General features: G+C 35.2%; 4 protein-coding genes and 1 long non-coding RNA gene across 6 annotated transcripts; 3 read left to right on the top strand and 2 right to left on the bottom strand.

Annotated features, from left to right (window-relative positions):
* Positions 1–15,641: 15,641 nt before the first annotated feature.
* On the top strand, positions 15,642–21,235 carry LOC140893446 (probable galactinol--sucrose galactosyltransferase 2). 2 transcript variants are annotated; one of them, XM_073302516.1, is made up of 13 exons: positions 15,642–15,806; positions 17,068–17,290; positions 17,657–17,901; positions 18,214–18,304; positions 18,405–18,453; positions 18,546–18,637; positions 18,730–18,840; positions 19,012–19,134; positions 19,358–19,910; positions 20,021–20,088; positions 20,172–20,306; positions 20,412–20,718; positions 20,797–21,235. In XM_073302516.1, the coding sequence occupies exons 2-13, from the start codon at positions 17,100–17,102 to the stop codon at positions 21,097–21,099; spliced, it is 2,268 nt and encodes a 755-aa protein (XP_073158617.1). In that variant the 5' UTR covers positions 15,642–15,806; positions 17,068–17,099; the 3' UTR covers positions 21,100–21,235. The 2 variants fall into 2 exon arrangements, with proteins under 2 accessions (XP_073158617.1, XP_073158619.1); XM_073302518.1 differs by lacking the exon at positions 15,642–15,806 and adding an exon at positions 16,179–16,671.
* A 137-nt stretch (positions 21,236–21,372) lies between these two features.
* LOC140892713 (senescence-specific cysteine protease SAG39-like) lies at positions 21,373–22,671 on the bottom strand. Its single transcript, XM_073301676.1, has 2 exons — positions 22,326–22,671; positions 21,373–22,080 (listed from the first exon to the last, which is right to left on the bottom strand). The coding sequence occupies exons 1-2, from the start codon at positions 22,669–22,671 to the stop codon at positions 21,488–21,490; spliced, it is 939 nt and encodes a 312-aa protein (XP_073157777.1). The 3' UTR covers positions 21,373–21,487.
* Positions 22,672–25,875: 3,204 nt separating this feature from the next.
* LOC140891954 (uncharacterized) lies at positions 25,876–26,903 on the top strand. The gene is made up of 2 exons (XR_012152667.1): positions 25,876–26,193; positions 26,709–26,903. It is a non-coding gene; the product is annotated as an uncharacterized lncRNA (long non-coding RNA).
* A 23,799-nt stretch (positions 26,904–50,702) lies between these two features.
* LOC140889710 (polygalacturonase-like) lies at positions 50,703–54,187 on the top strand. Its single transcript, XM_073297434.1, has 9 exons — positions 50,703–51,041; positions 51,256–51,387; positions 51,953–52,120; positions 52,247–52,267; positions 52,536–52,743; positions 52,992–53,073; positions 53,188–53,296; positions 53,421–53,537; positions 53,813–54,187. The coding sequence occupies exons 1-9, from the start codon at positions 50,703–50,705 to the stop codon at positions 54,029–54,031; spliced, it is 1,395 nt and encodes a 464-aa protein (XP_073153535.1). The 3' UTR covers positions 54,032–54,187.
* Positions 54,188–54,318: 131 nt separating this feature from the next.
* On the bottom strand, positions 54,319–57,063 carry LOC140887996 (1,4-dihydroxy-2-naphthoyl-CoA thioesterase 1-like). The gene is made up of 5 exons (XM_073295665.1): positions 56,906–57,063; positions 56,022–56,357; positions 55,391–55,582; positions 54,674–54,826; positions 54,319–54,537 (listed from the first exon to the last, which is right to left on the bottom strand). The coding sequence occupies exons 2-4, from the start codon at positions 56,163–56,165 to the stop codon at positions 54,674–54,676; spliced, it is 489 nt and encodes a 162-aa protein (XP_073151766.1). The 5' UTR covers positions 56,166–56,357; positions 56,906–57,063; the 3' UTR covers positions 54,319–54,537.
* Between the last annotated feature and the right edge of the window lie 15,026 nt (positions 57,064–72,089).

Consider the following 72,089-nt stretch of genomic DNA (forward strand, 5'->3'; position numbering starts at 1 on the left):
TGATCTGAGATGATTAATTTCAAATATATTGACTTGTTTAAATTAACAAAATTCAAGGTTAGATTTGGATAAATGAAACTCGAAGCTAAAAGATTTCAAATGCACATTAACAAATCCATCGCGGATTGGTTTATGTGAATAAATTCGCTTGAAAAAGTTTTTAAAATTCTAACCAATTATTTTTCGAATCATCTTGGTGAATTTCAAATTCAACCCAATATAAATTCATTTCAAATCATTCATTCAAATACTCGATCTTTCAATAAATTTTTAGTTATACTCGAGATGAGTGTCGTTTGAAATGCATATATCTATCTTAAAATCATACTCCCTCCGTCCCATATATAATATATTCTTTGGATTTTCACACAGATTAAGAAAAATTTATTGGAAAATCAAATTTTATATAAACTTCCTATTTTATCTCTATTTAATGTATTAAAAAATGATTGCACAATTTTTAAGGTGTAGTTAATAGGGGTATGTTAGGAAATGAGTGTAAAAAAATATTATTAATTATGGTATATGACTATATATTTGGGACAAATAAAAAAGGAAACATGGACATTATAATTGGGACGGAGGGAGTATTATATATATAGATGTTTGATCTCTTGGACATACATTGTGGGTATCTACTGGAGCACCGGCCAATGTGACGTTTTATATACATCCAACACTATATGCCCACTTCATGCCCATCATGTACAATAGATGAGTTGACCGGTACAATAGATGAGTTGACTTGTACATAGTGGGCATAAAATGGACATATAGTGTTGGACACCATAAAAGAACTCTATATATATATACACTCCCTTTCTCTTTTCTTTCGATAACTACTTTATATTCGATAACTACTTTATAGGATGTTGTATTTATTCAAACCCTTAAAAAAAGAAATAAATCTGCCCACCTGTGGTAACGCTTTAATTAATTTAAACCGGCATAAAAGAGATGAAAAGTTGAAATTTAGAGGGAAAAACGACAAATGTCTGATGAGGAATCGAGTAGCCAATCCACCAGTCCTTTTACCACTAATCATTGAGGGCTTAATGTACCGAATAATCATTAACATAACAATATAATATTTATATTCTAATACATATGATTTCAAACCCAGGTGTTGTGCCTTCCAGAAAATTCTTTATTTATTCTACTCTTACAATTTTTTTTTTACATCTTTCTTTGATATTTTGAAGCACATAAATTAAATCCATTGATTTGTTTCGGACACAAATTCCTTTGCTTTCTCTTTACTCAAATCATACTATGGATTGGAATAAAAAAATGTATATCCCGAAAAATTAATGGAATCTTGGGTAAGTGGCAACACAGATGGACCTCGTTAATTAAAATTAGCTAAGTATAATCGAGGGACCATTTGCAAAGTGATTTATTATTAACACCTGTCAAATTATGCTCTTGGGGAAAGCAAGTGCCTCTGTCTCCTATATATCATCACCAAATTCACATCGATCATCGATTCTATTTTATACTTGAAGTGTTTTTCTCTGTAAAATGTGGTGGAATATATATCGTAATATCGAAATACGTTATTCATCCATTATATTTTAGTGATGCAACACATATATATTCACAATTTTCTAACTCGATTTAGGGAAGTTTACGTATTCATTGACATCAACATGTCGACCCACACTCTCCGATCCGAGCAAGTGTACGTAATTATTGACAAAAAGTTATATTAGATAATCATAAATGTTGATATTTATTTTTTCTGCTACGCGATTGATCTCTTTGGTCTACATAAATTTCAGATATTTTTAAAATTTTTCTCTTTAATTATTAGTGATTCGATAAATTGTATACATTGAAAGATTGTGGCTCCGTTTAGAAAGTTATCTTAAAGCATTTTTAGTTGTTAGAACCTACTTGATTTTGGTGTTGACAAAAATATACAAGTAAAATATCGGAGTAAACTGCTTTGTCCAATAGCTAAACTGAATACACAAACTGGACAAGGTAACTAGACTGAGCTAACCAAGCAAAAGTGGATTCAGTTCAGGGAGCTAAACTGAATCACTCTCCCTTAGCTAAAACTGTTCCAGTGAGCCAAACTAAAATCACCAAAACTGAACAATTACTCAACTAAACTATCCAAGACCACATGACCAAGATTGAACTCTTTACATCAGTCTATTTTTTTAAATAGAGTTTTTCGTACATAGCTGACATCACAAAGCTACAGAGCGCAACAGTGTATTTCATGTCAGAAGTATGAGGCATCAAACATGAAGAGATAACTGCTAAAATTTGAATTAAAATTAGAGCCGTTTTAAGAGAGCATACATGAATTTGAATTTAAATTAGAGCCGTTGTAAGAGAGCATATAAATAGAGATCAAAGCTTACTAAATACTACTAAAGACGAAGAACACAAGCACACGCATCAAGCATATCAGATCAGTGAGGATCGTTGTTGTACTAAATGTTGAAGTTGTAACAAGAGACATCAGTTGAGGTGCTTCAAACCTCATTGAGTAGAGAAACAGTCGTGGACTGTGTTCTAGTAACTAAGAGTTCTAGGATAGGCAGTGGGTAAGTCCTAGTCTTGGATCGGGCTCTTACAAATTGCTTGTAATAGTCAAAGTCTTCTAGTGCTATCCTTCCGAGGTGGAAAAAGGGGTGACGTAAGAGTATTGAAATCTCCGAACATCCAGAAACAAACTCTTGTGCACCTTACTTTTAGTCAATCACTCTCACCCACTCACCAAGTCAGTTGATCATTAGTTCAGAATCTATTATTCGGCATCTTTTCGCACAATATCTCGTTTGCCGATTAATATCGACACCGAGAAAGAAAGAGCTCAGTTGACCAACCTCAACTGAACACAACGTAACATCGTAAGAGGTAAACTTCTGCAGTAATCAAACTGATTTCATGTCAAGAAACATCAAAATAGTTTATCTACTCAGTTAATCGATTCTAACAAGTGGCATCAGAGACAAGCTCTTTCTCGTCTTTGAACGAAATCAAAATGGCTACATTTGGAAATTTAGCAAAGAGCTTCTGGAACACTACTATGGAAAACTGCACTGTCAAAACCATAGAGACTTGTTCTACAGTAAAGGACATTTGGCAGCAGTTAATCAAGCTAGGCGAAGAAAAAATGAGAACTGAAGATAGTAGGAGTCAAATGGCTGATTCTACTAAAGAATTCTGTAACTCAGATAGCCCTGCAAATTCAAAAATCAAAGAAAAAGGCAGGTGCCTTATGGCACATGATGAATAATCTTCTATTCAAGCACAAGAGCAAGAATTTGATCTACCAAATGCCAACAAACTGGTATTTGACTTTAACTCTGAAAAATTCACTCGGGAAGAGTTAGCTGAAGCACTACATGAGATGGTGAATGAATATCAAAGACTCTGCTTGGTAATTGAGGAAATTAAGACTGAGAAAAGTAATCCGCTGGAATGCTCAACTGAACCAGATTGGCAAATGTCAGTTGACAAAGTTAATCTAGAAGAAGAAATTGCAAAGCTCAGAATCCAAAATGAAGAGCTATATGTTGAAAATCAACAACTAAAATCAGAAAAATATTGGAGGATGACTGAAAAATTCCAAACATGGAATAAGTCATCAGCTCTATTGAGTGAATTGCATGAGACACAGAAATCCAATGGAGACAAAATTGGTCTAGGATTCAGCAACAAAAATTGCGAACCTACTACGGGTGATAATCAACCCAGACCGGATATGAGAAAAGGAAAGTACATTCATTTCATCAAGTCCAGTTTAGGAAATACACAAGGAGAGCCGATTCGACGTGTAGTGACCCTTACCTGGATCACCTACTAAACAGAACTTAGGCATGCAATTAATTTAATTAAACGGATATCAGAATAAAACTGCGAAAACCATAAACAATATACAATCCCAAGGCAAGGAATTTGTAAATACCCAAATATTATACAACTAGATCGAACAACTGAATCAATCTAATAACAACAGAATAAAACCTAGGCGAAGCTCCAGCTGGCCAACAACTGCCTAGCCCCTCTTGGATCCACCCGCCTCGTCCAATCGCAAACATGCCCCATGAAATAGGGTGTCAAAAAACACAGAGTACGAGACGTGAGCATAAAACGCTCAGTACGAGAGTATGAGTATACATGCATGCAAAGTGAACTTCCTATAAACTCGAGGTCAAGGATCAGATAACAGAGACAGACCGGGCCCTGGTATGTAGCACGCTGTGCCGTCACTTCAGGAGGTGGCTCCCATACCATAATACCAGTGGATATGCCGGACCCAAATCGATGGAAGTCCAACCACTAACAGGATAGGAAAAAACCCTACTAACAGACATCTCGAAGGAGATAGCTCAGTATGCAAATGAATGCAGCATAAATCAATGACATATAAACCATGCAGTCACATAATACATGCATTCTCAGTCAGGATATCTCGAACAGTACTTCCGTACCTCAAATACTAGGCAAGTGCTATCAGCCCTAGGTCCACGCCTATAATCCGCGCTACACTGCCAAATGATACTACTATCATTAAAGCGCTCTAAAAGCCTTAACTAAGCTAAAGCATACTCCTAAATATTTTTAGAGAGCAAAAGCTATACCTTCGTCCATCGTTAGCCCTTTGATGTCGATGCCTCCAGAACTTGGGCACAACTCTGCTATGACTTCCGAACGCCTCGATGACTCCCGGGTCAAGCCTAGGAAGGCTAGAATAACTCGAATACGACTAGAATAGAGAGAAAATCCGGAATTGGCAATTGAAAATGAATTCTCGGCCTTCTATTTATAGACAACGATCGGAGCCTCCGAACCTCGATCGGAACGTCCGAACCTCGATCGGAACGTCCGAACCTCGATCGGAACATCCGATCCTGCCATCGGAGCTTCCGAAGATCCTGATCTGCCATGTGTCAAAATGTCACTTGTTGACTTCGGATAGGGGTGATCGGAGCTTCCGATCCTGATCAGAGCTTCCGATCCAGCCACACGTCATGCCTGACGTAATACCATCGAAGCTTCCGATCCTGCATCGGAGCTTCCGATCCTGTTCGGAGCCTCCGAACTCACCTTCGGAGCTTCTGAACTCTTTCCAAGTAATTATGATTAATTCTTAATTACTGATTTTGGTTACGGGCTACTACACGACGAAATGAAGGAATTGACAAAAGCTGCAGTAATGTTCAAAGATTTGGAATTGGATATATACCGGAAAAATCTTATAAACAAAACTGCGAATCAAGTCAAACTGAGCATATCTCATCAACAGAGAGTTTCAACTACATAACCTACAAATGGAAAGATTCAAAGTAGAACATAAGAATCCAGTACAAGGGCAGGTTAAAAACTCACACTAACTGTCCAGAACACTCACGAACACATCATTCACGACCAAATGCACATTACTTATTTCACAAGCACACAACGCACAAATCGCGAATCTTGTGGGATCCATCCAAAAATCGATCAGTTAAAGTGATTCAGGTATGGATTTCTAAAGGACTAATCACTCAAGGACCCACAAAAAATGGATACCATAGTCGAGTTTGATTTTGTGATTGCAGAAAATAAAAAACAAATGACCAGTTTAGCTCATATTAGCTAAACTGACAGTCCAACCTTAACGTTAAGAAGGATTCAGTCTTCCGCAGTCAGAATTGATCAACTGATCAAAAATCAGTTCAGAAGAAAAGTCTCAAAATGAGGAGGAATGTCAGTTGCGATAAACTCAACTGATGACAACATCAACTGAATCTCTCAAAAAACTAAGTAATTTCTTCTCGAAACTCTTATTTATTCATTTCCTGTATTTTATTAAATGCTTGAATAAAAAGATAAACATAGTTTCTCATATTATTAAACATTTTTTAAGCATATCATCTCGTTACTTAGTCATTCTTTTATGCTCATTAGTGGTTAAAAACATATATAAAACACTGAAGTATAGAAATTAGAAGAAGCAAAACTCTTAAGCAAGATACATAATTTTTTTCATAATTCCCCTCTCGCTATTTCAACTTTCCATGCAACATTTTGTTCATAAAAAGAGTTTATTTTTTCTTAATAATACATATTTCTCTTAAAAGAGAAGTTTTCCAGGACTCAATCCATAAACTTAAAACAGCATCTTGATAATCAGGATCTCTGTCTAGTTTACATAAGGTACTGTATCGCTTCATAAGTGAGAGTAGATATATTCCCTCAAAACTAAAAACATCCTCCAAATTGGCTACACTGAGACGACGCTTGTACTTTTTCAACTTGTAGTGCCTATCCTCGGGACAAACATAGAAACAATTTTTAGCAAATTGTACTCTAAGCTCCAGAAGATCAACTTTAAGTGCTACAATACGCTGACATATTTGCTTTAGAATCTCCATGATCTGATCACAATTATGAATCTCGGAGAAATGTTGATATTTATAATGATAAATAAAAAAAAATAATTTTTTGCAGGTACAAATGATAGAAAATTAAAGATTGCAATAAATACCCAAGACTGAAAATGGAAAAAACGTGCTACAGAGAGAAAATTGTTACAGAGACCAAGTTACAAGGAAAAAGAAATAAGTACAATGACAGAAAAGCTGCTAAAAGCTGCACTGATGATGTACGATGGAGCTAAAACTAATCATTCAAATCAAGACTCCAGCCTAAACCAAACAAATCACAAGCTACAATAAGCATCATCTTGATCTCGATTCAACAAACACCTGAAACAATTCCTGAAGTTAGACAAAATCAAAGAAATACGAAGACGATGACTGGTTCAATTAAGCTACTGATTCAAAGCCAACCTCGGTAAACTATTGAACCAAACTGCCACTATGAAGAAAGGCATTTCTATACTGACAATCAAAATACGGGAGTACTTAAGATATCTCGTCAATTATCGAAAAGGGAGAAATGATGGTTGGAGAATCAAGATATGAGTTTTTCCAAAGCTACTCATCGGTTGAAGGGGAATGAAGACAAATTAAGTAGATCCAAGTACCAACAAGTGACATATAGAGAAAGAAGATCAGTTTACAGATGATAAATGATAGAAAAATATCAGTCGGGGTAGATGATACATTCAATCCTAGTTCTCACATTTGGATCATTGAGATATCATCCATTAAAGAGGAATGTTATACTTACAAAAATGGAGTAAGCTATAATAGAAGACAACCAAAGGTAGAAGATACAAAGCAGAAGATACCTTTTCCAAAAGAAGAACTAAAGAGCAGTCAAGCACTAAACTTTTCAATATCCGTATATGAAAGCTACATGTCAAAAAATTTTACCAACACCAAAAATGGAAAAATTGTTGGAACCTATTTGATTTTGGTGTTGACAAAACTATACAAGTAAAATACCGGAGTAAACTGCTTTGTCCAATAGCTAAACTGAATACACAAACTGGACAAGGTAACTAGACTGAGCTAACCAAGCTAAAGTGGATTCAGTTCAGGGAGCTAAACTGAATCACTCTCTCTTAGCTAAAACTGTTCCACCGAGCCAAACTGAAATCACCAAAAATGAACAATTACTCAACTAAACTATCCAAGACCACATGACCAAGATTGAACTCTTTACATCATTTTACTTTTTTGGATAGAGTTTTTCGTACATAGCTGACGTCACAAAGCTACAGAGTGCAACCGTGTACCTTCATGTCAGAAGTATGAGGCAGCAGACATGAAGAGATAACGACTGCAATTTGAATTCAAATTAGAGCCGTTGTAAGAGAGCATATAAATAGAGATCAAAGGACGCATGGAAATGTAGAGGGTTCCAAGAAGAACTGATAAACATATTCAAGTCATCGAGATTTCAGTTTACCTCACAGATATTCATTCGAGGATTTCAAAGCTTACTGAATACTTCAAGAGACGAAGAACACAAGCACACACATCAAGCATATCAGATCAGTGAGGATCGTTGTTGTACTACGTGTTGAAGTTGTAACAAGAGACATCAGTTGAGGTACTGCAAACCCCATTGAGTAGAGAAACAGTCGTGGACCGTGTTCTTGTAACTAGGAGTTCTGGGATACGCATTGGGTAAGTCTTAGTCTTGGATCGGGCTCTTGCAAATTGCTTGTAATAGTCAAAGTCTTCTAGTGCTATCCTTCCGAGGTGGAAGAAGGGGTGACGTAGGAGTATTGAAATCTCCGAACATCCAGAAACAAACTCTTGTGCACCTTAATTTTAGTCAATCACTCTTACCCACTCACCAAGTCATTTGATCATTAGTTCAAAATCTATTATTCGGCATCTTTCCGCACAATATCTCGTTTGCCGATTAATATCGACACCAAGAAAAAAAAAAAGCTCAGTTGACCAACCTCAACTGAACACAACGTAATATCGTAAGAGATAAACTGCTACAGTAATCAAACTTACTTCTTGTCAAGAAACATCAAAACAGTTTATCTATTCAGTTAATCGATTCTAACATTAATGTTTTACAAATGCACAAAAACTAAAAGTGAGTGTTTGGATAAAATTTTATAAAATATTAATAAAAATATTTTTAAAAATGATATTTAATTTTAGTTTTTAAAGGGAATTGAAAGATACTTTTAATGTTTTTAGAATAAAAAAATGTGGGTTAAACAAAATTTAAAAAGTTTTTATAGAATAATTATCCAAAAACCTTCTTAATTATTTGTAACTATAAAATCGTTTTTTAAAAATAGTTGATCAAACAAAATTTTCAAATTCAAATCATTTTAAAAGGGGTTGACCCGAAGGGGACCCCATCCCACATGAGTCAGATGCACATTGACTCATGCGAGGGTTAAAAAATCGAGGGATGTGCACGAGCGGCAGGGACCTGAGGGAGAGAACAACATGGCCAACCCCCAGAGCATTCCCCACAATATTTCAAATTCAAATCATTTTTATTGAATATATAGTTATTCAAACACATATTTATTTTTAAAATAACATTAAAAACTTTTAAAAATACTAGTAAAATTCACGTGCAATGGACACGAGAACACCTTTTATTATTGATAAGCGTCGTTAAATACATGAGCTGAGATGAGAAGAGAAAAACATGCAGTTAGTTAATAATTTTCATGGTATTTTAGTGATTAGTAAATTAAATGTAATATAATATGCACAACATGTATTATAAAACAAGTGCGAACAATCTTTGTTCAAAGATTTTATACACATGTTACAAATCTAATTAAATTTATAGTTGTTGTAAATAATGGTTGTAATCAAGGGCGGTCCTAAGAAAAACGAGGGCCCTTTTGTATTAACTTGAAAATTTATATATATATATATATATATATATATATATATATATAAATTCGAATAACATAATTAAAATAAATCAAAATACATAAATCAATAAAGTACACAAATGAAAGAAGGTTTAAATAATTTTTTAAAATATTTTAATCAACAAAAAATATTATTTAAAATTGGTTCTTCTTATGTTTTTTGAAACAAAATCATCAATTATGTCGTTATAAGATATATCTTCTAATATTTTTTTTTTATGCAGAGGATCGTCAAATCATTCGGTTTTTCTTGACTCATTGTGGTTCTCAAATAGAATTTCAATAATTTTAACTTGAAAAAACTTTTCTCAACTAATAATACAGTCACATGAATAGTCAATAAAATTTGATACGCAACCACGATCATAGAAAAAATATTCATTTTCAGATCTGCAATCCTCGAATTTTCAGAATCTATGTGAAATTACAAAAAATATTAACATCTTACCTTAAACCAAAATAATGTGAACAAAAACATTAAATCAAAATAAAATTAAACAATATATCAAAATTCAAAAATAAAATAAATTTGAACAAGAGTCTTCTAATTCATACCTTGGATCGTTTTGTTGAATGCGTTTGTGTATTTTCGTAAATTTTGTATTTCTCTATTTTCTGAATTCTTAAACTATTGATAGTCAATTCACGTAATCGCACGCAACCACAAACTAACAAATGGGCAAAGTATTATCGAAATTCTCAAAATTAAAAACTCAAACCTTTCTTTTATGTGGATGAATTTTGTGTGAGAATATAATATATAAATTTATATATAAATAAATATATATAATAATTTTTCAAAAAAATTTTTTTGGGGTCCCACACAAGGGTGGGGCACTGGGCGCGGGACCTGGCTGCCCAGGGCCAGGGCCGCCCCTGGTTGTAATAAATATTATAATTTTGTATAAATTAGACATTGAAAAAATATATAATTTGATGTTATGACATATTTAATAAATAAAGTTTAAGAAAAAAATATAATAATTAATACATAGTGTTGAATTATTTTACCACTACTAATTATGAAAATAATAATAATATTGATAATGCATTCTAAATTTTACATTAAATTACAAAGTCTTTTCTTCTTTTATATAACCACTTTTCTTTCTTTCAAGATTTTTTTGCTTGACATCCGTTTTCTATTCGTTATATAAAAAAACAATTTTCTCATAATCTTCAATAATAATTCTTGTGACGTTGTCTCCATCAATTATTTGCATTTTTATATCTTTATTCTTTAATTCTTTTGTTGGTGTCCTCTTATTTTATTTTTTCTTTTCTTTTTATGCTGAAAATCATTTTTTGCAAGAGTAGAAATAATTTTATCGTCTTCAATTTTTATTTTTGTGTTATTGTCTTCTATTACTTGTAAGTCGATATAGTTAATGATCAATATTGATGTATTGGATGTGATCTCTTTTATTTTTAATTTATGTTAAGTTGTTCGAAATCTACTATTGCAATTATTTTGTTGCTAAAATTTTTTATTGAATTTTGAATGCTTTCGATTAAAAATGTTAACATTTCATCTTTTATTTCAACCGTATTGTACATTTTTAGAATAAATATATATATTTTTTATTTAGTATCTCTAAAATCTTGTAGTATATTGAAGTATTGCTGTCTTAAAGATAAAGAAAATTTCATTAATAATTGATAATAATATATACTCTATAAATTATTTTAAAAATATTTACATGTCTAAAGGGGTGTGCAATGGTCGGTTCGGTTCGGTTTTAACAAATTTCGGTTCGGTGTTTTGTTTACGGTTTTTCAAATTCCTAATTCAAAAACAAACCATTTTATTTCGGTTTGGTTCGGTTATTTTTATTACGGTTTCGGTTATTATGGTCGGTTATTACGGTTTGAGTAAGAATTTGACTTATAAATGAAGTTGTATGTTAAATTATTTAAAACAAATATAATAAAAAAACCGCGATCAAACCAAGTTTTTTATTATCTTAAAATATCAAAATTAATTAATAAAAATAGGCATAGCTATGATTTTTGTAACCAATTAATTAGTTATCTTACATACATCAAAATAAAATAATAAAAAAATATAGCTATTGACGGTTAACAAGTTATGGATTAATGGTGAAAAGTCAAGAAGGGAGGCGGAAAATCTGTAAACCTAACGAAAATAACATATATTAATTATTTTTATTATTTATTATATTTTAAATGGTCGGTTTGGTTTTTTCGGTTTTTTAAATTTAGAACTGTAAACCGGACCAGAAAACCAAAGATATCAAAATTCAAAACCAGAACCGGCCGAAAAACCATTTAAACCAAACCAAAAAAACCAAAATTTATGGTCCGGTCGATTTTATCGGTTCGAACCATTTAATGCACACCCATACATGTCTTAGAGATAAAATCAATATAATTTTTAACGTTTCAACTAATAAAAATATTTGCAATATTTTCGAACAATGTAATATTTATATTTTAATGTTCATCACTTACAGTAATCGTTATTATATAGTTATATTAACATTTAAAAATAATACATCATCAATAACTCATGTTATCCTATAGATATAATGTTTAATATAGTTTTATCTTGACACAATAATGATATTGAAGCTTATGCAATTATTAAAAATCAAGTTTTTCATAATTTTGTTGATTAATATTGAGCAATTATGACATGCTTCGTACCATGAATTTATTTTATTTTATTTCTTAGGTATGCATGATCTGAATCGATATAATTTATTATGTACTTGTTAATAAGTGAAATACGTTAATCAGATTAAATAAAATATTCATTTTGTAATGTTTTATCTTATGTGTTGATTACTTATTTTACGAGTATTGGGTTATATAAAATAATAATAATAATATAGATAATTCATTCTAAACCTTAATTTAAATTGTTAATAAATGTTTTTTTTCTTTATATGTTGATTGTTTTTCTCTTTTTTCATTTACATGTGTTGTTCTTCTATATGATAGAATCAACACTCTCATCATTTTTAATAGCAATTCATGTGGTGAGTTTGACCAAATCCGGAGACCCACCCGGACCTGCTTGTGACCATTTCGATGAGTCTAAACTCGCTTCGTCAGGGCTGGTTTAATACGGGACTGGGTGATAGAATCGATATAATTTTTAACATTGAAACTAATAAAAATATTTATAATATTTTTGAACAATGTAACCACTAACCCTCGTAGTTTCAATATTTTTTTTTTATCATTTATGGTCATCATTATTCTATATCAACATTAACAGTTTAGAATAAGACATTACCAATAACTTGTGTAAACTTATAAATATAGTGTTTGATGTAGTTTTATCTTGATCCAATATTGATATTGAAACTTATGAAATTATTACATCTTGTGTTTTTCATTGTTTTGTTGATTAATCTTGAGAAATTATGGTTTGCTTCGTACCATGAATTCCTTTTATTTTCTATCTCATGTGTGTATGATTGAAGCAATATGATTTATTATGTATTTGTTAATAAGTGAGATAAGTTAATCAAATTAAATTAAATATTTATTTTGTAATTTTCTATCTTATGTCTTAATTACTTATTTTGTGACTATTGATTTATAAAAAATAAAATATAATATAGATAATGCATTCTAAACCTTAATTTAAATTATTGTGCAAATATTTTTTCCTTTAATATTTTGGACTTATCTCTATTTCACTATTTTTTTCATTTATCATCCGTTTTTTATTCTATATGAAAGAATTAATATTCTCATCATCTTTAATAACACTTCTTGTGATGCTGTCTTCATCAATCATTTGTATTTTTTTTATTGTTATTATTTTATTATTTTAGTGTTGGACGGACTCTTTTTATTACTAAAAATCTTTACTTGCAATAATAATAATAATTTCATCATTCCTAGCCATGCATTCTGATATGTTCTCGTATTATATTTATAAAGTAATGATATAATTATTTAGCTCAATAGGGCCTTACTCAAATTTAAATACATCAGATTTTTTCGTATCGTTATTATTTTTTTTGGTTGAACGGACACTTTTTATTACTAAAAATCTTTAATTACAATAATAACAATAAATTCATCATTCCCAACTGCATTCTAGGGTCTTACACAAATTTAAATACTTAAGAATTTGTATGTTCATTCAGTCTACAAAAAAAATAAAAAAACAAAGTATTTTGGTATTTCAATATTTTAGGAAATTGAACATAATTTAATTAAATTTTTTGTGGAATTTTTTTAAAAAATATTTGTGTAAAAAATTTGTTCACTATATCTACAAAAAAATAAAATCCAAAGTATTTAGAAATTTCAATCCTTTTGAAAACTGAATCCTTATCTAATATGCACACACTTTGTCAATTTTGACCTTATCATAATAATTGATTTTACAAAAGCATTCTCATAGGATTTATCAAGTGTGTACAAAGCAAGGACAAAGTTGAAAATACACAATGAAAAACTTTGACTTTGGTTCACATTTTTATAATTGGTATGGTATAGATTTGTAGAAAACATTTTTATAAAAAAATTTATAAGTATTTATCTAAACCGAAAACTTTAACCTTGGTTCACATTTTTATAATTGGTATGGTATAGATTTGTAGAAAACATTTTTATAAAAAAATTTATAAGTATTTATCTAAACCGAACAAATAAATAATATGTGATTCAAGAACCATGCTTGACCGTTATATTTGTATATGTTTTCATGTTTGTATTTAAATTAATCGTACAATAAAACTGAAATGGATTTAAAATTTATTAGAGTGCACAAACTATAATTAATCATAGTAATAATATAATTTTTGAAATTGGAAAATGGTTTAATTTAAAAAATTATAGTTCGCTGAAATAAATAACAAAATCTAGCTATCACCTTATTTTTATTCTTATGTTAATTAATTGAATAATTGCACTCAGTATAAAGACATATGAAACAAAATAATTTTTTTTATATATAAAAACGAAGCTACAACTTAAGCCTCGGGTGGTTTTTCGGTATATCGTACCAAAAATACCAGTATTAAAAAAATTCATACCGATACTGATACCGATACCGAAATTTTGAAATTTTGGTATGAGAAAAATCTATATTGATACCGTATAGATACCGAAAAAAATTTCGATATATCGAAAAAATATTTGTATATCAAAAAAATTTCAGTACGATATCGATATAATTCGATATTTTAGTTCGATATGCCAAGTATCAACCTTTTACTCAGCTTTTTTTTTACTCAAAAAGAAAAACTTAGCCTTTTTTTTAGTTAAAAAAAGAAAAGAAAGAAGAAGCTACAACTTAGCCTTTGAATGAAGCCTAATACAAAATATAATATTATAGAGAAAAGCATCTCTTTGCAATAGCTCTATTTTAAATTTCTAGCAAAAGGTTGAATGAATGGCCGAAAACAACACAACACTTGGATATTAAGATCTTCCATATAATTAGGTCACAAGTAACTCGTAAAATCTCTTCCATACACTCTTTATATACAAAAAACTTTCGTTGGAAACATAAGAAACAATATCATCCGACACATGCAAATTGCCGCAAATTTGGTGGCCTTTGGGAGTCCGTAAAAATCATCGGCATAGTTCATAACATTACGTTATATATATCCAAATTTAATCGAGTTATATAAGCCACCCCCGTGTTATATAAGTTGAGTGGTGCACAATTTTCGGTCATTCGTTTTAGCAACGATTAGATTTAAGCGTGAAAAGTTATAGTTTTAGTAATGTATGTATATATTTTTATAATTTTAAGTTTTTATGTTATGCAACATTTAGTTCATGTTTTCGTGTGAGTGATAATGTAGAACCGTAAAAATCAGTGTAATATTATTACCACACGTTGACTTCTTGTTAATGTTACATTGAAAAAAAGACTAAAATTATAACAATATGATCTACTCATTTATAGTGAACTAAAAAATAATAAGTATTCATTCACTGTATCAATCCACAAAATTAATCGATCAAACGATCTCACAGAAATTTTTATGTAAATAATAATATATTTGATTAAATAAAGCAAGATCGAGACGTAACTTTATACTTTTACGATGATATGATAAGCACATTTCAAACCTAATTTTTTCTCCAAGGTAGTTAAATAATTTTCCTTGTAAAAACCACAAAGTTTGAAAATTAAAAAAGTAACTTTTTTAACATAGCTTTCCAAAAAGAAACTAAATTTCTGCCTTCCCACCAAAAAAACAGATGCATACATACATTTGGCCTTTGAACAGAGAAGTATTTGGAGGTAACCATAGAGCAAACAAGTCCACGTGTCCCAATATGACTCGTCGAGGAAGAGAAATAGTTCGATGTTTAACCGCAAATCGACTATATAAGCACCAGTTTGCATCAGCTTCAATCTCACATCTAACTGTTGAACCATCTTTTCACTCGCTATCCTTTCCTCTTTCCAGAAGTTTTCTGTGAAACCCATTTGATTCCCATAGTTTCCGCACTCTTTGTTTCAGAGAATTCGAGGCTTTTCAAGCGCCTGCTTCTTGCGGAGGTTAAAGGATACTAACAGGTAAAACCTTTGGTGTTTCTCAGGATTTTGATTTCATTTCGTTTGGATTGAAGAATTTAATTGAATTTTGTGCAAAGTGTGGATGTTTTTTTTATGTATATTGCTCTTGTTTTTAGTTGATTCTCTCATCCGAGACTTAATTTTTTTGTGTACGTATCTCTGTGTTCTTGTTTTCATGTGATATATAAGATTACAACTTTGGAAAATGATTGCATGGTGAGCTTTTGCTTTGCCTGCTGTTAGGCTCTGATAACGCGTCAAGCTCGTGTTGTACCTCTGAGTCGATTTAAAAGAATTATTTTGAAAGCGTCTGTTTCTGCGTTGGTTTACCAAAAAGAGAAAAGTCGGAGCCTTTAAGAGGTGGTCGATGCTGAATTAGTTGAAAAACTTTTAATTTTTTCTGGTGGGTAAATTTCTTTTCTTTGTCTGAACGGATGTATCCTCGAATATTCTTAAACGGGCTGTTCTGGAGATGGTGTCATCGAAAATGGTCCCGTCGAGTGTTTTTATTTGACATTTTTTCCATTGTAACATGTTTCCTGAAACACTTCTATAGCTTTTTCTGGAATTCGATTTTTCACTTTCTGGTGGTCACTCTCTTGATTTTTCTGTCGCCTATGCGAAGGTACATATCGAGAAAAAAATATGATGAGATGCGAAAAACTAATTTTTATAAAGCTGGTATAGAGGATCCGGATCTTGGTGTAGTGGTCTAAATATGCACGATTTCAAAATTGCAAGTGTTTTTGGTTTTGGTTCAAGTTGGTGTGCTGAGTGCGTATGCTTCTTTGCTTGGGGTCCTTACTTTATCCAGCAAAAATTCGCGGTTGCGTTGGAAATAAATTTGGATTCTGGAATAGTTGAGGTATATTCAACCGATGCACTTTTTGTTGTCACTTGATACCTTATTTGCTGGTAAAAATTATTGTCAACTGTTTGACAGTTGACTAATGATTTCTTTTCTGTTTATTTTTGCTGTTTTTTGCGGGCATAGTTGTGAAATGATCCTGGCATGAAGCTGAATTTCTTAGCTGCGGATGACAGTTTATCCAGGACTAGAAATTTCTAAATTGATCGGCACTGTGATAAAAACTAAAACATCAGGTGTCCTTGACAATGAGATTGAAAGAATCTAAATAATTCCACCTCTGCTTTGGAGTTTTTGTTTGATTATCGTATTTCAGAAGGTCTTCTTTGTTGTTTGCTCAAAGTTGGCTATGGTTTGTATTATAATTTATGTTATCATTTATCGGGTATGCAGTATAATTTCGAGAAGTCCTAGAAGGTACAAAGATGACAGTCACACCGAATATCTCTGTCAACGACGGGAACCTTGTGGTTCATGGGAAAACCATTCTCAAAGGAGTGCCTGACAACATTGTGCTTACTCCGGGGTCAGGCGTTGGACTTGTTGCAGGGGCTTTCATTGGTGCGACGACTTCTCACAGCAAAAGCCTCCATGTCTTCCCCGTTGGTGCCTTAGAGTGAGCATATGTTATCCAAAATCACCATTATTTTTAGATTTGTTCTGCAATCCACAGTGATTATCTTTGTAGTGATGTTTCATCGGTAGTCTGACATTTCGTTTTGTAATTGGCTCTATAAGACATACAGCTGCTTGATTAGGGATTTAGAGACATCACTAGGTTCATATTCGACAACGCTTTGAGTTTTATAACCATGAGCTTTAAGTAGTTTACTTAAATAAAAGAAACAACACGGCATATCAAATGATTTTAAAGAATAAAACTTTATTCTCTGTTTCTTATTCCTTCCATGTGATACATCGGACTTTTTCTTGTAAATTGCAGCATTTAAAGAAAATTAATTCTTGAATTCTTCTGTCACAGAGGAGTTCGTTTTATGTGCTTATTTCGTTTCAAGCTCTGGTGGATGACTCAAAGAATGGGAACTTGTGGGAAGGACATTCCTCTGGAGACTCAATTCATGTTGGTTGAAAGCAAAGACACGATCGAAGGCGAGCGTGAAGATGCTTCAACTATTTACACTGTTTTCCTTCCTCTCCTTGAAGGGCAATTCCGTGCTGTTCTTCAGGGCAATGAGAAGAATGAGCTGGAGATCTGCCTTGAGAGTGGTGAGTAGTTCATGGAACCAGAAAGCATTGGATGTATCAGTGTATGCATACATGAAACATGGTGCATGTCCTGCGGAGACTTACATTCAGCTTTCCCAATTCACATTAGTCCATAAGATCCATTCATCAATGGTGCTGTATATGCAGTGGAGTTGGCAACAAGGCAACCACCACTGAGATGGAGAAATAGATGATTCCCTGTTATCACATGCATGTCTTAAAGGAGTTCATAGGGGTTGTGGGGGAGATAACTAGAGAAAAACGAGTAGAAAGAAACAGTACAACTTTTTTTTGTCGTGTCATTTGATGCAGGTGATAATGCTGTGGAAACAAACCAAGGACTACACCTTGTCTACATGCATGCTGGTACAAATCCTTTTGAAGTTATCAACCAGGCTGTGAAGTAAGTCATTTTCTCTTTCAAATAATGCTTGTTATGAAATTTGTGCACTCTCTTTTCATTCTCTGATTGAATTTTTTTTATTTTTTTGTCTGTGAATCAGAGCTGTGGAGAAATACTTGCAAACCTTTCAACACCGTGAAAAGAAGAAGGTGAGATTATGTTATGCTGCTTTATTACTACTTATTTGTGGATTGAGATCAATATTCTAGCTTGCTTATTATGCGTGTTGGGCCTTTTGTAGCTACCTTCCTTCCTTGACTGGCTTGGATGGTGCACATGGGATGCTTTTTACACCGATGTCACTGCAGAGGGTGTTGAAGAAGGACTAAATAGGTCAATCTGGTTATATTTCTCTGTCCTTTGAACAGCATATTTATATGGATTATTACTAAACAATAAATTTGTTTTCTTGTTTATTGTTACAGCTTGTCCAAAGGAGGAACTCCTCCACGTTTTTTGATCATAGATGATGGCTGGCAACAAATTGGAAGTGAAGTCAAGGACGACTCGAATTGTGTTGTACAAGAAGGAGCTCAGTAAGACAATTTGTTTTCAAGTTATCATTTGTGTGAAGAAGATTTGGCTTACTTTTATCAATTATTACAATGGACTAAACGATTTTTCCGCACACCAATTGTGTTATGATTTGTGAAGAAATTTTCTAGTTTTAACATTTCTGGGGCGATTCCTTTATGTTAATTTTGCAGGTTTGCAAGCAGGCTTACAGGAATTAAAGAGAACACAAAATTTCAGAAAAACGGGCAAAAGAATGAAACAGAACCAGGTCTCAAGCTTGTTGTGAAAGATGCCAAGCAGCATCACAATGTTAAGTAAGTTCTACAACTTGGTCTCCCTACTCACAGCTCGTGACTTGGCTAAGTTGATATTCAGGGCAATTTTTTTTTACCTTTATGAATCCTGACAATGAATTTATTTCTAGGGGATATAAACTTCTTGCCATTTTTTATTGTTATTTACCTGATGTACAAATAGTCACATAGTGGAGGTGGTCTTGAATCTTATATGTTGCAATCTGCTCTAATAAATCTTCAGGTATGTATATGTATGGCATGCCCTGGCTGGTTACTGGGGTGGAGTGCAGCCTGCAGGACCTGGTATGGAACACTACGACTCTGCTTTGGCCTATCCGGTGCAGTCTCCTGGTGTGCTAGGCAACCAACCAGATTTAGTTATGGATAGTCTTGCCGTTCATGGCTTAGGGTTGGTTCACCCCAAGAAGGTCTTCAACTTTTACAATGAGCTCCATGCCTATTTAGCTTCATGCGGAGTAGATGGAGTCAAAGTTGATGTACAGAACATCATCGAGACTCTCGGTGCTGGTCATGGTGGTAGAGTGTCTCTCACTCGTAGCTATCACCAGGCCCTTGAAGCCTCCATCGCTCGGAACTTTCCTGATAATGGATGCATCGCTTGCATGTGCCATAATACGGATGGTATCTACAGCGCCAAGCAGACTGCAGTTGTCCGAGCTTCTGATGATTTCTATCCTCGTGATCCTGCGTCACATACCATCCACATTTCTTCCGTAGCTTACAATACCATATTCTTGGGAGAATTTATGCAACCGGATTGGGATATGTTCCACGTGAGTATAAATCAAATTCTTTAACCTTGTTAAAAGGAATTCGAGTGCGTATTTTTTATATCTTAATTTGTATAGTTTATGAAATATTGACTTGTGCCCTCATATTATAGAGCCTGCACCCAGCTGCGGAGTACCATGCTGCAGCTCGAGCAGTTGGAGGATGTGCCATTTATGTTAGGTAATCTAAGTTTTAACCTGATTATCTCCTCAATACGTTTTTCGTAATTTATTCTTAAATTTCTAACTCTCTCCGTCCATCAGTGACAAGCCTGGTAACCACAACTTCGAGCTTTTGAAAAAGTTGGTTCTCCCTGATGGGTCTGTTCTCCGTGCACAATTGCCTGGACGACCGACATTGGACTGTCTCTTTGTCGATCCAGCTAGAGATGGAACAAGGTTTGTGACTTCACCTCTCAGCCAAATGTCTGAAATCTCTCCTAAGTCCTAAATATCCTTCTGTAACTAAAATTTTCCTCTACCTACCTTATATTGATTGTACAGCTTGCTTAAAATCTGGAATGCGAACAAGTGTTCCGGATTAGTAGGAGTCTTCAACTGCCAAGGTGCAGGCTGGTGCAAGACAGCAAAGAAGACACGCATTCACGATGCCTCCCCTGGAACTCTGACCAGCTCTGTTCAAGCCACTGATGTCGATAATCTATCTCAAATTGCTGGATCTGATTGGAATGGAGATGTAATAGTCTATGCTCACAAATCAGGAGAAATTATCCGTTTGCCAAAAGGCGCATCTCTGCCAGTGACACTCAAAGTTCTTGAATACGAACTCTTCCACTTCTGTCCCATAAAGGTGAGAGCTGCTCTAGCACATTAAAAAAAGGTTATTATAAGCTGGTCTCGCTACTAATTAGCTCTTTTCGTGACACAGACTATCGCAGACACTTCATTTGCACCAATTGGATTGCTGGATATGTTCAACTCATCTGGTGCTGTGGAGCAGTTCGAGTTCCTGGAAGCATCCGAACATGATTCGGCAGCAGCTGCAACTGTCACACTTAAGGTCAGGGGAAGTGGACTCTTTGGAGTCTACTGTTCTCAACGACCCCGGAAATGCATCATGGATGGCGTGGATGCCGAGTTTAACTACAAAGCTGAAACAGGATTGGTAACTCTGATCATACCAACTCCGGAGGAGGAAATGTATAGATGGGCTATTGAAGTCCAGGTCTAAGCAGTTTTGTATTTGTAATTTATCCGAAATTGAAAGAAAGTTGGGGGTAGGGACTGTAGGGGAGACCCCAGTGGGAAGAATAATCGTAGTTTGTATTGGTTTTCATGTCCTCTAATAAAATTCTCTCTATTTCCGATGTTTTTCAGAAAGAAGACAGAAATCACTCCAAAGTCCAAACAACATAAATTGAGTACATAACCTTGAAAGCTTCAAATAAGATCATACAAAAGAAACCACAATCACATTTGCACATGTACACACGTCTGAAAAGAAGAAAGCATTGAATATATACAAGTGCAGATCAGTGAAATTTATCAAAATCCCACCGATGCAAATCAAGTTTCTTAGCATAAGTTAAACTCGAGAGCCGAGGTGTCACGTCGTACTATCAAGCAACAGGATATGAGGAATCCATAGCAATCCCACATATCCCTTCTTTAGCACTAATATCCTTCTCCATCATAATGTACCCTTCCATACCCCAACTAGTCCCCCAAGAATTCTTAACTAGCCAATATTTCGTACCATCACTCGTCTTCCCATATCCAACGGCTGTCACGCCATGATCTAGGTCTGTTCCACACTCCCCTGTGAACACCCCACTTGAATAAAACTGGAAATCCATCCCACTAGCATCAATGGATACCGAAACCGGTTGGTTAGCCACGGCCTTAACTAGTGCGGCTTCGCTGTTTGTGGGCACTTTCTCATACCCTGAAATCTTGGCTGCGTGTGAGGCTTCTTTGTTCTTGTTGCAGGATCCATCTGCAGCCGAGTAGGGGTACGTGGACTCGGAAGCAATGCCCTTGTTCTGGACAATGAATTCAAAGGCATCTTCCATGTATCCACCTTGGCAACCTTGGTCGTTGCTTGTTTTGTCGCAGTCTACTATTTCTTGCTCGGAGAGGGAGATTAGTTTGCTGGTCGATATCTTGTTGATGCCTTCTGTGGCTGCTATGGCCGAAAATGCCCAGCAACTTCCTGCATTTTGTGATCAACATTTACATTTATATTTCCTTTTTTTTTAAAAAAAAATTGTACATGCAATGTATATGGTGTGGAGTCAGGGTGCATACAATAGCTACTAAAAAATGTGATTATTATTATTTTTTTTGTTATTATTATTTTATTTAGTGATCTGTCACGATAAACCCGAAAATATTTTCAAGAATAAAACTTTGGATTTGAAAAGCGAATGAAATTAGGATTGTAAATGACATACATACCACATTGGCCTTGATCCTTGACTGGTGTGACAGCCCCTTTCTTTATCCAATCCATACTAGGTGGCACAACACTTACATTTTCGTATCTAAACGAGGTCGTTTCAGTGTACAATTCCCCATTTCCCGAACGTTGAACCTTTAGTCCATTTCTAGCACCCTTAAACTCCTCGTTAGTTTGATCGGCAAACGCATTGATACCAAGCTTGTAAGGTCGATTTTGAGCTTCGTTAAACTTTTCGATGAACTCGACGTTTTCCTTAAAAATCTTAAAACGCAACGCCTTCTCATTGTTGGTTTTGTAAACGCGTCCATATTGAGTAATCCATTGCTCGTGTCGTTCTAACATGGACAATGTTGGTACGACGCGAGACATGGCTTGATCGACCATAATTGCGGAGATGATAAATGACAAGGTAAGGAATATGGAGGGTTTCATGCCAAGGGAGACGGCCATATTTTTTGGTTGAATTAATGATTGTATATCAATCAATTTAGTATGTATGTATTATTTTCGTGCCTTGTGATATAATCTTTGATGATACCATGCATGTATTTATAGAGGATGATTAACAAAATGGTCTTCGTTAAAATAATCGGAATATGATGAAAGTTGAATAAAAAATATAATTAAATAATTGTAATTAGTTTGCCGGGGAGATTAAGGTGAAAACGAAGACTAGTCATTGACAACTACGATACGTACCGTTAACATTGGTTCATTATTGATTGAATTAGACTACTATTTTGAATTACTATAGTCTAGACATGTTACTGGACCGGACTAAACTGGTTCTAAATTCATAGGATTTCTAAAACCAAAGTCGAATTTAGCTAGATTGGAATCAGGTTAAGACCAAATAATTAAATCAATTTTGTTTTTATAAAAAAAATCATTATGTATCTAAGATCGCATTTGGATTTTGATTTATTACGACCCAAAATTCTACTGAGATCAAGCCCAATTATAAGATCCACTCCAATTATTTTTTTAGGTCCAATCTTATTTAATTATTATTTAGATCTCTCTAATCATGAGATCCTTAAACTACAAAAGCTCATAATAGACTTCAAGCCCACGAAAATATCCAAATCTCTATAAAACTCAAATCACATCATTATTAAGGTACGTCTTATTTTTAGCACAGTAACACCATGCTTTAGATTATTATTCTCCGAGTAATAATTGACTTGAACGTCGGAATGTCTTCGTCGAAAATCCTCCCGACGCGGTGACGCCTCTTATTTTGGTTTGTGACGTATATAGGAACAACCCACCGAAGATCGTGACTGAATTCATACAAGTGATCGTTGATACTCCGGACTCTGCGAAAGCAATCTTTCAGGTACGAATATTTTCTGGCTACATCAGGTTGAGTCATTTAAAATCCATATATTTAGAATTCATTTTCATTATTAAAAAACTTCATCAATTTAAACTCAAATCAATTTCCTATTTATTTACACTTATTTGTACTAACCATAGTGGATTTCAAATGATTTAAATATCCTAAGAATATGAAAACTTTTGTGGCCAGGTCAGTTATAGTGTAAATACGATATTAATGTTTGCAAACTCTAAAAATAAGTAACAATGAATGTTCTCTTTAACAATTTGTTAAGAAAAAAATAATAATCACTTATTTTTAAAAGTTGCAAATACTCACTAAATATAGAATTGATCTAAATTTATTTTTGTTTAGTTATGAATTATTACATTTTAATCCTAGATTTCAAACTTTTCCATCAAAACACAACCTAAAGAAATTAGATATTAGTATCATGTAACCTAATAGTGTACCTGCTACCTAATATAGCTGTATGAAAACGAAACCGATCCTGAACTAATTTTGGTATCGGATTCAAATGGACTACTAGATCATAATTAAAATGGTTTGAAAAAATATATTTTGAAGCAAAATAATCTAATTCACTATTGGTGTTGAATTTGATTCAACATGTCTCTTGTTTACACAGTATTTTTCATTCAAGCAAATAAGGAAAATAGTAAGCACCAAAATTTTCAAAACTTGGAAGGAAAATAAATAGTTCAGACTCATATGTCAAGAAAGCCACCCACAGGGTAGTGGCGTGGCGGATTTTGATTGGTTAAAATCAGTGAGGGCCCACATGGGACCCACTGATTTTGATCAATCATGGGATTACACGTCACCCAGTATCCTGCGGATGACATGAACAAAACCGGATTACAAGAAGTCTCACTACAAAAAAAAGGTGTGTTTTAGAATCGGTATGCACTAGAAGCGCTCCAATTACCGTTTCTACTGACCATCTATAGGATCGGTTATTTCTAACCGATGCAAATGAAAAGTTAAAATCCGTTGTCCACACAATATTCTGGTTTAACTTGTAGGATCGCTGATAAACCGCTTCGACATATTAATATTTGTTGCGGTAAATTTTGAACGCTTCTAAAGCCAAGGATAGATTCCGCATGTCATATTTTTTTTATCTGCATCCAGGGATGGTTTTAAGAAAAATGAGACCCTGAGCAAACTTTAAACTATGGGCCCTTTCGTATTAACTTGAAAATTCATATATATATATATATATATATATATATATATATATATATATATATATTCAAATAACATAATTAAAATAAACCAAAATACATAAATCAATAAAGTGCACAAATGAAAGAAGGTTTACATAATTTTTTAAAATAATTTAATCAACAAAAAATATTATTTAAAATTGACTCTTCTTATGTTTTTTGAAACAAAATCATCAATTGTGTCGTCATAAGATATATATTCCAATATGTTTTTTTTATGCAGAGGTCGCCAAATCATTCAGTTTTTCTTAACTCATTGTTGTTCTCAAATAAGATTTCAATAATTTTAACTTGGAAAAACTTTTCTCAACTGATGCCACAGTCACAAGAATAATCAATAAAATTTGATACGCAACCACGATAATAGGAAAAATATTCATTTTCAGACCTGTAATCCTCGAATTTTCAGAATTTATGTGAAATTACAACAAATATTAACATCCTACCTTAAACCAAAATAATGTGAACAAAAACATTAAATCAAAATAAGATTAAACAATATATCAAAATTCGAAAATAAAATAAAATTGAACAAGAGTCTTGTAATTCATACATTTGATCGTTTTTTTGAATACGTTTGTGTATTTTCGTAAATTTTGTACTTCTCTGTTTTCTGAATTTTTAAACTATTGATATTCAATTCACGTAATCGCACGCAACCACAAACTAACAAAAGAGCAAAGTATTATCGAAACTCTCAAAATTTAAAACTCATATCCTTCTTTTATGTAAATGAATTTTGTGTGAGAGCATAATATATAATATTTATATATAAATAAATATATATGTAATAATTTTATTTAAAAAAAAATTTGGGGTTCCACACATGAGTGAGGCGCTGAGCGCGTGCCCTGGCTGCCCGGGGCCAGGGCCCCCCTGTCTGCATCCTGTAGAAGCGGTTGGAAAGAGCCGCGAATGCATTATATATAGACTCGGCGATGGAGAACCGATTCGATAGACATCTCGGTAGAAACCGCATCGAAATCGAGTGTGCACCGCGGTTAAAGCTTCATATTTGCAGCGGGTAATTTCTAAACGCTTCTAAAGCCAAGTATAAATTCCGCACCCCACGTTTTTTTTATCTTCATTATGTAGAATCGTTTCGGAAGCGCATTGAATTCAAGTTTTATATAGCGTTGATTAATAACCGATGCTACAGACGTATCGGCAGAAGCAATGAGAAACCGCATCGAAATCGAATTTCACATTAGAAAAAATTTCTTGGGACTCAATTTCTTCTCGTTCCTCGTCTGGGCATCTTCCTTCCTCTTTCTTCTCCTGCATATTTTTGAGGTAATTTTCAATTTAATTTTCGTGTTTCCAAATAATACGGAATTGATGACATATCTAAATCAGTGTTTTGGATTTGTAATTGATTTCTAAGATTCTGTCATTTCGTTTTTTTATTCTTATTTTGAAGAAAATTCATGAATATATTTTTTGTTTTCAATGCAAATATGAGAATCAAGTTTGTAGGATTAGTATAGTTTATTATAGGTTTCATCTCATAAACTTATCGTTGCTGTATCACTGATTACCAAATTATGTAGGGGAAAAATAACAAATAGAATATTTTTTGAAGAATGAAGATATTTGGACAAGAAAAAATGTTAGTAACAACATATAAATTTACAATGATCTTTATTGACAAGAAAACAAAGTACTAGAGGGAGAAAAAGATATTTTACGGTAAATCTGATATTTATATGTGAATGTTTAGATATACAAATTAATTTTTTTATATTATGTTAATTTTATGAATATTTGATATTATATAGATATTTAAAATTTTAACGATAATTCTACAGGTCTAAAATGCAAAGGGCCTGGATGAGCTGCCCTCGTGGCAGTCTAGAATATCGGGTGAGAGTTCTACATTTTTTGCGTCGTGCATTTTTTGACATGCCTCATGATGTTACAAAAATGTATCCTTGTTGTAAATGCATAATTTCATTTGAAAAATAATCGTGAAACAATATATGAACATCTGATCATTAAGAGTATCTTACCTGATTATCATGTTTGGACTTTTCATGGAGAAAGAAGGATTGTACAGTCTCGTGATAGTGTGATCAGGGGCTGGAGGTTTTAGGTGAGAATTGGGCTGGGATACCGAACCAAAATATCGACTTTTTGGCATACCGTACCGAAATTTTTTCATTATATAGACATTTTTTTTGTTTATCGAATTTTTTTTCGGTACTTATATGATATGAGTATGAATTTTTTCTATACAAAACTTTTGAAATTTCGATATCGTTATCGGAATGAATTTTTTTCATACCAATATTTTTATATGGTATACCGAAAACCCACCCCTAGGTGAGAATGTATTTGGGGTGAATAACAATGAACCAATGAGACAAGAAATATTATTTCAAGAGTTTCAGATAGGTGAAGGATCAACTATGAATAATGACGACTTCATTGATAAATCTGCGAATCATACATCAATGGATCCTAATGTGGAAGATTTCTATCGATTGATAGAATAAGGAAAAAAAAACCTTTATATGATGGATGTAATAAGATTTCAAAATTGGATTTCCTTGTTGAGTTATTTCAGTTGAAAGTGAGTGAAAAATGGAGCGATAAATCCTTTACGATGTTATTGGAATTTCTTCGACGATTACTTCCATCTGAAGCAGAAATACCTAATTCTTTTTATGAAGCAAAGAAACAAAATTTTAAATTAGTACTGCATTATGAAAAAATTCATGATTGCCCAAATGATTGCATGATTTATTGGGGCGAAGATGAGAAGAAACAAAGTTGCAAAGTATGTAATCTTTAGAGATGAAAAACCTTACCGAAACAACTTAAAAAATCTCGTGAAGGAGGAAAAAAACGTTTTCAAGTGAAAAATCCTGCAAAGGTTTTTTGGTATTTTTCATTGAAACCAAGATTACAACGGTTATTCATGTCTTCTAAGACTTCAGAAAGTATGCAATGGAATTTTAAGAAACGAGTTTCGGATGGAAATTTTAGGCATCCAGCTGACTCACCGGCATGGAGAGCATTTGATGAACGCCATTGTGAGTCTGCATCATATCCTAGAAACGTACGTTTGGGACTCGCCACAAATGGATTTAATTTATTCAAAAATCAAAGTACTTCACATAGTACTTGGCCCATTGTTTTGATGCCATACAATTTGCCACCTTGGGAATCCATGAAACCCCATTCAATTATTTTATCCACTTTAATTCCAGGTCCAAAAGCACCTGGAAATGACATTGATGTGTATTTACGCCCCTTATTGACTGAATTGAAAGACTTATGGGAAAATGGTATTGCCACGTATGATGCTTGCAATAACGAAATGTTTCAAATGCGGATTGCAGTACTTTGGACAATTAGTGATTTTCCTGGTTTGGGATGTTTGTCTGGATGAAATACATATGCCAAGAATTCTTGCCCAAGTTGTGCTGATAAGACATATGCATTGTATTTGAAGCGTGACAAAAAATGGTCATTTAGAGGGCATCGCTGTTTTTTGCCTCTAGACTCGCACATTCGAACAATGACAAGTTATGGGAAGCCAGAGCAACACCAGTTAGATCTGATGTCATTGTTTGGATATGATGTTCTACTAATGACCCAAAATAAAAATGTGGTGTTTGGTAAAAGTAGTGCATCTAAACCATCTACACGAGTTCAAACGGGATCAATCGAACAAATGTGGAGAAAACGAAGCATATTCTTCAGTCTGTCATATTGGGAGTTTAATTTGATCATGCATAATTTGGATGCTATGCACATTGAGAAAAATGTTTGTGATAACATCCTTGGGACGCTTTTAAATGATTCAAACCAGAGCATAGATAATGCTGCTGTACGTAGAGATTTGAAAATGTTAGGAATTATGAGACAGTTATGGCCACGGACTCAACCAGATGGTACCGACTTGATAGGCCTGTCGTTGGCCAACAAACTTAAAATTTCTACTCCCTAACAAAACGAGTATAGTAGTGAGCAGGGTTGAATCCACAGGGAACGTGTATTTATTTATTTCAAGTGAATATAACTAAAAGGGGGGTTTTTGGTTTTGAATAAAAATAACAAATTAAAAATAATGTGAGAATTTAATAAATGAGAAGAGAAAATAATTAAATGAGAAATTCAATATTTTACCAAACTCTGATTCAAGGAATTTTCGTATTTCAATTACATCACTGGTCATCGGCTAACAAATAATTTATTCATCAAATTTTTAGCAATTAACCTTAAAATCATAGGGATAACCACTAAGATTTTTGTGTTCTCCTATTTTAATTGACCAAACCCAGCATCCAGTCAAAACTTATGAACAACCAACTGGGCACGATAGCGTTCCATATTGATTAAAAATAGCTTTTCGATTTGTGAAAACAATTAATCCTAAAATCTAACAATCGAGATAACTGCAACTATTAAATCTAGTTTCATTGATTTAGTTAAATTAAATATGCTATGATAGCATAACACACCTAATCTATCGCTACTCAAGTACCAATCATTCATGATAATTACGGATCACTGAACTCATGGTTAAAAAAAATATCGTAAATCAAATTAATTTGTCAGATTAATCGACCTACAAAGTTCATGAAAATAAATCATAAATCAACAAATACTAGAAACAAACAAAAACATCAATTTAAACGCATAACCTCACAGTGATGAATCGAAATACCGAAAAATATCCTTGAATCAGAAATAAAAACTTAGCCAAGCATAGTTGGCTTCATAATTCCCTAAAAATACAAACGATCAAACCTAGAAATTATGAAGAGGAAAAAAAGAAGAAAATTTTCTATGCCTGGCCGTCTCAAGCGTGCAGATGCAGAAACAGAAATCTCTCTTCTAAAAAAAACTAAACTAACGTGTATAAAGCCTAAGAGAAAATAAAAAAAATAATCTAGAAAAAAGACAAGATTATCTACAAGATAATCTTGATAATTTTTTTTGATAAAAACAAATCTCCAACAATATTTATCTAAAAGAAAATCTTCTGTTCAAAATTTTTCCATAAATTAAATACCATATTTAGAATTCCTAAAATATGGTATTTTCTTCTCAAATTCTAAAATCTTCTAGCGCGCTCACGCTTTGCCTCAGGACCTTTCTAGTTTACTCAATTTCTCAAAATTTTCTCTTGGCAACTCTAAATGTGATAGAGTTCAACTTTTTAGCCCAAATTTTTGTCCAAAATCATCAAAATTCCTCCAACTACAAAACACGACAAAAACGCACCAATTAACATATGTAAAAGATAAAAACCCGAGAAATATGATACTAAAAATATAAATATTATGAGTCTATCAAAATCTCCCACACCTAAACCATGCTTGTCCTCAAGCATATAATAGTTCAATCTATCTGTAGTGACCCTTACCTGGATCACCTACAAAATAAAACTTAGGCATGCAATTAACTTAATTAACAGAATATCAGAATAAGCTGCGGAATCAATACAAATACTACAATCCCAAGGCAAGGAATCTGTAAATATCCAATAGTTATACAATCATATCGAAAGCTGTATCAACCCAATAACAACAGAAATAAAACCTAGGCGAAGCTCCAGCTGACCAACCACTGCCTAGCCCCTCTTGGATCCACCCGCCTCATCCAATCGCAAACCTGCCACATGGAATAGGGTGTCCAGAAACACAGAGTACGAGACGTGAGCATAAAATGCTCAGCACGAGAGTATGAGTATACATTCATGCAAAGTGAACTCCCTATAAACTCGAGGTCAAGGATCAGATAACAAAGACAGACCGGGCCTTGGTATGTAGCACGCCGTGCTGTCGCTTCAGGAGGTGGCTCCCATACCAAAATACCAGTGGATATGCCGGACCCAAATCGATGGAAGTCCAACCACTAACAAGATAGGGTAAAACCCTACTAACATACATCTCGAACGAGATAGCTCAACATGCAAATGAATGCAGCATAAATCAATGACATATAAATCATGCAGTCACATAATACATGCATACTCAGTCAGGATATCTCAAACAGTACTTTCGTACCTCAAATACTAGGCAAGACACTATCTGCTCTAAGTCCACGCCTATCGTCTGTACTACACTGCCAAATGATACTACTATTCATTATATTGCTCTAAAAGCCTTAACTAAGCTATTGCATACTCCTAAATATTTTTAGGAAGCAAAAGCTATAACTTCGTCCGTCGTCAGCCCTTTGATGTCGTTGCCTCAAAACTAGACCACAGCTCCACTGCGACGCCTGGATCGCTACGCCACTTTCGGATTCCCAACGGGATGCCTAGAATGCCCTAGATCTAAGCTGGAAGACTGAGGAATCAAGAGAGAAGAGGTGAATGGTGCACTTCAAAATGAATCTCGACCCTCCTATTTATAAACGGAGTTCGGGCCGTCCAAACTGGACTTCGGGCCCTCCGAACACGATCGGGCCGTCCGATCTGGACTTCGGGTCATTCGAACCCAATATTATGTCATTGCTTACGTCAGCAAAATGACGTCATCCATGACGTCTGTCGGCAACACGTTCGGAGCGTCCGAACCCTCTTCGGGCCCTCCAAACCCCGACTTCGGAGGCTCCGAACTCGCCAATGGAGCCTCCGAACCCGACAACCCTCTAACCATTATCGAGCGTTCTGAATCCTTTTCCGAATCTTGTTAATCCATCTGAAACTTCCTTAATCCTGTTTATTGGATTAATTAACTATTACCCACTAAAACTGGGTACGGGTTACTACACTATCATCCCAACTCATCATTCTTCTTTCTTTTCCTCAACCAATCCCAACAAAAATTCATGCATTTAATGCATCAAAACAAGCCAAAAGAAGAAATTCTCACACCAAGATCATAAACAATCAACTCAATCAATTGTATTGAAATTAAAATGCATAAGGTCCAACAACTCCTCACGGGATTCACTCATTGCACTCAACAAAAATGTTTTTGGTGTATATATATATAAAAGAAAACGCTCATGTCAAAACATAGAATATTTTTAACCATAAGCTTGCAAATATATCACACCTTCCCACCAAATGAATGAATTGAAATGCATGATCAAAGGGCATAAAGATGGTTGTAACGGGGCTAGGGGTAAGGTATGATAAAAGGATAAAATGGCTAATAGAATTGAAATAATCATATAAAATCTTCAACAAACACCAATCCACCCAATTATTCATCCGCAGTCCATTTAAATCTTAACATCCAATAAAATTATTCATCGCTCTTCATTTTTTTCTTTCATTATCTTCTCTTTTTCTTTTGATTTTTTTTCCTTTCTCGTATTTTCTCTTTCTTTTTTTTTTTCATTTTTTTCTCGGAAATTTGAAATGTAGAAAAGAGAATTATAAGACTCGGAGCATGAGTAGCTAAATATCCAAAAATTTTCACAGTTTTTGCTTCAAATAGTGCCCTATGAGAAAAGTTTACATGATTTTTCAATTCAAGGTTAAAAAATTGGATAATCAATAAATAAAGGATTTTCATGGTTTGTAATGTGGGTGTTTTTTTTTATAGAAAATGATCATGCTCAAAATTGGCTCACTAAAGGCATATGCATCAAGGTAGGCTCAAAGCAGGGGCATATGAAAAACAATAATCATGAACTAAATACCTATTGGAAAGAAACTCACAAAATTGAATTAAAAGAATGAAAAACAGTAATAATTAACCACCGATAATAATGACAAACAATTTAAAATCTCCCACACCTAAATATGGCATTGTCCTCAATGACATAAATAAATGCTCAAATAAAACAAGAAAAAACGTAAGGATAGTTAGAGGACTCCCCTGACAGTTTTGAGCATCGACGAAAGTGCCATCTACTGTTGAGGTGAGGGAAACGGCGGATCAAAACCCATGTGTCGATAAAATACCAGTTGATTTTTCTCCATTCTTGTCAATTGCTGCCGGAGATCAGAAATTTCCTTGATGAAGCGCCTGGTAGAAGGTCGAGAACCGGATGGTGGTGTAGAATTCGGTGATGGTGGACGAATGTCCAGTGCCTCAGGGGAGATATCGGGATCAAAATTGGTCTGGCTGGACTTCGCTGTAGCAGGACTTGGTGGACAAAACGAGAAAACTCCCTGTACTTGTTTTATGAGTCTCATACTCTCTAAACAACGCAAATCCAAAGGATACATAGGACAAGCCACATGCATATTATTATCATTTAAATCAAGAAATTTGGCATTGCCAGCTAGTGCAGTAATCAAGAAACCAACACTCTATGCTTAATGTCTAAAGTCTCTAAAGTAGGGTGATCAACATACTTATAGGAAATTATCTGTTTTTGACATATTGATTTGTACCTATCCTTTTTCGCTTTCTTAGTAAAAACTAAATTACCATTCAGATCAGATTCAGAAGGCGGTAGTACGCTCATTCCCTTCCCCATTCTAGCCCGTTTATACACAGGAGATGAACTAGGTTCATCGCCTCTCTTTTGTGTAGCACTAGACTCTCGACCATGGTACCAAAAATATATTTTCAACAAACATCTCGCAACAATTAATACCAATATCACAATAACACAGAAACTCTCAAGAAGTGATCAAACAAAGGTGGAGGGATATCACCGATTTGTATTTGGCGGCAGACGTAGGCGGCTGGCGGAGTGAAAAGGGACAACAACTCGATGGTTTTCTGGAGATGAAAGAGAGCAGAGACGCTGTGGTTGAGGTGATGTGCTGGTGATTGTTCGGCGCGAGGAACGAACAAAGAAAACGACAGCGACGTTCGTGCTATACAAGAGGAGGGAGAGAATCAGGCAGCGTGTTGATTACGGCGGCGTCCTAGAGTGGGCTGTGATGGTGCAGGCCACGATTGGTGATGGAAAAAAAACGAAGGGCGATGAGGCAGGCAGCGGCAGTGTTGACTGGTGAACAAGAACAGACGGTGGCGCTGAGAACTGGCGAAGCGGATGGATGGGAGAAGAAACAACGTTGTCGCTTGCTTGGAGACAAAGGAGAAGATTCGACCCTTACAAAAGAAAAATATTTACACGATAAACCCTTATTTTAATTATTATTATTATTGTTATTATAATTATAAATTAAACAAAACTTAATCAAATTCGATTTTTTTTCAAAACAGAAAATGAATTTCAATATGGTGTGCCCACGCCTTGTAAAAAATCATTTTCTAATTTTTTTTTCGAAAAAACAATAACGATAAGAAATAAAATAATAATACTAAAAAAATAAATAAATTGGGTTGCCTCCCAAAAGCACCTATTTTTATTATCGTTGGCTCGACTTCATGTTGCCTTTTTGCTCATGGTGGTTCATAAATTGTTACTTTGTTCACTTTCATCCATTTGAGAATTTTCATAGCAAATTTCAGTTTATGCTTGTTCTGCTTGAATTTCTTGGAAATCCCCATTTCTTGATAACTTTCTTCATTTTCCATGAGTATTTGATTAGGTCGATCTGGAGGAAATTTTTGCTCAATTTTAGATGTCTGCAAATCATAGAGGAATTTTCAGCAGGTCTTGCAACAATCTCCTCTAAATTATTCTCATCCAAAAATTTCATATTTTCTTGTGACAAATGATCAGTGATATCAAGAGCATTAATAGTACTTCCACAATTAGGATATTTCATGGTATCATAAATATTAAACTTAACAATCTCACCATCAAATTCCATAGTAAGAGTACCATTATTAACATCTATGATAGATCTTGAAGTTTTTAGAAATGACATTCCTAGCAAAATTTGACTATTTAGATCATTGTTTTTCATGTCAATCACATAAAAATCAGCAAGAAAAATCAAATTATCAACTTTCACAAGAACATCTTCAACTAAACCCTTGGGATAAATAGTGGACCTATCAGCCATTTGAATCACAATTGCAGTTTTATTCAGAGGTCCGAGTTTCAAATAATTATAAACAGAAGAAGGCATGACATTGATAGAAGCACCCAAATCCAACACAGCTTTTTCAAGTTTACTATCGCCAACTATACATGGATCACTGCATTTGATAGGAATATTTCTTTGCAGAACAGCTGACACATTTTCTCCTACCTTTACCCTTTGACACTCCTTCAAATTCTGTCTTATTTTCTTATTACACGATTCTTTTAAAATTTTTGCATAACGAGGTACTGGTTTAATATCATCTAATATAGGAATATTTACCCCGCATCTACGAAAATTTTCATTCCACTCCTTAATAATTTCACAATTCCTATTCAATGCAAGGGGGAATGGGGGAACATGTTTATACACAAAGAGAGGCGAAACTTACCTTTCAGTGCATCATCTTGATTAGTTACTTTTTCTTCCACTTTTATCTCATTGTCTTTGTTTTTATTGGCTGTTGATGGTACCACATTATCTTGATCCTCAAATTCTTTACCATTTTTCAATGTAATTGAACTAACATTCTCCCTTGGATTCACCACAGTATGAGAATATAGACCACTTGATTTTTGTGCTTCCAACTTATTGATTGCAATTGCCAACTGTCCCACTCGAGTGTTCAAATTTTGAATGCTGGCCTTTGATTCATGTTGAAATTGAAAAGTATTAGTGGCAAGGGCCTTAACAATTTCATCTAGAGACATACCTGAGTCAGAGGATTGTGCAGGTGTTGGTTGTTTGTTGTAATTTTGTTGCGAAAATCCTTGTTGGCCTCTTTGGTTCTTGTAGCTGAAATTCAGGTGATCTCTCTATCTTGGATTGTAGGTATTGGAATATGGATCATATCGACGCTGTGGTTGTCCAAGAAAGCCACCAATTGCATTGGCTTGCTGCGTTGGATCTTCTTGTAGTGTTGGACACATATCCGTCATATGTCCAAGACCCGAGCCTATACCACAAGCTTTGACATGTTTTACATGTCCTGCAACCAACATTTTCAAAAGAGAATTCAATGAATCTAACTTTTGATCAATAGGACTAGAAATTACCTCATTAACTTGTTGTGGAGCGTTGTCTTCCCTAGTTCCGAACTGTTGTGCATTGGTAGCCATGTTGGCGATAAGATCTCTTGCTTATTGAGGTGTTTTGTTCACCAGTGCTCCTCCACTTGTAACATCAATCATGTTCCTATCAAAAACTGAGAGTCCCTCATAAAAATACTGAACTAAAATTTGTTCAGAAATTTGGTATTGCGGACAGCTCGCAAACAGTTTCTTGAATCTCTTCCAGTATTCATACAAAGTTTCTCCATGTAACTGTCGGATCCCACAAATATCCTTCCTAATGTTTGCTGCCCTCGAAGTTGGGAAAAGTTTTTCCAAAAATTGCTGCTTCATGTCATTCCAAGTTGTTATAGTTCCAGAGGGCAAATAATAGAGTCAATCCTTAGCCTTGTCAGCCAGAGAGAATGGAAAAGCTCGCAGTGAAATTTGTTCCTTTGTAATCCCTTGAGGTTTCATAGCTGTGCAAACAATGTGGAATTCCTTCAAATGCTTATACGAGTCTTCACCTGCAAGACCACGAAAAATTGGTAACAAGTGAATCAAATCAGATTTTAATTCAAAATTGGCTTCAGTAGTAGGGAATTGAATGCATAATGGTTGTTGAGTAACATTAAGATTAGCCAACTCCCTGAGGGTTCTCTGTGCTGGTTTTGTCATTGTTTCTTCTTGCTCACTTTCTTCAGTTTCAAACTCGGGGTCAGATACCCTTTCAGATTCGCTTGAGTTCAATTCCACGTTCAAAGCAGGAGATGAAATTGATGCTTGGTTACGTCGTAGTCGCGCCTTTTTTCTCAACCTCCTAGCTGTCTTCTCGATTTCTGGAATATATTCCAGTTCACTTGTAAGAGAAGAATGAGGCATAAAAAAGGAATAAAAATAAATAATAACAAAACTCAAAAGAAATAATTATTAACACCGTTCCCAGGCAACGATGCCAAAATTTGATAGGCCCGTCGTTAGCCAACAAACTTAAAATTCCTATTCCCTAACAAAACGAGTATAGTAGTGAGCAGGGTCGAATCCACAGGAAAAATGTATTTATTTCTTTCAAGTGAATGTAACTAAAAGGGGGGTTTTTGGTTTTGAATAAAAATAACAAATTAAAATTAATGTGAGAATTTAATAAATGAGAAGAGCAAATAATTAAATGAGAAATTCAATATTTTACCAAACTCTGATTCAAGGAATTTTCGTATTTCAATTACATCACTGGTCATCGGCTAACAAATAATTTATTCATCAAATTTTTAGCAATTAACCTTAAAATCATAGGGATAACCACTAATATTTTTGTGTTCTCCTATTTTAATTGACCAAACCCAGCATCCAGTCAAAACTTATGAATAACCAACTGGGCTCGATAGCGTTCCATATTGATTAAAAATAACTTTTCGATTTGTGAAAATAATTAATCCTAAAATCTAACAATCGAGATAACTGCAACTATTAAATCTAGTTTCATTGATTTAGTTTAATTAAATATGCTATGATAGCATAACACACCTAATCTATCGCTACTCAAGTACCAATCATTCATGACAATTACCGATCACTGAACTCATGGTTAACAATAAAAAATCGTAAATCAAATTAATTTGTCAGATTAATCGACCTACAAAGATCATGAAAATAAATCATAAATCAACAAATACTAGAAACAAACAAAAACATCAATTTAAACGCATAACCTCACAGTGATGAATCGAAATACCGGAAAATATCCTTGAATCAGAAATAAAAACTTAGCCAAGCATAGTTGGCTTCATAATTCCCTAAAAATACAAACGATCAAACCTAGAAATTATGAAGAGGAAAAAAAAAAGAAAATTTTCTATGTCTGGCCGTCTCAAGCGTGCAATGCAGAAATAGAAATCTCTGTTCTAAAAAAACTAAACTAACGTGTATAAAGCCTAAGAGAAAATAAAAAAAAATAATCTAGGAAAAAGATAAGATTATCTACAAGATAATCTTAATAATTTTTTTTGATAAAAACAAATCTCCAATAATATTTATCTAAAAGAAAATCTTCTCTTCAAAATTCTTCCATAAATTACCATAATTAGAATTCCTCAAATATGGTATTTTCTTCTCAAATTCTGAAATCTTCTATTCCCACCAGACAGTAACATCGTAGTTACACAGCGCGCTCACGCCTTGTCTCAGGACCTCTTCTAGTTTACTCAATTTCTCAAAATTTCCTCTTGGAAACTCCAAATGTGATAGAGTTCAACTTTTTAGCCCAAATTTTTGTCCAAGATCATCAAAATTCCTCCAACTACAAAACACGAAAAAAATGCACCAATTAACATATGCTTAATTTCAATTAAGCGACTGCTTTTTAGAACGAAAGATTTCATTTTTTTAAAAAATGAAAACATTTTTATAAATATGTATATTTATAGTTTAGAACTTGTGTAGTGGCCCATATCCAGAATTAATGATAATGAGTAATTATCGTGTGATCATGTTAGATTTAGTAAAACGTGATTAAAGAGACTTCTAAATGGATTAACGGAGCCCGGAAATACACCTAAAATGATCAGAAATGGTCCGGAGGGTCAGACAGATCGGAAGCTCCGAAGTTAGGATCAGATGCTCCGAAGGTGATCGGAAGCTCCGATCGAATTACGTCATCCATGACGTGTGGTTGATCGGAAGCTCCGAATAGGATCGGAAGCTTCGATCACCCCTATCCAAAGTCAACCAGTGAGATTTTGACACGTGGCAGATGAGGATGTTCGGAAGCTCCGATGGCAGGATCGGACGTTCCGATCAAGGATCGGAAGTTTCGATCGATGCCTATAAATATAAGGTCCGAGACATTCATTTCTTGCCAATTCCGAGTTCCTCTCCTTCGCCTGCAAGGCTCTATTTAGGGCTTTGGGTACTCTTATTTTAGAGTTGGAGTAGGGAACATATTTTAGTATAGTCAGACAGTGTCTGACACAGTAGCGGAGCAGTGCTTGAAGCTGTGGAGTTGCAGCAGGGGTGTACCCCTAGTTGCGGGATAGTCGCCATCAGTGGGCTGACGACGGACGCAGACTTGATGATAGGCTTGGAACCTAGAGCGAGACTACTAGGACTGCCTTAGAAAGGTACGTAAGTACTGACTGAGATTGCCAGCGGATATGCATGCTTATATGTTGCATTTATGTGTTTGCATGTTATTATTGTTATGCGGCATGTGCATATCATCTTGTGCCTGTACATCTGTATATCTTTCGAGATGAGCCAGTTAGGGTTGCTCAGCCCTGTTAGGACATTTGATATCGAGTACCCTTAGGTACTGATACCTAAAGGACTCCGTGGTCCGCGTCCGTGATTCGGGAATGAGTGGTCGCGCACAGTGGTTAGCTACCCCGATGTGACGAGCTTATATTCCAGGCGCCAGTCTGAGCAGTTCGTATACAGTTATCCCAGATATGGATACCCTGTCATTTGCATGCATCATATTTGTATGTTTATCCATGCTTTCGTATTGATCTTAGAGCTCACGTCCAGTATTTTCTGTGTATCTGGATACCCTATTTGACGGGGCAGGTGTAGGTGCAGGATTGAGTACCAGGAGCCTGGAGTAGCCAGTGACCTTGAAGACAGCAGGATTAGCTGTAGGTTTTATTTAAATTCGATTGGGTTGTATAATCGAGTTTGTTTAGCCGGTTGTATTCCACCGATTTATTTGTATTTAAGTCTTCCGCAGCGATTTTATTTAATGCATGCTTAATTATGCTCTTAACTCTGATTAGGTAGTGGATCCAGGTCGGGTCGCTACATTTATGGTATTAGAGCTGCATGCAAGGGACTTAGGAAATTGATAATAAGACTTCTTGATTATCCTTGTAGGATTTATTGAGGCCTAGCGAAAGAAGATTTGGTTCTTCATTGCCGAGGTTTGCGGCATAAGTTTTTACAATAAGGAATGCAACAGTGATGAGAACACCAGTAGTAGCATATCGATAGATAAACTGACTGTTGTGGACGGTTTATCATTCGATGCATTGGGATGTTGATCGAAGAACATATGGATTTCAGCAAAGGAAGACTGGAAGAGAAGATTGGGTATATCGCGTCAGATATCTGTGAGGACTTTTTGGAACGAATGGTGTATAATAACCCAAGTGGTTTCAGTACAAAGAGATTCTGCACTCGTAGCTGGAGAGATTGTCAGATAGAACTTCACAGGAGATACCTTGAGTGCCTAAGGCATGACAGGTTTCGAGCGTAAGGTCTGTAAACTCGTGCAGAACATGGTTTTGCCGGTATGCTTGTATCGATGCTTTTGGTAGGCATACGGAAAACTTCATGTTCAAAAGCATGATTTGATTACAAGAAGAACGCTGATGGTAGATCGTGAGCAGAAGAAGTCGACTGACATGCACTGACGCAGAGCATAGCTGGTTAGCTAACACGTGCTATTTCTCTGGAGTTCTTCGCAGGAGGACATGTAGAGAGACTTGGACGGAAGTATGCTTGTATCGATGCGTGTGTCGATTGGAAGCTTCATGCTCAAGGAGCGAAGACAAGTTCGATGATTTTAAATACTGTATTGAAGTAATTGTAAACAGTATTTCAGTTGTAATATATCATCAGAATCCGGTTGTATCATTTCAAGTTATTGGTTGTACATTTCGTTGTATTTTGAATACTGTATATTACATGGGATTGTAATAAAAAAAAATTTGTACAAACTTGAAGTAATGATACATGTTTTATTGATTTGTTTGCTCAGCAATTCGTGATTGATTGCAAGTAATTTTATAAAGTTTGGCTTGGAATTAGTTGACTAATCAACTAGGATAGCTCATGGATTTTGAGTAAGCCAGCGGTAACGGATTGACAAAGGGTTAGTCTAGGTGTTTTCCTAGGATTGACCTAATTAGTCGTTCGACTAGGTTAGTGCCAGTGATGAGGTGATTCATCTGGGGGCATGAAAATTTTGATCTTGTTTGAAATTTTGAGTTTCGTTCTAGGTTGTTTCCGTAGAACAGTAGCTTGATTGACCTTCATAGGTTGGGAATTCGTGATGATGGGATTTCATCAGGAACCAGTTTAGTACATGCCGAGAGTTGTGGACTATGACCATGACTAGACATGATGGAGCGCGACCCTATGCCAGTGTTACTCTGGGAGTCTTTCGTACTTCGGAGAATACCTGGAAGCCTTCGTGCTTCAGGATTGGCGGTGGGAGGGCTACCTAGTCTAGAGTTTTGGTAACAGTCACGACGGGGTATGACTTTGGATTAGATGACTGGTTATGTATCAGTGGTTTAGATATCGTCTGACTGTCGTCAGAGATATTGGTTTGTAGTTTTGTCATAAGGACCAGTCTTGGAGGGATTTCCTTGACAAGTGCGTACTCTGAGCAGATAGTTTTAGCCTATTGGATACTGATAGACTAGTGGATCTAGTCGGTGTTTGGATGCTCTTGTGATAGGGGCTATCCAGGAGATGGTTTGTGAACTTCCTATAACAATTGACTCGGGGATGAGTATTTTTCAGCAATGATGGTTTCCTTCAGTGATAGATTATATCCGATGCTAAGGATTGTACATGACTATTTGAGGCGTGAGGATAGCGTGATTTATGCCAGTGTACACTTGGTGGTGATTTCAGGTGGGACACCGCGGCAAGTAACCTCAGTTTCGATTTGTTGCAGTCTTAGCAAGAGATATAGTGATCAGGAGCATGTTCAGCGATAGGTGAAATCTTTTGGACTTGTATTGCGGCTTGGGTTGAACGAGTCCTTATGATAATCTTGAATGAATATAGACAGTGGATAGTATGTCTAGATTGGTGCAGGTTTAGCACTAGTGACTACTTGTAACTGTTGTCTGACTTTGTCAAAGATGAGTGATTGAATCAGCGGTGATTCTTTTGATTCCAAGTAGTTGGGATCTGCGGACGTGTGGCAATGAGATCATCGATATTGATCGGCCATGAGAGTTTCATCGATCAATGATTGTTTGATTAGAATTGGTACCGTCAGGCATGGCGAGAGCTACAGTATATCGATTTGATTGATAAGATTATTCCAATCGGTACTGATTGAGATATAGTGAATCAAGAAGTACTGGGAATAGTACTTAAGTATGGTATGCTTTGATATAGCGATTCGAGTGCATTTAGGAAATTCTTTAGTCACTAAGGAATCTCCAGGGATGCTAGAATCGGGGATTTTGGATTCTACAGATCACGAGAATAGTCATAGGTTGGCTCTTGTGATAATTTTCTAGTTAATAACATTACTGAGATTACCATTGACGGATTTTGATCTGAACATTGCTTGGTTTTAGCAATGATTTATCCAGTTTGCTGAAATAGAATTCAGTAATTGTCCCAGGATTTTCAGTGGACAAAATTTTGGGGACTGTTAGTCAGAATGTTTAGCTTGAGGGCTTCCAGCAGATTTCTCAAGATTTGTTGTTGAGAGGCGATTCGACAAGTGCTCATGGATTTCAATGAACATTAGCAGGTTAGCATTAGTTGTTTCATGGGATGAGACAGCAGCTGAGACTTGTGTTTCTGAGTCTTGCAGGATTGTTGTCACTGATATCCTGGTGCGTTTTGATATGTTGTGTCATTGAAAGGATTAGATAACGTAATTTCCACTAGTATCGATAGATTCTGTGCGGGATCAAGGTGAATTAGTTTGGTTATCCCCGCTAGTGAGCCAAGGATTTGGTTATCTGAAATAGGATTAACCGGAATCGTTTTCGTCGATACTATCTCTAGTTCCGAGATAGAAGTAAGCATTCTATATAGGCTACTAATGCTGAGTGTGGTGTTGGTCCATCTGAGGGTTTCAGCAGGATGGTAGTGAATTTCGAGGCGACGACCTCGAAGGATGCATTTAGACAAGAAATTGTGTATAAGGATTTTGTCACAATTGGGGTTAAAAATCTCTGTTTGCTAGTTGTTGTTCTTTGGGAACATTCGTTGGCCAATGGCAGGGTGAGTACTGAAAGTACGTACTATGATGCCAGGAATTGTCAGGATTTTGTTGTTATCTATGGAAGGATGACTAATACGATTGAGTAGATGCTATCTACGATAGCGGGATTCGGATCAAGGTTTATCGCAATTAGTCTGAGGATTTCAGATGGTTAAAGTGGTGGCAGTGATGCGATTGCTTTGCGAACTGGTGGCCGGTAGCTGCCATTTCTATTCACATAAGGTACTGTTTTGGGAAGAAATATTTTATCCTTAGTGATAAAAAGTAACTCACATGAGTTCTTGGAAGAAGGATATCTAGGATTTGACCGAAAGTCAAATCTAGATCAATTTGTTTAGAACTTTGCGATAACGTCAAGGGATGCGATGTTACCGTTAGACCAGTGAAATACAATGTGTTGTATCTGGTTTTATCGTGGGCACCGATGGAGTTCGTGCATGTCTTGAGAATAGCTGATGGCTAGTTACGATCTTAGCAGGAGTGTCATGCTAAGATTTGTAGGCAGTGTGGCTGATACAGTCGGCAATTTGGACCGAAGGTGCCGTGTTGTTACGGTTATCGATGAATAACTGACGATAGTCAGTAGTGTTACTCGATTCTCACAGGATTGCTGATAAGAAGGCAGTGATTTCCAGAGTGATCGTTAAAAGCGTGCGAGTTTGAAATCAATGCGAATAATAAATCGAGTTTATGTTCTGATGTGGTTCAGTGAATGAACAGACCTTGCAGGTTTAGCGAGGTTTGGTATTGTCGAAGGTTATTTGACCAGATGTTTTGAACCGGAACTACTAATGAATTGGACGAATGGTTTATACTATAGTCCCGAGGTTTACCTTAGATTTCGAGGACGAAATCCTTTTAAGGTGGTGGGAATGTAGTGGCCCATATCCAGAATTAATGATAATGAGTAATTATCGTGTGATCATGTTAGATTTAGTAAAATGTAATTAAGGAGACTTCTAAATTGATTAACGGAGCCCGAAAATAGACCCAAAATGATCAGAAATGGTCCGGAGGGTCAGACAAATCGGAAGCTCCGAAGGTGATCGGAAGCTCCGATTTACGATCGGAAGCTCCGATCGAATTACGTCATCCATGACGTGTGGTTGATCGGAAGCTCCGAACAGGATCGGAAGCTCCGATCACCCCTATCCGAAGTCAACCAGTGAGATTTTGACACGTGAAAGATGAGGATGTTCGGAAGCTCCGATGGCAGGATCGGAGGTTCCGATCGAGGATCGGAGGTTCCGATCGATGCCTATAAATATAAGGTCCGAGGTATTCATTTCTTGCCGATTCCGAGTTCCTCTCCTTCGCCTGCAAGGCTCTATTTAGGGCTTTGGGTACTCTTATTTTAAAGTTGGAGTAGGAAACATATTTTAGTATAGTCAGACAGTGTCTGACACAGTAGCGGAGCAGTGCTCGTGTAGCGGAGCAGTGCTTGAAGCTGTGGAGCTGCAGCAGGGGTGTACCCCTAGTTGCGGGATAGTCTCCATCAGTGGACTGACGACGGACGCAGACTTGATGATAGGCTTGGAACCTAGAGTGGGACTAATAGGACTGCCTTAGAAAGGTACGTAAGTACTGACTGAGATTGCCAGCGGATATGCATGCTTATATGTTGCATTTATGTGTTTGCATGTTATTATTGTTATGCGGCATGTGCATATCATCTTGTGCCTGTACATCTGTATATCTTTCGAGATGAGCCAGTTAGGGTTGCTCAGCCCTGTTAGGACGTTTGATATCGAGTACCCTTAGGTACTGATACATGAAGGACTCCGTGGTCCGCGTCCGTGATTTGGGAATGAGTGGTCGCGCACAGTGGTTAGCTACCCCGATGTGACGAGCTTATATTCCAGGCGCCAGTCTGAGCAGTTCGTATACAGTTATCCCAGATATGGATACCCTGTCATTTGCATGCATCATATTTGTATGTTTATCCGTGCTTTCGTATTGAGCTTAGAGCTCACGTCCAGTATTTTTTGTGTATCTGGATACCCTAATCGACGGGGCAGGTGTAGGTGCAGGATTGATCACCAGGAGCCTGGAGTAGCCAGTGACCTTGAAGACAGCAAGATTAGCTGTAGGTTTTATTTAAATTCGATTCGATTGGGTTGTATAATCGAGTTTGTTTAGCCGGTTGTATTCCATCGATTTATTTGTATTTAAGTCTTCCGCAGCGATTTTATTTAATGCATGCTTAATTATGCTCTTAACTCTGATTAGGTAGTGGATCCGGGTCGGGTCGCTACAACTTGAATTATCTATTAAATCATATATTTATGGTTAATCTAAAATTTTATTTAATGTTTGTCTTAAAATAATTAAAATTATAGTAAAAATTGAAAACATTTTTTCACGCTTAAGCTCATTCTAAGCTCGCTTAATATTGAAAAGCTTGAAGCTTGACCTCCATGCTTCGACGCGCTTCACGCTTTTTAGAACCTTAAATTAATATGGTCTGACTCCGGGAGCTACTGTTATGACGGATACTGATGCCACGGTGGTCTAGACGAGTGTGTGAGCTACCCCGCGGTCATATTCTCAGATGGTGCTACATATTCATTGACGTTTATTCTGAGCAGGACTTAGTGGTTTGACCAGTCACACGTCATATCATGATGTATGCATCATATTATCAGTTTGTACATTTATACTTATCGTACTGGACGTTTGTCGCTCACGTCCTTGGTGTTATCTTGGACACTCTATTCCACGGGACATGTATCAAGTTGGACGGAGCGGGAGAATCGAGGCAGGGTTAGGTGCTGGGACCAGGAGATGCTAGGAGTTTTTATTTTTCTAAAGTTGGATTTGGTATTTTTATATGGTTGTATACTACATTTGATTTTTCAGTACCGGTTGTATTTCGTTGGTTTATATTGTAACTAAGTTTTTAAGTTTCCTCAATATAGTACTCTGTTTGTTAATTATTTGGTACTGAGCTAATTGCATGCTTAAGACGACAAGTTAATAGATAATTCGGACAGGATCACTATAGTGTTTTTGTAAAGTACTATATATTGATAACTATTTATTTCTTATTAAGTTAAATAAGCCCTCAATAAAAGATCAAATAAACTTTACTTACAAATTTAATTACAATAATTAAAGTAAAATAAATATATACAAGAAAATTGAAGACTTTACCAAATTTACTGTAACATCTCAATTCGTTTGAATAATAATTTTTTAAAAGAAATGTATATATAAAAAAATCTTTGAAGTTTGGTCTTGTTAAAGGTAATTTGTATTTTCAATCCTGTAATTTGCATGTTGTTTTCATTTTGGTCCTGTACGTTTCGATGAATTTTCATTTCTAATCATGTAACTTATATATTGTTTTTATTTTTGTTCTTTAACTTAAAGCTATTTTCATTTAATTTTGATTTTTTATCGATCATATAAGGACCAAAATGAAAGAAAATACAAGTTAAAGAATCAAAATGAAAACAACACACAAGTTACAGGACTAAAAATACAAATTCATCGTAATAAGACCAAAAATAAAAACAAATGAAAAATTACAAGATTGAAAATACAATTTCATTATCAACAACAAGACCAAAAGGGGGAAAAATGTAAATAACACGTTTAAAATTGCTGTTATCCCTATTTTTAAAAAACTAACGACCTGATTATTTTAATACAATCTAAAAATAATTGACACAAGAAATCCAGGAGAGTATCTTAATAGTCAATTTTGTGAAACGATTTTTTGACCCGACTTATTCAAAAGTATTACTTGACGTTATAAATATGGATCTGGTAGACCCATCTTACATAAATATAGATCCGTGGGTTCGTTTCATAATAGACATACTCTTCATTTTAAGGTTGCGTTTACACTTGTCTTGATAAATAAAGGATTACATAATTAATACCAACTAATCCTATGTTTACTTGCAAAATTGAAAATGGGTATAAATCTTTCGGCCTATTAATGATAGGATTCACAGATGATTTTTAGTCCTAAATTTTTCATGGGATTATAAATTTCTACAAGGTAAGAGAGTGAAATTTTTTAATCCATCCAACTAAAGATATTATTATTTATCCATAAACACTCTATATCCTATCAAATTATCTTAATAATCATATTTTAATCTATCATTTCTCAATCTCATCATTTAAAGTAAACGCAGCCTAATAGTATCAATCGGTATTCTTATATTTTTGACATAAAAATAATACTTTCTTCATGGATTGGGTCAAATAAGACATTTTTCTAATAAAATTTATCCGTGAAATCGGGAGAGTATACTCAACTAAAGTGGGAGTTAATGAGCGTTATAACGAGGTTATTTATAATTAAATCCAAATTTTATAATTCCATTTATATATGTTCGATCCTATATATTAGTATTTGTATGTTTGGATTAAATATCGAGATATATACACGTTTCCATATATGGAACTATATAAAAGGATGAACATTAATTCACATTAATCAAACGCATGGTTTATTAACAGATCTAGGTATTTAAAATGGTTAATTGAATATTCGCCATCGATTGGATAAGTTATATATGATTTATTTGGGTAATTAATTAAATAAAATCACTAGAAGGTATATTTTAAAGCATGATAAATTCAAATCGATCGGCTACGGACACTTGTCGTATTTTTAGTGGATCATGGATTGCAACGTCGTACTTAGGAAAAGCTTCGAAGTTATTCTTGTCATACGTTATCATTAGACTAGAACATATGGTTAACTATCCTAGCTCTTTCTAAATGTTCAATCTCATGTGATGTAATTCTATTTGACATGCGTAAATATATAGAAGGATTCCAAGCCCAAAATATTCACGTAATGTGGTGAAACGTACCCAAATAATAATTTTAAAAATTAAAATATGATAAGAGTAATATTTTATAACGTTCCTTAGTTTATGAAATATCATGAATACTATATATATATAACCTGATCATTATGACGACCAAATGTCAAATGTACCGTCATATATAATTATTTCCTAAATAAGTGCGCATATATAATTAAATGTATTAGACATGTACGTACGACATATATCTCATAATATTATCCTTAAAATAGTACTTCAAACATGTATCGAAATATTAATATCTCAATATGAATTAATGTGATAAAACATGAGTCATTAGATCAATTGCATGTTAGAGTAATACACTACACATAGGGAATCGTAGGTTGAACTCAACCATGATAATATCCACCAATAAACTAAACTTTGTATGTTAAATTTTCCCTTTAATGATGAAGTAATTGCGAGTTTGACAATTATAATTGTATGCAAAAATTGATACATGCAATCAATTTTATGTCTGGCAAAGTAGTACCGCATCAGCATCCTATATGAAATTTTGAGAAAAGGCCAAAGCCTCCATGCATAAAATCAACGGGCATTTATAACCTAGTGTTTTTAAAGCAAAGACACAAAACTCATTACAAATAGGGTTAATTATATTAATGTGCTTGATTTTTTAAGAACACTGGGTGTAAAAAAATCATTAATTTTTATGTATGTTTGTTTGTTTGGATTTTCATAAGAACTTTATAAAAAATAAAAAAAAAATACCATTTGTCCAAAAACGATATCTTCCAGTAGTAACAATCACAATGTCATGGCCGCATGGGGTTTCTGTTAAGATTTGATATTAATAATGTTAATAGTTGATTTATTCTCTATATTTCAAGCATGTGATAAACATGGGAAAATTAGATTACTTTCTTTAAAAGAAAATCGATCGTATCCGTTGCTAGTTGCCCCATCTTCTGTTAAGAATGATAAAATTATATTGGATGGGCACACGATGGGTGGGCAGCATATCAAAACCGTATATATATTCAAAACAAGAGTGTCTAACCATTTAAAAAAATCTAAACACAGTACTTAATTTCAGTTAATTAGAGAAAAATAAATTAATTACCATCTATTTGCAGATAACCGCACATGTGTCGATCTAATCGAAAAAATAAAATTTGTATCCGAAAAATTATTATAAATATGCCCAACGATTATTAATATTTTTTTCACGTTGACAAACATAGATCTTTAAAAAATTACAGGAGCCACATATAGGTCTATAAATTGGATAAAAACCAATATCTTTTAATATTTTCTAAATAAAACATAGACATATTTAGCAAGCAAAAGCATGCGTCTCATATTAATTTCAACATGCTTTCATATTATATATATATATATATATATATATATATAATATGTATAATATGGAAGCATGGAGCAAAAGTCAGCAACTACTTTGCTAGCCTTTTCTTCTAAATCTTTTTCCCATCTCATTTCCATACCAAAAGAGTCGTAGAGAACAGTAATAGTAATAAATATATCATACATATAATTCTTAATTTTTATAATAACATCATTTTATTACTCTGGATGGTGCATTTATTAGGAGAACACAAAATATTTTAACACCTAAAAAAACTTAGTACTTATGTCTGCAGTGTGTGTGTGTGTGTGTGTGTATATGCTATTTTTGAGTTAATTTATTAGTAGTTATATGTAGATCAATTGGATTAATATTTTCTTCTAGTTCTCAATCGGGAGATTTGACAATAGCACTATATACTATAAGATATCGCTTGACGCATTGATGAAATGATAAGAATTCATGAACTAAGGATTAGAAATCAAAATATTTAGATAAGAATCATAAGATAATGATGCACGATATTATTCATTCGTAGAACTAATTGAGTCAAGCTTTGGAAAAAACAAAGATGAATACCACGTACAAAGGGGTGGTTTATATAGAGTCATAGTATATATAATTTTGGATTTTCCTAAAAGTCCCTCCATATATATTATCAAATTAACTAAACCGTGATAGTATTTTTTTATATTTTATTTTTTCTCATTACATTTCAATCTAAAAATAATAATAAGTTTTATTTTATTTTTAAAAAAAAATTGTATTCTTTATTTTTATTTAATTTGTTTTTTTACTGAAAACATGATTCTGTGTGTGCCACAATCCACTAGTTACATAATATTTATATGCTCTTGTGATACTTGTGGAAAAATTTTTTGAATGGATAAATATTAATCCTGCTCAAAATTTTCAGCAATGTTAAATTATAAGTAATTAGGTGACTTATAAAAAGATTTATAGAAATTTTGAGATGCATAAATATAAAGAGTTATTGGAATTTTGAGATGCATAATCTCGCCATAATATTTTTTATATGTATAATCTCTCGTCATAATCTTTCTTTTCATATGCATAATTTCATCATAATCTTTCCTTATTTTCTTATTTTGTTCGGTGATAAGGACAAACATGTCTACAAATAGTGACATGTTTTGGCCCCTAAACGCACACCCTTTCAAGCAAACCAATTTTTTAAAAAAAAGTAGAAAATTTGAAATTTGAGTGCCATTACAAACTTAAAAATAATCAAAATGAAATTTCACATGATCAATCAAATAATTATAATTACGAATACAAATATTTCATAATGAAGTTTAAGAAAATTCCAAGCGCGCATTTGTTAATACTAATGTTAGATATATAAACATGTTCAAAATTATTTTCTATGCTACTAACTAATTAAATTTATCCTAATTACAAGGTATTTCGTGCTAACTAAAACCAAAATGATTCATTCTTCCAAAAAAAGAAAAGAAGTATTTTCAAAATAATAATACATCATATGTTAACCAAATAACGTTTTGTTCATCTCCCCATCCAAACTACATAACTAACAAAACCCCCACCCTACCACCCACCCTATATACCCCCCACCCCAACTTCTATAAATATATATGCAATATCGACAGGACTTTGTCATCACATCCATACATACCCTCTTAGCTCAAACTTCCATTGATCCCACAAGAACTCTTTCCAACAATTTGCCAAACCAACATTTGTTACACATCAAATTATTTACAATAATTAAACAATGGTTCCTCGAAACCATATTCTACCATACTTGATTGTTGTCCTCTCCTTAAGTCTATGTTGCTCTTGTATCATCCACGACGACGACGATCATCAGCTTCCTCGTGATCACGACAGCTCCCAAGAAGAAACTGGCTACGATTTTCGGGCTTACCCCTCGTATTTCAACCTCGACCAAGACGTAGTCGAGTTTGACAATAGCTCCGTCGAGTTCGATGGCCAGCTCTCTGCAGGTTTCGAGAAATTCGAAAGACGAGCCGCCGCATCGACGATTACTTATAAAACGATCAATGTGCTCAACTATGGAGCTAAAGGTGATGGACATACCGATGACTCTAAGGTATATATGAATTATTCACAAGCATATATATATGTGATTTTAAGTGATCCATTAGATACCATAACAAAAATGATCACATGAATTATATAATTCTACATGTTACATGTATGTTTTTTTTAGATACTTTTTTTTAGATATTTTATATTTATTCCTTTTTTCCGAATTAAAAAAGGAAAATACATAACACCCTAACTTTAATTTTATTTAAAATCAGGCATTTCTGAACGCGTGGAAGGAAGCTTGCTCGTCTATGTATGGGGCCAATTTTGTGATTCCCCGGGGAAAAAGTTATTTCTTGAAACCAATAAGGTTTACAGGACCTTGCAAATCTGACATAATAATGCAGGTGATTAATTAGTTTATTAGCCTAATCATTTCTTACATATTATATTAGTTGAACTCGATTTAATTAATTGCATTTTGTTCATAAATATTTTTGGTATATATATATCATTTCATTTATGTTTTGTATTTCTTTTTCATGTCCTTTCTGATCGAGTCTACAATCCTTTTTTTTTTTAATCTCAATATAGGGGAGAGAGTTTATTGTTACTAGGTTTTGAACTTTTGACAGCCTCACTTACATTAAAAAGAGGATTATGTTACTTCAATCACAGAATGGTGACAATATTTATTTCATTTAACTTAATTTTCATGATGATCACCACATGTTCGACAAACTCGGATCATAATATTTAGCTTTAAAAAGTTTTTTTCTTAAAAGAAGGGTATTTGAATAAATAGTGGTTTTTAAATTAATTTTAAATAGAAGCTAAAAGTTCCATTAACCAAATATAAATATAAAACTAAACAATTTTGGCCAAAAAAGATATATAAAACCAAACAAACACGATATTTAATTTCTGATGAAAAATTCTAAATTATTTTTGAAACTAATTGAATATTCACAGATATCTGGAACCCTTATTGCATCCAACGCTGCCTCAGACTACAGTAAAGATGGGAGGCATTGGATAGTTTTTGACAGTGTCCAAAATCTTCAAGTTGAAGGTGGTGGGACTATTGATGGCAATGGCAATATTTGGTGGCAAAATTCTTGTAAAATAAATAAAGCCAAGGTCAGGAAATATATATATATTTGATTATTAATTATGTTATCTGAACATAAAAAAATTAATGACCTTGAAAATATTTTGCCTTTGTTACTAATACTCTGTTTCTGTTTAATTATTCTTTTGTTGCAGCCTTGCAAGGATGCTCCAACGGTAATTTCGTGCTGTTATACGCCTTTTGTCTCGAGTTTTATAATACAACACCCGAGTCTTTATCAGATTAAAATGGCGTTTAGGATTTGTTTATTCCTTCACAAGAAAAAAATTTTGTGAAGAAAAAGCTGATAAATACTTTCTAAAAACTCTCACAACGCACTACTTTAGTGGAGTCGGCTATATGGACTCTCCTACGCCATTGTGCTCTGTCTCCTCGTCATATCCTCAGATATAGTTTATTACTTGTTTTTTTTTTATTTTACAGGCTTTGACATTTTTGAAGTGTACAAATTTGGTAGTGAATAATCTAAAGATCCAAAATGCCCAGCAAATTCACTTGTCCTTTGACACTTGCACAAATGTTGAGGCTTCAAATCTTGTAGTGAACGCTCCAGAGAAGAGCCCCAACACTGATGGGATCCATGTTACAGCCACTCAAAACATCCGTATCTCAAGTTGCACCATTGGCACAGGTACTTAGTTAAAATATGTGATATCCCGATTCCGAATCGGGCACGAAACAAAACCAAACCAGAGCTAGAACCATATGTCAAATCCTAAAAATTAGGCGTCAATGTGATTGCATTACTCGGTGGATTCCAAAGAATCCAAACTTAGCGTATCTCGACTGGTTTTGAGGCACAACCCCTCGCATCCTAAAGGCCCGAGGACGATCACCTCGTAGGTAATTTTAAACTAACTGTTTGGATTTCGAATGAAGGTGATGACTGCATTTCAATTGTGAGTGGATCAGCAAGGATTCAAGCCACAGGCATCACTTGTGGACCTGGACATGGCATCAGGTGAGATTTTCAATATCCCGAATTCGAATATAAAAGACTGATGTATGGACTATATCTCATACTAACTACTGAAGTTGAACTACAGTATTAACAGATGATGTTTCTTGATTTCAGTATTGGAAGCTTAGGTGCCCGGAATTCAGAAGCTCTTGTGTCTGATGTTGTTGTCAATGGAGCAAAGTTTTCTGGTACCACTAATGGAGTTAGAATCAAGACATGGCAGGTAAGTGAAAAAAAATATGTATATATAGATCCAAGATTATGGAGAATGCTTTGCTAAATGAAAATCTTGTTCCCCTCCTTCGTTTAAGTTGTTTTGTTCATGGATTCTTAAACTATGTGAACAGGGTGGATCAGGAAGTGCAAGCAATATCAAGTTCCAGAATGTGGAGATGCAAAATGTGAAAAACCCTATAATCATAGACCAGAACTATTGTGACCAAGATGGACCATGCAAACAACAGGTAAAACAAATAAGAACCCTCAGACACAACATATTTCTCTTTTTAGGAGGTTCGGCCAAAACTTGACTCGAGCCTGAGCAAAAAGAGCAAGAATCGAGTCATGCTCGAGTATAAATGTCTCAATCTTGATTAATGATTCAATCAAGTGAACATGTCGAGTTCAAGCTTCATTACAGAATTATTTCGGAGCTGAGCTTGAGTGGGATGCTGCTTGAGATATATTCAGCTTGAAACTCATCCCTAATCATACAAACTTCTTTTCTTGTCAAAACCAGGCATCAGCTGTACAAGTAAAGAATGTTGTGTACCAAAATATCCAAGGCACAAGTGCTTCAAATGTAGCTATCGATTTCAACTGCAGTCAAAGCCATCCATGCCAAGGAATTGTATTGCAAAATGTGGATTTAACAGGGAATGGGGGAGGAAAAGCTAAAGCTGTTTGCAACAATGTCAATTTACAGAAATATGGAACAGTTATACCAAGCTGCACATAAAATTACAAGACAGTTGATGATAAATTCTGGCAGGACAAATAAAAATTTGCAGGGATGAAGTTTATGGATTCTTTACACGATCTGGCATTCATTGGTGCACATATCATAGGAATGTATAATATTCATTTTTATTTATTAAAGAACATTTGTATCCCTGTTGTATCATAAGCAATAATTGAGGACTAATTGTGCCTCGTAATAAAATGATACTGCTGTTTGCAAATTTGAGGTTATTTTTTAATAGATAGCTCAATACAAAGAAATGCACAACAGCCTCAACACAACAATAAAAGTTATCAATATCTATCATTTTTTATTCAAGTGGAAAATGTTACGAGGTACAAATGTAAATTTAGATCATTGCTAATTGCTTACAGGCTCGCACGAAAGGCGCAAACTAGTAATATTTTTTCCGAGCTTGAGAGTCTTCTAGCATTGTTTAAATGACGAGGACGAAATATTTGATGAAGCTAAACAATCTGTGATTTCGCCATGCCGTGATGTGTCTGGAAACAAGAACATGTAACATAAATCAGCAAAGTTGGATTGTGTAGCTACATTTCAAACTTCAAAGTTTATTTTTCTGCATTTAAAACCACTTTTGTTAAGTGTTGGAAGTGAGAACACAAATACTAGGCGTACCTATAATTTTGCATATGCCCTGAACTTTTCAGGAGCATCCTTGACAGATTCTGGTACACGCAAATTGCAAAAAAGAGTAACCCTTGAGGATGCAATTAGTGTTTTATTCTCGGGCTTGGAAGGATCACATTTCGAAAGGTGCACCTCCCATACCTGCTCAAAAAGTTCCATGGCATTCTTACTTAGAGCAGATATGCATGAATATATACATATTTTTGCATCTTTAATTGATTACAAACATAGCCCCATGCTATTCAAAATACAAAGGTTGCACTAATTTTCATTTGAATGTACACCGTTTCAGTTACTTGTGGTGCTTTTTTTCCCCTTAGCGAAGCATCCATTCTCTTTGACAAAAGATAAGTTTTTTCCAAAAACTTGAGGTCATATTATGTAGTCCAAACAATAATTTTATACACATAGCCTCCCACGCATAACCCTGAGACGAATCCCAAATTGATATTCAAGGTGTAAAAGCGTGCACTGATTAAATATTCAGGCAACAAAGGTCAAGAAACGAGCATCTGATACGAAATTAAGGTAATATATGAGATTTTGTGAACAAAAACCTTGAACTTATGACCTCTTTTCGCTAATACCACAGGAGAAAAAACTTTTGGAAAAGTTTGAGCTCATAGGGTTGGCACAAGCAGTAGTTTTATATTTAAGACTCTTATCTAGATGATAAAACACCATTTATTAATATATTTTTTTTACCTGAATGGTTTTGCCAACGTTGACAGGCGTAGCCTCAGCAACGACAAAGTCTCCTAACTGTGCGCTCTTTAAATGGTTAATGCTGAGTTGTATTCCAGCCACTCTCTGCAGACCTGACGCAAGGTGAGCTCCCATGCTTGCGAGAGCCTCCGCTATGAGAGCCGAGACCCCTCCATGCAACACCTTGAATGGCTGCATATCCAGATCTCATATGCTCAATTAAAGAACTCAAACACCAATCATTTAAGTTGTCATAAAGTTGCTAGAAACTACTTATTTCAACAGTTGAAAATAATGGAAGGTGATCCGATGAAAGTTGTATAATTTAACACTTGCACTCGTATTTATGCCGTAGACCATGAAACATAGATCCAGAAACAATATATAATGCATACATGCATGTCAGGTATTGGACATCAAAGTTTGAGAAATCAACACACGACTTGTTTCAAAATATTAAGTGACTGCAGAATAGAAGAACTGAACTTGGATGATATTGCTACTCATACCTTGGTAGACACCAATGGTCCAAAACATTGAAATAATTATAAGAGATGCACTGACAAGAAGTTAATACTCGAAGATATCTTTACAATCAAAATTACAAATAAGCTAGCATAAGGAGTGTTACCTGACAACACTTTGAAGTGACCAGAAGGTGGCCTGAAACTTTGTGAGGCGAAAGGTCGTCTATTTCAAATCCAATCATGTGAAGCGTAGAATCCAAAATCTCTGTATTTGGTCGTCCTCCGGTAGGTGGTGGTGGTGGGTTCATCCTTCTCTATCTCTGCTTGCTTCGGGTGCTCTTGTAGGAAAATAATCGAATAACTAAAAGCGGGTCGAATACACTCTCTCTCAGCTGAACTTGAATGTCCACAGAAATAGCACTTGGCTGCGATTGATCCAATCTTTCTAAAGCCAATTGCCAAGTGATGCACCCCCTCAAATCCTAGGAGTCGAAAAAACACTGTTGTACGAAAGAGTTCGTCAGGTGGAATTTATGAGGTATTGTTTTTATAGTTATGGAGGTAGGATCTTATTATAAATATTCTACACTGAAAAAGCAATCATATCAAACTCACGGTTTGATTATGATCCAATGAGGAATTCTTATACCATCAAATATGGATATTCATCCAAAATTTTATCAATTAACCATAAAAGGAAAGCTTCACAGACTCCCAAAGAAATCACATTATATTCATTCCACAACACAAAGCTAAAAGCCAAGATTTTGCAAATGTGCAAAAGAAAAAAGAGTCTCAAAATGTAAAAAGATGCCTAGGTAAATCGAAAGAAAAAAATAAAAATTTCAGACTCAAGAGGAAAATGGATTTGACAATAACTGAAAATACAAGCTCTTCATCCCGTAAATCACGTAAAAGTTAAAAATCAGTACCAAAATAGAGCACCGCTCAACTCAAATCACAACCGCAAAACAAAAAGTAGTCTCGATTAGTGTACCGACACAACGACAAAAAAACAGGATTTTGATAGGGATACAAGAAAACTCACCAGCAATCCAGTATGGGGTAGGAGAATTTTTTTGGAGACAGAGCAAGTGAAGCGACACAGGCATCCACAATTTGCGAAGAAGGGACCAAAATATATACACCGGTGAGCCGCCGTGTTAGGCTAGATGCATGGGTCAACACTGATGAGCGCCGCCGTGGCGAATCAGGTGTCTGCCAACTCAGTGAAATCGATATGGCACTTTATGATACACTATGCTTGTGTCCGCGTGAATTTGGTTGCGTTTAGGAATTGAAAAATTATATAAATTGACTCGAAAAAACAAATGATATATATATATATATATATATATATATATATATATATTGTCTTTTTTGAAGTCAAATTTCAATTATGGATTTTAAAAGAGCAATGCTACATGTACAACTAAATTTGTACATCAATTTGTACAACACAAAAAATTCAATAAAAAAATTTCATTTATCAAAATCTCATGATAAATTGAATGTAAAATATCGCGATATAATAGCAAAATCTCACGATATATTTGTTGTAAATATCGTTGTACACGATATATATTGTACCTCTAGCAATATTCATTTTAAAATACACTCTCTCATTCTCTTTTCTATCGTACAATTTTGAATTTGGAAGTATTGCACAAGGATTGAGTCGATGTTGGTGTACTTTGTATTCACGGTCCAATTCATTCTACACTAGCAATCGTGGAACGTGATTTTCACGTAATTGACAATTTAATTATTTGGTAAAAAAACGTTAAAAAATTATAATACAGAAAAAACATGTAAGTTTTAAAAAAAATAAAGAGAATTTATAAAAATATATTTGGATAATTTAATAAAAATGGATAATAGAATTTGAAAATTAATTTAATGATGTTAGAGAAAATTGATGATATATTAGTCATTTGAGATATAAATTAAAAAAAATATATGTTAAATTTAGTATAAAACCCTCATCTAATATATAGATAATATAGTAAAATATAAATAGTATAGATAAGATGTAAATGTATTTGGATTATTCAATCTATATTTTGGGTAGTTATTTGAAGGGTAGTACCGAACTTTCATTGACAAAGATGTAGTATAAGACAGCGATCTTATTCTGTAATATCAAATTTTAATTTGACTACATAGTTCATGTATTTTTATGAACATCACATACATATTTAAATCAATTTGTTATTAAAATAAATTTAAATCAATTTGTTATTAAAATAAATCAATTTTGAAATATTGGATAAAAAAACGTTAGGTGTTATCGTAACGTTGGCATGATATCAACCTTGTAGAAGACAAAAAAAATAGGAAAAATTTTATTTATAGTAGCTGAAAATATTCCTAATTTTTAGATGGGTAAAACAACTTTTTCACATACTCATTTTAAGGAGGCAAGAATCATGCTTCTGGCGTAACAAACTACTCAAACTTATTAGTTTGCAAAGCCCACGTGAGATGACAACATTGTCAACTCTTTGGGAACCATATGTCTGAAAAAAATATATTATAAGTATAGAGGATTACAAATTGGATTATAAATTGAATTTATCATTAAAAAATTATTCATGAACTTTATTTCAAAAAAAAAAAATTCAAAAGTATATTTATGATAGTTTTGTAATTTCAAATACACTTTGTAATCCAATGTTTATACCACATTATACATGTAGCATGATATTTGTAAAAATATTTGGTTCTACTTTCTATGCACTAAATTAGAGGATACTTCCAAACTTGGCAAATGCAATTTATTTATAGATCTCCCCTATACAATACCGAATAAGTCAAATGGTCTTAACTATAGTTTTATAATAATTCCAAATATCTATCGTATTTGTGTTGGAAATCTGATTTAAAAATTAAAGTTTGAATGAAAATTATTTTCATGAATGTGAGTGTTTTTTGGATCTCCATATTATTGAGTTAGTTTGATACTTTGGCTTTCTTCACATTGTTGAGTTAATTGTAAGATTAATTGAGTTAATTAATTGAGTTAATTAATCTTGTATGACTGAACTTAATGTGTATTTTGAAGCTTATAAATAGTGTGTCAATTTCCTCGATCCACGCACACAAAAAGACATTCAAGATCTCACTTGAGAATTCGCTTGTATTTCATATTGATAGCTTCTCATTTGATTTTCATTAAGCTTAATTTGGTGATAAAGTGAAGGTATGATTTGAGTTTGTCGGAGTAGTAAATTTGTTCTTAATTTGCTACCGGTTCAACCGTTGTATCCTGAGAAACAGACGTCTGTACGTATTGATCCTCAAACATCTCGTGGAGGCGATGGATATGTTTTAATAAAAATGTACTTTGCTACATGCTTCGATTTGGTTTACAATTTTCTTACCATTTCTCATTCACAATATTATTTTACTGATTTCAATCATCGTTTTGTATTTTGCCTACAAAATCATTTTCAGTTGTAGTTATACATTGAATTTATGTACTCTAGCCAACAGTTTGTCCACCCAAGATATTTATAGTATACCTCCATTAATCAATGTCAGCTATATAACAAAGAAAAAACAACAAGATACAGTACAAGCTTCAATTGCTCTTGTTGAGGTTGTGGTTCATTATATTACCTACAATCATTTTTTATTTTTTATTTATTATTATTATTATTATTATTATTATTATTATTATTATATAATACTCGAGAATTTCATAGTATTATAGCCATTTAGTGGGCTCATTCTATGCTACAACGAGTGAATTTCACTCGATGCAGCATCCACCGTTCATGGGGCCCGAGGTCCACATAATTATGTGGGGCCAGAGCCCTATGAACGGTCAAGATTCACTGGGTGAAATTCACCCGGTGGAGCATAGGGTAAGCCTATTTAGTGCATAGCACATAAATTTATTTTCAGTTTTATCTTTGCATACTTTGTAATGTAATTTTACTGGCTTACGTAGATAATTCGTAATCTTTTTAGATCATTTATACATCTCTCTTTTTTCTCATTATTTTTTACAACTTTTTAGTTTATCTCGAAACTGCTCACATGTTTTTTTTTTCAGAAAATCCCTCAAAGTAAAATTCAAATACAATAAAGATAATTTGAAAATTTTATCCTCAATAATATATATCACGGGTCATGGTAGTATATATAAGATTGAGAAATAAAGGCTTAACTTTATTAATCACTTTGTGCATCAATATATACACGTTACAAGAGGTAATGGCTACCATAACCTAAAGATATTATCCCAAAATATACACAACAATACAAGGTATAAAATCAAGTGACAAATCTTCAAGAATATATGCAGAATATAGACTAACATGCCCCCTCAAGATAGAAGTTCTAGAGAAACACCAATCTTGATAATAATATGACGTAGACGAGAGCTAGAAAATGGCTTAGTAAGGGTATCAGTTAGCTGGTCCGCAGATGAGACATGTGAAACTCGAAGGTGAGACTTTTGGACCAAGTCACGCACGAAGTGGTAATCAAGAGCGATGTGCTTCATTCGGGAGTGAAAGACAGGGTTGACACATAGATAAGTAGTACCAATGTTGTCGCTGTAAAGAATAGGGACGCCAGGTAGGGAGACACCAAGTTCATAGAAGAGCGAGCAAAGCCAGGAGATCTCTGCAGCCCCCGTGGCAATAGCCCGATATTTAGCTTCAGTAGAGCAGCGAGGCACAGTACGCTGCTTCTTTGAACTCCAAGAGATAGGATTAAGGCAAATAAAGATAATATATGTAGCCGTAGAACATTTGTCATCCGGATTAGAGGTGCAAATGAACCGAGCCGGTTTGTGAGATTTACGAGCCCGCTCGATAAATATTTGATTCGTATTCGAACTTATTGAACTTGAGCCGAATTCGAACATGTTCGAATTTTTTTTTGAGCTGAGCTCGAGCTAAAATATTTATGTTCGATAGTTCGCGAATAGTTCGCGAGCCTTAATATTTAATTAATATAATATAATTATATAATTATATAATAAATATATATATATATATTTCGAACCTTTTCTAACATTTCGAGCTTTTCGAACCATAACATCCGAGGAATAGTTCACGAACAGGTTCGAATGTTTCGAGCCTAACTCAAACTTTATTTTGAGCCGAGCTCGAGCCAAAATATTTGAAATTATCGAGCTTCGAATCGAGCTCGAACTCGAATATACTCTTATTGATCCGAATTCGAACCTTAAAATTTTACCATTATTTGGCTCGATTCGGTTCGTTTGCACCCCTAATCCGGATTACCAGCCCAGTCAAAGTCAGTGAATCCATGAAGAGACATAGAGTCAGTCAGACGAAGATGAAGCCTATAATGCAAGGTGCCATTGAGATAACGAAGCAATCATTTGAGAGCATCCCAATGATGTTTAGAATGAGAGTGCATAAACTGAGATAGTCGGTTGACCGCTAAAGCAACATCAGGACGAGTGAGAAGTAGATACTGAAGACCGCCAAATACTTGGCGGTAAGTGGCGGCATCAGCCGAGGGAGCCCCATCATAGACAGATGGCACGGAACCTGTAGCGAGCGGTGTGGACACTGGTTTCACATGTTGCATGTTGAATTTAGCCAAGAGATCATGTGAGGACCTCGAGTGCTAATCTAATCTCAAAGTGCAATCAATAAATAATCAATCATCAAAGCTAATCAAGCAAGGGAATATTTTTTTTTTAAAATCCGAGGGTCCCTCGCTTGAGCGCATGATCATGCGCTCGAGCGAGCGCCCTTCGGGTCCCAAAAAAAATCGGGCTCGCTCGAGCACGGGTTCAGGCGCTTGAGCGAGAGGGACTCTGCTTGAAACTCTCAATTCAGTACTTTACATGCTTCATAAAAATCCCAAAACATATATATATATATATATATATATATATATATCAAGTCTGACAATTATTCGGGGTCCGAGATGCAATCAAAAGCATAAACATGCTACAGTACAAGTTCGATCTATTACAAAAAAGTTCTAAACATCACAACTTCTACACTCGATGCCCCACGTCCATCTCTCAGTCCCGAGCTAATCATGATGTCTCTGACCAGCTCCTGCCCAGCTGTTACCATGCATACATACAAAGCAAAGCAACAGCCGGATAACTCCGGTGAGAATAATATTCCCAGTAAAAGCGACATAACATGCAATATCAAATAGTATATCAAAATCATGATATAACATCAACATATTTAAATGATAAATAGAATGAAATGCATGTCTTTAAAATTCGAGATTATCTAATCGGATAATCAAGGGAAAACTCCGTTCTTCGGTTGGGATCCCGAGGTCAAGATATCAAAATAACTCTCTCGATTGAGGTGGATGATGTATATCTCAATCCTCTAGACTCTGGTGCAACTATAATGAGTATTCTGGCTCTTGGAAGATCTCAATAACCAAGACACTCGATTATAGTCTCCAAAACGTCTAATTCGAAAAAAAATCAAATAATTAGGCTAAAAAAGAATGCATATATAAATCGTAATGCATCCAATCATAATTCAAGTAATTCAATTCATAATATGCCAAATAAGAGCATATAATCAATCAATATTTCAAATTCTCATTCAAGATCAAATAATATGTAAGTATGTGATTTCAGGAAACTCGATCTTCAAAAACTGATTCGAGTATTCATCCATGTTCGATTCGATGTAAGATTATACCTTATTCTCGATTCAAAGGTTCCACAATATGGACAAGCTACAATGTCAAAATATTTCAATCAAAATCATATTCAATCATAATAAAAAAATATGAGGTAAATCTCATTACCAATCTCGATCAATTCGTATCGATTCGAATTCTGACAGCTCCGAGTTCAACATCCTTCAAACAAATCTGTACGAAGATGTATAATGCTCAATATAATTCATTCAAACTCAACTCAATATCAACTCAATCAATTCTAATTCAATCAACTTCCAAAACTCAGAAATTCTCAAATCGGCGGCATAACGGCTAATAAACTGCCAACTGAAAATCAACAAACATCAATATATCTATCCAATTCAACTCATGTCATCATCAATTCATCAAAATCTCATAAAAACGCGAATATCAGATTTTATACATTCCGAATTAACTTTAAAAATTCATAACAAATTCAAACGCTGCTATTTTTCTGAACCGTCTTAGATATACTATCACAACTATCTCAAGAACAATATATCCAATAAAAATTTGATTCCAATAACGTCTCAAAATCAAAACATGTTGTATCGTAATAAAACTTACGGTATAATGAAGCCCTCGAAGCTGTGATCGCAAATATACAATTTATTCTGAATTCTGTCGGACGGATCGTGAATAATCGAAGCTTTGAGAAGAAAAAAATGGAGGAAAGAAGGAAGAAGGCGTGTTGGAGGAGATGAATAATAGATACATACGCCCACTCACACATATATATATATGCCAAGTGTTATAACAATTAAAGTTTTTGCACTTTGGTCCCTGAGCTCTTTAAAAATTACAAATTAGTACTGGTCAAATTTCAATTCAATCCTCAAATTTTATAATCTCGGAATATCAATATCAATCTCAATTAATCTCAATTAAGATAATTTCGGGACGTTACAATTCTCCCCCTCTAAGAACTGATTTATTCCTCGAAATCGCATGCAATTCATTCACATAAGATAAAAGATAGAATCAAAGACTGAAATAATAACTATGTCTCCCAAGTCGCTTCTTCGACCCCGTGTCGGCTCCACTGAACTTTCACTAACGAAATCGACTTGTTTCTGAGCTGCTTCTCTTTTCGATCAAGAATCTCTACCGGTCGTTCAAAGTAGCTCAACGTCTCATCAAGTTCTGCCTCGTCTGGCTGAAGAACATGAGAAGGATCTGAGTGGTATTTTCGAAACATAGAGACGTGAAAGATGTCGTGAATACCAAAAAAATACGAAGAAAGTGCAAGCGTATAGGCAAGATCGCCTAGCCTATCAAGAATCTCATAAGGTCCAGTGAATCTCGGAGATAACTTCCCTCACTTTCCAAATCTGACAGTGCCTCTGAAAGGAAAAATCTTCATAAATACTCGGTCTCCCTGATCAAAGAACAGAGGTCTACGTCTGATATTTGCATACTTGGCCTATCTTTCTTGAGCTGTCTTCATTCTCATCTGAATGATCTTAACCTGCTCAGCCATGTCTCAAATCATATGTGGTCCCACATCAGGTGACTCAAAAATATCATCCCAATACAGAGGAGATCTGCATTTTTTTCTTTACAAAGCTTCTAAAGGTGTCATCCCGATACTCGTCTGATAGCTGTTGTTGTACGAAAACTCAACAAGAGGTAAAAAATCTTGCCAACTAGTGCCAAAGTATAGCACTACGGCTCGCAGCATATCTTCTAAAGTATGAATCGTCCGCTCTGACTGCCCGTCAATCTGAGGATGATATGTCGTACTCAGATGCAATCGAGTACCAAGTGCCTCTTGAAGACTGTGTCAAAAGTGAGAAGTAAACCTAGGGTCTCTGTCTGAAACGATAGATTTAGGCACACCATGCAATCTGAAAACATCTCTAACATAGATATCGGCCATCTGATCGTGTCTGTACATCATCCTGTACGGAATAAGCAAGCAGATTTAGTCAATCTATCAATCACTACCCAAATAGCATCGCACCCTCGGACTGATCATGGTAGCTTCGTGACGAAATCCTTCGAAATGTGATCCTATTTCCACTCAGGAACAGATAAAATGTGCAACATACCACCGGGTCTCTTTCTCTCTGCTTTCACTTGTTGACAGTTCAAACATCGGGACACAAACTTCGTAACATCTCTCTTCATCTTCTTCCACCAGAAATGATTTCTCAAATCGTTGTACATCTTTCGACCACTAGGATGAATCCTGAATCGACTGCAATGTGCCTCTCGCAAGATACGTTGTCTCAACTCCGCAACATCGAGCACAAAAATACGATTATTCACAAATAAAGCATCATCACTGACCTGAAATTCAGACTGGTGTCCAGATCTAACTTTCTCTATCGAATTCTGAATACCCGAATCAGATTTCTGTGCTTCTTTGATCTTCACAATCAACTCTGGTCCGGCTTGAATAGCAAAAACTTTGATAGACCTCCTATCTGTTTCAAACTCTAAACCAGAAGTACAACAATCATCGATCAAATGAGGAACACCAATAGTAGACAAAGATAGAGAACAAATCTTTCGGCTCAAGACATCAGCAGCTGCATTTGATTTCCCTGGATATTACTTGATCTCACAGTCAAAATCTTTCAGTAGACTGTAGATCTAACCATCTTCTCTGTCTCATATTCAATTAAGACTGCGAAAACAAATACTTCAAGCTTTTATGATCATAAAATATTTCAAAAGTCTTACCATAAAGATAGTGATGCCAGATCTTCAAGCAAACACAATAGCTGCAAGCTCAAGATCATGAATCGGATATCGAGTCTCATGCGGCTTCAGTTGCCTCGATGCATAAGCTATCACGTGCTTCTTTTGCATAAGAACACATCACAAACCTCTATGAGAAGAATCGCAATAAACTGTAAAATCACCAGTACCTGAAGGAATAGACAACACCGGTGCACTGGTCAATCTTTTCTTCAACTCAACAAAACTGGCCTCACAAGCTTCGGTCCAGACAAAAGGCACATTCTTCTAAGTTAGCTGAGTAATCGGCTTCGCAATAGAGGAGAATCCCTCAATGAATCTGCGATAGTAGCCCGCTAAACCCATAAAACTTCGGATCTCAGGCACAGGTTTCGGTCTAGGCCAATTCATAACCGCTTCAATCTTGCTGAGATCAACAGAAATCCCATCTCCGGATATAATGTGACCGAGAAAGAAAACTCGATCCAACCAAAATTTGCACTTCGATAGTTTAGCAAACAATTGTTCAGTACGCAAGGTCTGCAACACGATTCTCAAATGCTCTGCATGATCAGTACGATTCTTCGAATAGATAAGAATATCATCAATAAAAATAATCACGAACTCATCCAGATATCTCTGAAAGACTCGGTTCATAAGACCCATAAAAACTGCTGGAGCGTTCGTCAATCCAAACGGCATGACTATAAATTCAAAGTGGTCATACCTCATTCTGAATGCAGTCTTAAGAACATCTTCCTCTCGAACTCTCAACTGATGATATCCTGATCTCAGATAAATCTTCGAATATATAGATAAACCCTGCAATTGGTCAAGAAGATCATCTATTTGAGGCAATGAATATTTATTCTTTACCATGGCTTGGTTCAATTAACGGTAGTCGATACAGAGTCGCATTGATCCATCTTTCTTTCTCACAAAAAGAACTGAAGCGCCCCAAGGTGAAACACTAGGCCTGATGTAACCCTTGGCAATCAAATCCTCGAGTTGATCTTTCAATTATTTCAGTTCAATGGGTGTCATTCGATAAGGATCTTTGGAAATCGGTTGAGTACCTGACATCAATTCAATGTTGAACTCGATCTCATGAGTTGGAGGTAATCCACGAATCTAATTCGGAAAGACGTTAGCAAATTCTCTAACCACTGGTATATCAACCAATTCGGGGCTAGATTTCAGGACATCAACTGCATATATCAAGAATCTTTTCGCACCTTTCTGTAACAAAAAAGTCATCGATAAAACAAATATCAAAGGAATCTTGGATCGAGAACCCTTACCGTAAAATTTCCACTCATCTGTCATTGCTGGTTTGAATCTAACAACTTTCTGGAAATAATCTACGGTTGCCCTGTACTTGTTTAAAGCATCTATACCAACAATGCAATCAAAATATGATAACTCAAGTACAATGCAGTCTAATTCAATCACATTCTCTTCGAATCGAAGTTCATAGTTTCTGAATAATCTCACAGAAACAACTCCTCCACCTAAAGGTGAAGTAACAACAACTACAACAGGCAAAGGCTCAGAAGGTAAAGCATGCATCATAACAAATTTTTCAGAGATAAATGAATGAGATGCACCAGTATCTATCAACTTGTAGTGACCCTTACCGAGATCACCTACTAATCAGAAACTTAAGCATGCAAATAACTTAATTAAAACAATAAGCCAGAATAAACTGCGGAAGCAATAAACATTAATACAATCCCAAGAAAAGGAATCTGCAATTACCCAAATAGTTATACAACCAAATCAAATACTGTATTATCCAAATACATCATAAAATAACCAAGGCAAAATCCCAACTAACCGTCCACTGCCTAGCCCTTCCTGGATCCACCCGCCTCATCTAATCGCAAACCTGCCCCATGGAATAGGGTATCCAGATACACAAGGTACGAGACGTGAGCATAAAATGCTCAGTACGAGAGTATGAGTATACCATATTATATAAATACATGAATGCAAGTGTACCGCCTACTGAACTAGAGGCCAAGAATAAGATAACAAAGATAGATCGGGCCCTAGTATGTAGCATGTTGTGTCGTCGCTTCAGGAGGTGGCTCACATACCCAAAACCAGTGGATGATCCGGACCCAAATCGATGGAAGTTCATCCACTAACAAGATAGGGTAAAACCCTACTACTAGACATCTCAAAAGAGATAGCTCAATATGCAAATGTATGCAGCATAAAATCATGCAATATAAATCATGCAGTCACATAATACATAATACTCAGTCAGGATATCTCGAACAGTACTTTCGTACCTCAAATACAAGGCAAGCTCTACCGGCTCTAAGTCCACGCCTAAACTCCGCACTACACTGCGAAATGATACTAATATCATTATAGTGCTCTAAAAGCCTTAACTAAGCTATTGCATACTCCTAAATATTTTTAGGAAGCAAAAGCTATACATGCGTCCGTCGTCAGCCCGTTGTTGTCGCTTGCCTCAAAACTAGGCCACAGCTCCTCTACGACGCCTGGATTGCTATGCCACTTCCGGATTCCCAATGGGATGCCTAGAATTCCCTAGATCTAAGTTAGAAGACTAAGGAATTGAGAGAAAAGAGATGATTGGTGCGTCTGAAAATGAATATCAGTACCCCTATTTATAGACATCGAACAGATCCGTTCCTCCATCGTTGCGTCCGTTCGACGAACGTTGCGTCCGTTGGTCATTTCATGTGCGTACGCAATGACATATTCTTGCTCGCACGAACGTTGCGTCCGTTCCACCTGACCCTCCGGGCCATTTCTGATCATTCTGTGTCTATTTCTGAACTTCGTTAATCCATTAAAAGTTCCCTTAATCACGTTTAACTTAAAATAACATGATTTATTGGATTGATTAACATTTAATCGCTAATTTTGGGTACGGGCTACTACATTCTCCCTCACTTAAGATATTTCGTCCTCGAAATCAGATCTTAAGTACTGAATGTAAAACAACATGTAGAAACATTCTTTATTCAAGTTAAACGTTTACAAAGTTCATAACTGGATACAATAGGGAAATAAAATCAAAATAACACAGGATGTTTCGAACGCATCCTGCTATCGAGTTTCCAAGTGTCTTCTTCATTGCCTCGATGCTGCAACTGAACTAAAACTAGAGGAATGACTTTATTCCGCAACACCTTATCCTTATGATCCAGAATACAAATAGGCCTCTCTACATAGGTCAAATCAGTATCTAATTGGACCTCAGACGGCTGTAGAATGTGAGACTGATCCGCCACATACCGTCGCAACAGGGATACGTGGAACACATCATGAATACTGGATAAATACGGTGGCAAGGCTAAACGATAAGCCAGATCGCCAATGTTCTCCAAGATCTCAAACGGACCGATAAATCTGGGAGACAACTTACCCTTGAGGCCAAATCTGATAATCTTGCGGAAAGGTAAAACTCTCAGAAACACTTTCTCCCCAAAATCGAACTACAAAGGCCTACGCATGGTATTAGCATAGCTGGTCTGACGATATTGTGCAGTCTTAATCCATTTCTTGATCTGATCAACAATATCTGCTGCCTGCTGGACTAATTCTGGTCCCTCAGCATGTCTCTCCCCCACTTCTTCCCAGAAGAGTGGAGTACGACAACGTCGTCCATACAACGCCTCAAAAGGTGCCATCCCAATGCTACAATGGTAGCTGTTGTTGTACGCGAACTCAATCAATGGAAAATGATCCTGTCAGGCTGAACAAAAATCCATAACGCACGCTCGAAGCATATCCTCCAAAGTACGGATAGTGCGCTCTGTCTGACCATTTGTATCCGGATGATGGGCAGTACTCAAACTGAGAGTAGTGCACATCGCACGCTGAACACTTTCCCAGAATCTGGAAGTAAACCTGGGGTCTCGATCGCTGACAATGCTCACAGGCACTCCATGAAGTCTAACGATCTCCTGGATGTACAACCGAGCCATACGATCCACAGTGTACTCTCGGCTATAGGAAATGAAATGAGCTGACTTGGTGAGTCGGTCCACCACAACCCAGATAGCGTCACAATTCCTCGATGATACCGGCAAATGGGTCACAAAATTCATCGTGATAAGCTCCCATTTCCACTCAGGAATAGGTAGACTGTGAAGCAAACCTCCAGGTCATCGGTGCTCTGTCTTGACCTGCTGAAAAACCAAGCATTTTGAAACATACTGATACATACTGCGTTTCATTCCCTTCCACCAAAACCGAGTACGTAGGTCCTTGTATATCTTGTTGCTTCTCGGATGAATACTCAACTTAGTGCGATGTGCTTGAGACAAGATCTCCTCTCGCAACTCTTCATCCTTTGGAATCACAAGCCTACCAGACAAACACAGAAAACCATCTGACTGATAATGAAATCTAGACGTGCTAGCCTCGTTGGCTAGACGAGCCAAACGCTGGGTCTTCGGATCAGACATCTGAGCTTTCCGAATCCGCGAATACAAGGCTGGCTCAGATAATATCGCAAACATCTGGATACCCTGCATACCTTTTTTGTGCTTGAAGTTATACTCTGAAGAACAACAAGCCTCGATCTCACGAGTAGAGCCGTCAATTTAGGTTAGGCCCGCCGGGTTGGCCCAGCCCGCCACGTAATTTAAGTGGGTTGGGTTGAAATTTTTTCAACCCAACAAAATGTGGGCCTAGATGGGCCAACCCGCCTAGGCCCGCGACCCATGCGGGTTGGCCCGCCGCGGGCCTAGGTTGGCCCGCGGGCCTGAAAAATTAATAATTTATTTTTATTTTTATTGTTATATATGTATTTTTTAATAAAAGTTGTGATTTATTTTTGTATTAATTAATTTATATAAAATTTACACACATGAAATCAATAATTAAAATTTTTATTAATATGTTTCTATTAATATTTATTTATGAAATTATATTTATAATTAATTATAATATTTTTTATTTATTTTTATTTGTCGTGATCCAAACCACGGGCCGGCCCGCCTAACCCGCAACCCAACTTGGGTTGGGTTGAGGATTTCCAGCCCGCCATCGACCCGTCAAAAGGTGGGTTTTTGGTGGGCCGCCCCGCCCCTCCATAGGTTGGCTCGTTTCACAGCTCTACTCACGAGACATAGAACAAGTCTGAAGTGCGGATTATCGCACCTTGCGACTCAAGGCATCAGCAGTGAGATTAGCAGCTCCCGGATGGTACTTAATCTCGCAATCATAGTCCTTAATCAAGTCCATCCAACTCCTTTGTCTCATGTTCAACTCCGCCTGAGTGAACAAATACTTGAGACTCTTGTGCTCGGTGAAGATCTCAAATCTCTCGCCATACAGATAATGACGCCAGATCTTCAAAGCGAACACAATAGCTACCAACTCCAAATCATGAATCGGATAATTGTCCTTGTGGACCTTCAACTGTCTAGAAGCGTATGCGATCACATGCCCATTCTGAGTCAGAACATAACCTAACCCCTGAAGTGAAGAATCTCTGTACACCACATACCCTCCAGATCCTGACGATAATGCCAACACCGGCGCAGAAGTCAACCGCCGTCGAAGCTCACAAAAATTCTCCTCGCACTCGGAGGACCAATCGAAATCAACACCCTTGCGGGTAAGCTGCGTCAATGGTCGAGCTAGCTGTGAGAAGTTCAAAATGAATCGACGATAATATCTTGCTAGACCCAGAAAACTACGAATCTCAGCAACCGTCGTCGGACGCGACCAATTAAGCACAGCCTCGATTTTGCTCGGATCAAGAGAAATCTCCTCCCTGGATATGATATGGCCAAGAAAGACGACTCGATCCATCCAAAATTCACACTTACTCAGTTTGACGTACAACTGCTCACTCCAAAGAGTTTGCAGTACCAACCGCAAGTGAGAAACTTGCTCGTCCGTATCGCGCGAATATACCAGAATGTCGTCTATGAAAACCACGACAAATTTATCCAGAAACTCCCTGAAGACACGGTTCATTAGATCCATAAATATAGCCGGTGCATTATTCAACCCAAATGGCATCACTAGAAACTCGTAATGCCCGTAGCGAGTACGAAATGCGGTCTTGGCTACGTCCTGATGTCGGAATCTCATCTGATGATACCCAGATCTCAAGTTAATCTTGGAGTAAACCGAAGTACCCTGCAACTATACATGTTAGAACGGGCCGGCGGGGTGGGCCAGCCCGTAACCCGCCGTAACCCGCCATTAAGCGGGGCGGGCCAGCCCGCCATATAGGCGGGCTGGAAATTTCCCAACCCAACCCAACCCACTATGGGCCGCGGGTCAGGCGGGCCAACCCGCCAAAATATTAAATAAAATAAAAATAATTCCAAAAATTCCAAAAACTAAATTATTATTTAATATTGAAAAATATATTGTAACAATGTTACACAATATAAAATATAAAATGTCATATTTAAATAAATCATATAAATATTTTATGTTAAATGTTATATTTTGAATAAAAAATATATTTTTAAATAACATTAATAATATAAATATATATTTAATCATAAAAATAATAATAATGTAAGATATTAATAATATTACAAATATTAGTTTTAAAATTTTAAAATCACATGTTTAATAATAAGTGTTTTTATGCCTATAATTTTAAAAAATAAAAATTTTATTTTTGTTTAAATCTGGCGAGCTGGCCCGCCGGCCCGCCCCGTCTCAACTTGCAGCCCGTTTGGGTTGGCCCGTTTAGGCCCGCATCCAAACGGGTCTGTAAAACGGTAACCCAACCCGCCAATTTTTCATGCCGGGCCAGCCTATTTTGACAACTCTACCTGCAACTGATCAAACAAGTCATCAATACGAGGCAAAAGATACTTGTTCTTCACAGTAACCCGATTTAGCTGTCAATAGTC

This window comes from Henckelia pumila, chromosome 3 (genome assembly GCF_033568475.1).
Source record: "Henckelia pumila isolate YLH828 chromosome 3, ASM3356847v2, whole genome shotgun sequence".
Classification (NCBI taxonomy): Eukaryota; Viridiplantae; Streptophyta; class Magnoliopsida; order Lamiales; family Gesneriaceae; genus Henckelia; species Henckelia pumila.

Coding starts and splice junctions, on each gene's coding strand:
- LOC140893446 (XM_073302516.1), top strand. CDS start 17,100: ATGACAGTCACACCGAATATCTCTGTCAACGACGGGAACCTTGTGGTT. Junction 19,135..19,357: donor AAGCAGCATCACAATGTTAA/GTAAGTTCTACA, acceptor ATAAATCTTCAG/GTATGTATATGTATGGCATG. Junction 20,719..20,796: donor TCCACTTCTGTCCCATAAAG/GTGAGAGCTGCT, acceptor TTCGTGACACAG/ACTATCGCAGACACTTCATT.
- LOC140892713 (XM_073301676.1), bottom strand. CDS start 22,671: ATGTTAGAACGACACGAGCAATGGATTACTCAATATGGACGCGTTTAC. Junction 22,081..22,325: donor CAAGGATCAAGGCCAATGTG/GTATGTATGTCA, acceptor CACAAAATGCAG/GAAGTTGCTGGGCATTTTCG.
- LOC140889710 (XM_073297434.1), top strand. CDS start 50,703: ATGGTTCCTCGAAACCATATTCTACCATACTTGATTGTTGTCCTCTCC. Junction 52,744..52,991: donor AAGTTGCACCATTGGCACAG/GTACTTAGTTAA, acceptor TTTCGAATGAAG/GTGATGACTGCATTTCAATT. Junction 53,297..53,420: donor TTAGAATCAAGACATGGCAG/GTAAGTGAAAAA, acceptor CTATGTGAACAG/GGTGGATCAGGAAGTGCAAG.
- LOC140887996 (XM_073295665.1), bottom strand. CDS start 56,165: ATGAACCCACCACCACCACCTACCGGAGGACGACCAAATACAGAGATT. Junction 55,583..56,021: donor TCACTTCAAAGTGTTGTCAG/GTAACACTCCTT, acceptor CTGGATATGCAG/CCATTCAAGGTGTTGCATGG. Junction 54,827..55,390: donor ACGTTGGCAAAACCATTCAG/GTAAAAAAAATA, acceptor CTTTTTGAGCAG/GTATGGGAGGTGCACCTTTC.